Source organism: Styela clava, chromosome 8 (genome assembly GCF_964204865.1).
Source record: "Styela clava chromosome 8, kaStyClav1.hap1.2, whole genome shotgun sequence".
NCBI classification, from domain to species: Eukaryota; Metazoa; Chordata; class Ascidiacea; order Stolidobranchia; family Styelidae; genus Styela; species Styela clava.
In genome coordinates this window covers 17,782,668-17,843,615 of record NC_135257.1, presented here as the reverse complement: position 1 = coordinate 17,843,615, position 60,948 = coordinate 17,782,668, and the positions used below count along the sequence as shown (strand labels likewise).

Sequence of the window (60,948 nt, the reverse complement as noted above, 5' to 3'; positions counted from 1 at the left end):
ATTTAATTTAATACTCGATATGACTGGTAAGTAAGCGTGGTAACTGTGTATGCTTCACCCTTCCATCACATTTGTCTTGTTAGAGTTCCTTTAACTTAACATCAAAAAAACGCACAGCAAATTATATAGTCCATAAAATCTTGAAAATTTTTAAAATTGCAAATGGAATTTATCGATACTATATATTGTTTTGACCTTCACATATGTATTAAATGAGCAATTACTGATTAAAAACAACGAACTTGGTTAAAATATATTGAGAACTGACTTCATAACGAAATTAAAATGTAAAAAGACTTTATCGACACTCCGTGTATCGAGTAAAACATTTGGGAAAATATTATTCCTATATACCCTTATCTGGGAAAATAACAAATGGAAAAATGCGAGAATGTAACCATCATTTCTTGGTTATAATCACTTAATTTTAGCATTTTCATTTCATACGATAGTGCCAAGCCGACCGTATCCGAATCGGATCAAGTAGCAAGTACTATTTTAGATAGCGCTTTAACCGTTTTACAGGTGCCAATTAGATTTGTTTTACCGCTTTAGAACACTTCAACCGCATATGAACCGAAGCGTCTGCTTGGATTGCAAAAAATGAAAGTAATATTGAATAAGAAGTCAAGGACGGTAGTTTTCGCAAATAGTCACGATAAGTAAGCATGTTGAGCGTAAATAATATTGAGGATGAACTTATTGCAGACTTTGGGTTTTACGCGTGCATTTTGTTGTTGGAAATTGTTTTCATAAGCTTCAAAACAGGACAGGCTCGATTGAAAAATAAGGTAATGTATTTCTCAAATAATATTTATGCAGTCGCGCTTGTTTTCATATATATACAGTATTTATCACACAGAACATTTTGTTTTTTCGTATATTTCCAAATCCAATGCATTGGTAATCAGTATATATTGTGGTATTTATCATTTATTTTCTGATGGAGCGTGTTACCTTTCATACTCGAACTTGGCACTAAATAAGCAACCGTTCTAAATCTACTGTTCTGCTGTATAGAAAGGTTTTAAGCTTTTGGTTTGGTACAGCGTATTCGATTATTCAAACTGAATTTATCCAAACTCAAAATCTTTAGCTTAAACTACCATCGCGATTGGATCTAGCAAGCGACATACAATTGCGCTATAACCGCTTAAAATCTGATAGTTTACGAGAGATTTTTCAACATCTGTACTATTAATATTTTCTGCGTTGTTTCACCTGGTTAAATTACCAAAATGGTGGGTTGGGGGTAAATGACTTTTGATCGATTCTCTTATTTAAAAAAGTTGAGTTTTTAAACAAAATTTTTAAAATATTTGGTGTATACTTATATATACTAATATTCCGTTTTTATCTTTTCAAATATTTTTCTTTTTTTAGTCTTTCGCTACTCCGGAAGATGCAATACGTCGAGGAGGATTGGAATTTTACAGACAAAATGAGAAAGTCGAACGTCTAAGAAGGCAAGTTATAATACCACATAGAATTATGAATACTGTTAAATATGTATAGAAATAGAGCTGAGATGGGAGAAATTGATGATGGTCGTATTAATTTGTCCTAAAATTGCAATCAGCTTACTTTTAAGCGGACTAAACTCAAATTTCTATATTTCTTGTAGCCCAAAATACAATTGAAATTTAAAATGCAACCAAGCGTCCATGGGAATGCAATTAGATCTCGATGTGCGTTTTCGAGAACAAGCCATCTAATTTTCGCATTGCTCATTCCTGCTACTTTCCTCACTATCGCGGTTTGCCACAAAGGGTATAGCATCAAAAAGAACTTATTTATGCCTGCATAGTAATATGGGCTCATAACTGAGTTAAGATTACTGTTTTAGCAATGAAGTCAGGCTGTCACCCTGAAAATTAAGAAAAATATATAGGATTTTCTGAAAACTGTTTCTTTAATGTCGAATTCACTTACAACGGGTCCGCCTATTTTTATAAAATCCTTCCGGACTTATAGCTTTATATCTATAGCAATACAAGAACGTAATAATAAAATTACACACTAGCGCTACATAACATGACATGCTTTACAATTCAGGGGTCGGCAACCTTTTGTCGCTCGCGGGCCAAAACGAAAGGTTGCAAGTCATTGGCGGGCCGCACATATTTTTAGAAAGTTGAAAACCGAACGGATGACCGATGAATCACATTTTTTCACATAGATCAAAAGTTAAATTTTATGCAGCGCGTGAAGACTGACCATTCGAATATTTTCTGCGCCATTAAACCATTTGCAATTAGCATCAACTTTTCTGCGTTTTGTTGTCATTTGTCTAAATTATAATTAAATTATAGGCTCATTAACGAGTAATTGTGAATTCAATACTTGTTACGTTATAATATAATTTAGTCTATGCGTAAATTCTTTTGCGTAAAAGAATATAATCGATAAAAGAGCTATTTTGTTACAATAATTCAGTGAAGCGTCGCGGGCCGGATCTGGCCCGCGGGCCGTAGATTGCCGACCCCTGCTTTACACGAATAAATAGATAACTTTCGAAACGCTTAATAAAACTCTTCTAAAACGAAACAAAATAAGAACGGGATCTCGGATTACCACAACATTCCAATAACGGGGATGCCTCTGCTTCACTTTATATACTACAAGACTAGGCTTAGCATACGTCCCGGTTTGCCTGTATAGTCCCGATTTTGACAATTCCCAACGTCCCGCCCAGTAGATTCAAATGTCCCTATTATGCATTATGGCAGTCAGTCGTTCGCTGTACTGCCGTTAAACTGTGCAAAGTGCCGGAAAGAAACTGCACTTTTTCCAATGATTTGAATATTACTAATAATCATATGAGTTGAATATTACTGAGCCCCGGGAATGAAAGGTTGTCCAATCGGGAATGTTTCTGATTTTTTGTCCTATAAATAGGGTAAGCCTATACTAGACTAGTGGATTATTTTGTGAATCATTTCATTTTGAACAGAATACACCGTAACGACTTGGAAAACATTCCAGCTTTCCTGTTCGTGTCAGCACTTTACATCTTGACTGGGCCTTCGCAGTTTTGGTACAAAATTTTGATGCGCTCTTACGCCGTCTCCCGGATCTTATACACCTGTTCATATATGAATGAATGGAGAGCCCCTGCCCGTTCTGTGATCTACTGTGTTGGAATGTATTTAATACTGTTGCCCATGTTGATTGTTGTTCTTTATGCTTCTCTCTGGTAAATGACAACATATTTCTTGCAAGATATAACATGTAACAATAAAACCATGTAATTTTAATTGGATACTTTCGACGTACGGCGAGTGATAGACATGTTTTGGTAATTTATCATTGGGTCATATTATTATATATAACTACTGTATATTATTCTTATATAAATTACATGAATTGTGTTGGGAAAATTACATCGCTGTATGGCAAAGTGTTGTCTTTTAAACAAAAATATTTCAATAATTATTTGTTAGTGTGACAATAAAAAGTGTACAAAAATGTCAATTGAATTGTATTTTGGCTGCAGTAGAATTTTGGTAGTATTAGGAAAATTCAACTGTTGTGTTGACTTATCCATCCGTCTGAAAGTTGGAGTGGTACAATTTGACTCGTTTAATCAATTGCATTGTGAAAAATCTTTTTATTTTTTTTCTTTTGGAGTTACTCACATTATGTCCCAGTGCCCTATTGTTACTAAACTGATATTGAAATGATCTAATTTATTCTCAAAAGCGTATGACGTAACAACAAAATTATCATTCAAAACAACATCTGCTTTTCCAAAAGTTTCTGTACAGTAAAAGATATCTTCAAAGCTTTCGTTTGATTTTTCTGAAAAGCAAACACGAAACAATAGTTTGGAATCAGCCTAAGGTGTATACTAATAACGAAATGTGTAAAATCACCATGAATTGTAAGTTAACAAAGGTTATCTAAATAAGACAATCATTAGTTCTTATTGATAAATATAGGATCTATTGGAAGCGATTCTTTTTTTACTTGTAAATCATTCGTAAATCGATATTTCCCCAAAATTTGCAAGTTTTATAACAAATAAAAGGAAGTTTAATTTATCATTTTTTGAAAAGTTTTAAGCACAAAAGTAACTCGATCACGAAGCATCCGCTTTATGTAATGAGTCGCTTATTTGTTTTCACTTCTTGTCAAAGCCGGAAAGAATAAGGAAAAATGAACCATTTCTCATGCGTGGGCAATAGATAAAATAATATAGACCATGCTTGATCATACATGAGGGCGTTATTAATTAAAAAATAAAGAACGGATGTACAGGCGGCCTAATTTTTTTATAGGGAGGTCGCGACTGTATACATACAATATTATTCGGATAATATTTTTAATCTGCGCATAAGCTGATTGCGATTTCAAAGATAAAAGGATTTCCAAGCACAGCCGTATTACAATTTGATTAATTGTACGATGTGATTTGTCGCTGAGCAGGAACCAGATTTATGCAACTAGTTAATCAGAGCTTGATAAAATACTCTACATTCGGTGACTGCAATTCCATAGTATGCATGTTCATACAAAGGTTCCACATCAGAGCGTCAAGAAAACTCGAAACGATATCTTGCCTCACGATGGATCTACGATAGCCAGGAGGATAGTATGCTTCATGCAAGCTGTGTCTCAGTCTCATAACGTCAGTAAGCACGCCAGGTCGAAAATGACACCAAAATTCGAAAGCATGGTAGACGTGGGATGTGGTGACGGTCATAGTTCAGCCCTATTCGCGCCCTACTTCAACAAAGTGACGGGAATAGACAAAAGCAAAGCCCAGGTTTGTAACAGTTTTGGAAAGTTGATTAAATAATATGATGAGTACAGTATAAATAAAAACCTAAAAATAAAGTTAACCAATAAAGGCATTTTGTTGCACAGGCATATATGCTCTGGGTTGGATTAACCAATAAGCAATATAAACACGTGCTTAGGGCACCACGAGAAGGGGGCACCATGTAAACTTTCATAAACGAAATTTCAATGGTGCCTCACTTTTAACGAAATGCTTTGCGATGGTCAAACGATACAGACCTCAATATTGGCCCGTTTGGAATGCACTTTTAATTATTATTTTTTTTAGGAACATTTCACACCTTTCTATAATTGTTTGTAAGAATGAAAACTATTTCCAAAAAATATCATCAATCATAATTTAGCCTTTAATTAGTAGTAAATACTGCAACTTATTCAGAAAGCATGGAACAATAGTTTCATTATTTTTATCTTATACATATAGGACACTAAAGTCGTAACGGCTTAGGACCTCTAAAAGGCATGATCCGGCCCTGCATCCACTTGATGTAAATTATTGAATTCAAATTAACAATAAAACATCAGATAATTAGAAATTTCTACAAAGCCTTGAATTTCAAACCTCGTTCAATTTATTTTGTGTAGATATTTATCGCTATCCAATACATGGCCAATCATATTGAATAATGAATTTCATTCAAAATGGGACAATTTGATAGCAATTTGAAAACATTAGCTTCATGGTTACAGCAGCGTCCTTTGGTACGTCTTCCTGATAAATGAAGTAAAATAGTTTAGTTTGCTATATAGCCGCAACTTGAACATACAAACTTAAAATTGCTCCAAAGTATATTACACAGCATAACAAACTCGCCAGAGATAGCCTTAGCAAAACTTAACAAAAGAAAATTTAGTAATCAGAAGTTTATTTCATCACCATAGTGGAAGTACAATTTGTTTGAACAATATGAAAAATAACAAGAGAGCTACGCCCAAATATATGGACACGTTAACCAGAGCGAAGCAGTATTTACCTTTGACGCCACCGGTACCCACAAAAAATTCCGAGTTTCGCGTTGAAATAATTTACAGAATCAAACCGGACTACCAGTGTTCCCATGGATAAAATAATACAGCGAATTTTTAGACGAAATATCAGATTTCATGCGAATTTTAGAAATAAATAAAAGTGATAGCCTTCTGGCAAAAAAAATCAATCTTTACTCACTGAAAATTTCAAAGCAATTGATCCAGTATTCGAAGAGAAAAGCGATTTTTTAAAAATGATGGAGACAAATAACAATAACAACATAATATTGAAACGATCGTTACGTCCACTAAACGTGTCCAATAAGTAATAAAAAACATAAAAAATACTGTCCAGGGTGAAAGTGGACGCGTCACCCAATATTAACAGTAATTGTCACAGAAAGGGGGGCGGGGGGTCCATCAATATTTATATATATATCAGGAAAGTCAACGTCAACGAAAAAATAAAAAATAAAATGAAATAAATGTTCCAAAGTAGTTTGTTTATCATTATACAATTCGTATATGTTCCATTTGTATTATATCGTGTTTCGCATTTCATTTTTAGGTTATTAAAGCTGAAGAATACGCGAGAACATTAGATCCAAAGTCATCCTCTTGCCTTCAATTCCAAGTAGCTAGCGGAGAAAATATGCCTTTGAGAGACTCCAGTCAAGATTTAGTTTGTTTTTCAAGATCGTTTCACTGGATGGAACTCATGTCAGATGCAATGAGAGAGGCAAGGAGAGTCCTGAAACCAGACGGATGTCTCGCTATGTACTGTACTGGTTTTCCAAAAATTAGTAAACAATTATCGCCCGATGAACACGCTAGCAACGTTACAGTAAAGAAAAACAAAAAAGCCAACGAACTATTAGATAACTTTTTTCGACACGATTGTGAAATACATCCACGGTCGGTCTTAGCTGTAGATGATAAATATCAAAAAATTTATGAAGCTATTACAGTTGATCACGAACCGCGCAAAGGCAGCAAATTTATCATTATAGACGACAAAAACCTAGCAATTCGTAAAAATTTTGTGACAATTAGAGAATTTGCTCAAATGCTACAATCTTACGCTGGGTATAGATGCGCAAAAATTACTTTATCTGAAAGCAATTCTCAAAATGATCCACTGAATGATTTTGTAAATAATCTTAAATCAACTTGGTCAGTAGACAAACTTCCCAATGACGAAATATACCTCGATATAACTTGGGATGTATCGTTGATTTTATCGACAAGACCAGCCAAATTAAAATAGAAAAAAGGTGACAATAAGTATTTGTTAATGTGACAATAAAAATTGCAGGAAAATGCTAATTAAATTGTATTTTGATTACAGGGGAATTTTAGTAGTATTAGGAAAATTGAACTTTTTGTTGACTTACATGTCCATCCGAAAATCGGAGTTGTACGATTATTGCCTCGTTTCATTTGCGCTGTAATGAATATTTTATACTTTTACTTTAAATTAAAATTTTATTTTATTATTATTTTTGTCTATTTTCTGTTACATTGACACTGTGAAATATAATATTCAAAGCATATTTGAGAAATGATGTATTAATATATGTCTGCTCAATGTCCGCACACAGCACCCTTGCATTATACCAATACCACCACTATGGCATAGCGGGGCGATTAGGAGTTAGTCTAAAGCAGAGGTTCCCAAACCAGGGGTCGCGACCCCAAATTGGGTCGAAGTGATAAGTAGGTAGGGTCGCAAACAGGTGGGTCGGTGGGGTCGCTGAGATATGGTGGAGGAAGGATACACAAATCATCTAAGATTTGACAAACCGTGTTAAATTTAGCAGTTTGTACCATGGCTTACTATAAAACAGGCTCATCGCGCATCACACCGGAACGTAGTATGTGTACCAGGTTAGGATTAGCCCATACTTTCATGTACAAATACTACGGGACTCACTTGGCTAGTCGCCGAACTCGTAATAAAACTAAAATAAGGTAAATTGAAATAAAATTATGGCATAACTCTAACCTGGTACACATAATACGTTCCGGTGTCCACCATCTTTTTCACATACTTCATCAAATTTTCTAGTATTCAAGGCCAGCATTATACTAGGCTGATACATAAGAGACCGAAAATGTACACAAATGATAAAAACCTTTATTCTTAGTTTTTCCAAATTCCCCTAAATCAGGTTGGGATATCAAATTGCATTTAATCAAAATTATCATGTTGTACTATTAAAGGGCATTCTATTGTTCCTGGAATATAATTTAATTACAAGTTAGCGTTGGGTTAGGGATGACGCTTGCGTAACCTCGGTGTGTCTGGCTTAATAAGATTATCAGTACACAAGACAAAAATGCCTAATTTAATAATTTTAAATTCTAGATTCGTCTTTGTTCGACCTCGATTAATCGCCGCCTATCTATTGAGAAAAATCATTTCAATTTGTTTTGCTCCTTCACGCCGTTTAGTCTAAACCAGTGTTTCTCAAACCTATCTTGTCTCGGAGCACCTACGCTTTTCATCTCGCCTCGTGGAACACAGAAAAAGATAAAACTAATAGAAAGAAAAATCATGTGCATCAACTTGCACAACCGGCTTACAACAGCACCTTTTGAGGCTTCGATTCTTGTCCTGCGGAACACTCCGAAAAAGCTCGTGAAGCACAGTTTGAGAAGCGCTGGTCTAGACTCTAGACCAGTGCTCCGCAACTGGTGTGCCGCGGCGCACCGGTGTGCCGCGAGACGATGCAGGGTGTGCCGCACAGGAATTGCAACTTTTCCTTCATTTTACAATTTTTTTTATCCTTTGGTAATTTTACGTTAGGTTACGACTCTACTCTACTAACGTAAAGTTAACCTGCTTTTACGTTAGCTTTAGCGACACCAATTCAAATTTCTGACCCCCCACTGTGCATTTGTGACGTAACAAGGAGTAGGCCTATATGCCAAGCAGATATATTGTAAAGCATATTGTCGATACGACTGGATCCGAAATCCTTTCTCAACTAGTGCTGAAATGTCAACGAAAGAATTACCCCTGCGTATTCGAAAAAATTTCTTTGAAGTAAGAAATAACAGAACGCTAAGACTGAAATTCAGCGAAATTCCACTTGATGTGTTTTGGATTTCAATTCAAGAAGAATATAGGCACATTTCCAATGCAGCTATTGAAATATTGCTCCAGTATACTTATATGTGCGAACAAAGCTTCTCCTCTTCATTACTGATCAAAATTTCGAGTTGCTCTTTGATCCTAATATAGAGAGATTGGTTGTGCTAATTAAAACAACCACAAATCTCTCATTGAAATATGAACATAAAACAAAGTTACACTTTTTTTTTCTGTTTGTTGTGGTGTGCCGTCGAATTTGGCAAGTTATATAAGTATACCGTGTGCCGCATGTTACAAAAGGTTGCAGAGCACTGCACTCTAGACAAAGCCCTGTACAATCATACACTGAATGATAAACAAAGAACAACTATTTATTTGGATTAAAATCATTTCGGTTTCGCTTTTTTAACCAATTTATTATTATCATGTAGTCTATGCAGTGATGGGGTGTGATTTGAACACAAGATGGCGATCTGGTGGGCTGACACACTACCTGTGCTATAAATGAGATAATGCTTTTTCGATTCGGCTTCCGTTTACAAATATTTGAGCATTGCTATCTTGTTTTAATCGGAGTTTTTGAACCATTTTACGTTATGAAACAAGGGTGGGCAAGGTTTTTAGACCAGGGCCCAACCATTTTGCCTATCTAGGCTGGCGAGCCATGTAAGCGAGGCGTAAAAAGTTAGATTTCATGAGCAATATTTACAGTGTTACAAAAGCGAAAGTGGTATACAATAAGTCTCGTACAAAACTAAATTTACCGGAATCTCAACAAATTACTTAAATTATATTTTAGCTAAAACATCAAAATTTGGTTTCAATTTGGTTGTGTCAGCATCAGGCGGCCTGATTGAATTGCCCAACGGGCCAGATTTGTCCCCACAGTTTCAGTGCAGGGTAATCACCGTGTGAAACTGATATGATACGGATTAATAATTCAGAGCAGTTAGTACTTCAGAGAATTAGATAACGCGAAGAAATTCTCGTCGGGAATAAATTATCAACCTTAAGGCAAGTAAAGTATTGAAATGAAAAAGACTGTTTCTGAATACAATATATTTTCTTTACTCTAAATATCCACACTGCCGTTACTGATATACAATCCAATGCCTCTTTGGCAGGTCAGTGAATGAATATAATACAAGTATCTGTTTAAATAGAACATTAGAAAATGAAATGTTAAAAACGATTAGGCTACATTTTATCAAAACAAGACAACCAAACATGTAGACAATCAAGCTCAAAACGTGATCTCTTTTTTATTTACCCTAATTTCATATTTTATTTCTACATTGGCCTCTCTTTAAAACAACAAAAATTGTTCAATAAAATGAAGAGAGCGGCTATACGCTCACTCATTTCTGTGTACCAATATGGAGGTAACTAGTTTCTTTCGCCTGCTTTACATCAAGTGGTGTAAATTGAATGGAGCCTATGGGAAGGAGGTATATTCACTTGGCTAACACAGACAGTCCCCGAACTCGTAATAGGACTAAAAGACTTCCGTCCCCGACTAAGTATGTAAAACCTGAAAGCCAAAACCCACGGAGGTTAAATAAAAGCAATAATAGCCTTCTAGGGACTGCTTCCACCTTGGAAAACTTAAAATTGATTGGGTTATTAGTCGCGGGGAAAATAAATTGTTTTACAAAAAAAAATCATAAACTCCATTAAAAATTTTTTTAGTAGTCTAATACAATCCACTTCATATCTGAATATTCTACACTTTATATCTCAATATTGTTCCATTTTCGTTTCGACGTCGTTAACGGTTGCGGTGGTTGGTTGCTGACAATTTCAAAATCCGCTCAACTCAGTTCCTCTTTCAGACTTGCTGCTAAATAAATGTAAAAACAATTTATGTGAACAAAATATGTAAATATATCTATTGGCTGATTTGTTCACTATCAAAACGACGTGGGAAGTAAAAACCCATTCTTGTCTGTTATTTCAGACGTTAGGAAATAGGTAACGCGCACTGCATACGACGACTAGCGTTATATTTGGCGTGTTGAAAGTAGAATATATTTTCTGATATAATGGAACATGTTGTTAGTGAGATCGACATCAAAGATAACCTGTTCTTACAACTCTAAATCCCATTATTAAATATATATCGCTTTTCACACAATTAAATGTGCCGATTGGGGCAAACAGCACCAAGAAAAATGTTTTCAGACTTTTATTTATACGGTAATTGGTCAAATTATTACGTTTTCGTGTTTAATGTGTTTTGCACACTTTTTCTTGAAAATTTCCATTTTCAAAATCATACCCATTTGACAGCAGCCATAGAACTTGGATTGATATCCTAATTGCGTTGATGTCTTTTCAAAATCACAACTTTTCTAACCACTTCAGGACTCACAATATATTTCACCCTGGCGGATTAGTACTCAGACACAATTTTTTTGTGGAAATTTCAACATAGACAGGGTAAATTTTTCAATCATTGGGCAAGCTCACACACTTACAAAATAAGTTCGCAATATTAACAAAATTTGGATATTTTGATTAAACAATGAGACCGCAATAGCTACATGTTAAAACTTACCCCCGCCCTCTTTGCCATCTACATTTGATTCTTCGTTAGATCTTGGAGCGATGCGAGCATCACTATCAGGCTGTAATCAAAACATTAGAGATTTGAAAATCGTTTGTACTAAAGGTAATCTCTGATAACCAGATTGTATGGGAACCCTTATTTCAACACGGCATTAATTCGCTGTTATCGAGGTGCTGTACAAAGAAGTACCTGGCAATATGTACGGAGCTACTTATAATTTAGATTAGAGGGACTTGTACCGGTACTCCTTTAGTGTGTGTACCGGGTTAGGATTAGGCCATAATTTTATTCCGATTTTCTTATTTCAGTTCTATTACGAGTTCGGGGCTGTGTTTGTTAGCCAAGTGAATATACAATACAACTTGATGTGAATAAAGTAGGCGAACTGAAATATTTATCTTGATATTAGTACACACACATCTGAAGCGCCCTTAAACCTATCCGGTTTAGCATTGTCTACTCAATTTATTACACCTTGAGAGGTCGGGAATTTGATCCGAGATGTGTGATCTGCGATGCCACCACGATTTGGTCTGACACTGCGAAATCATACCGTCTTTCTCGCACAAAATACAGCAACACGCGTATTTGAAATATTTTAACTCTTTGGACAGAAAAAGTTTTTAATCAGAATATAACTGATATATATAAGTGCAATATAACACTATTTTGGGGGTTTTGAAACTTATTCTGCAGAAATTTGATTATTTTTTTTTCTAGATAAATGAGTAATATTAGTAGGTTTTCCATTTATTTACTGAGCTCATGAATAGGAGCCAACTATATATACGTTTGCTTGGAGTGAGGTCGTGATTCATGATTAAAATCAAAAATAATATTTCCGCCAGATTTCTATAAGTCCGTCATCTATGCTAAACCTTGCCCCGTCTCGATTTATACTCTTGTTTTTGTTCATTTTCCATATAGGTCATTTTTAGGTACTGTGTAATACTTCTTGTTACTTATCGATTTTAATCGGTTAGTATGTTGTAAGTAAGGTATTTTTCTGTTTGTTTGTCTGTTTGTCTTTTAAATGCACGCGATATCTCACGAAAGCGAGGTGGAATCTGCCAGATTTTGCATGTGCATTCATCATCTGTCGTATCAGAAGCCTATTGATTTTAGATGAATTATGTCATATAATTACCGAGTTATCTATTAAATAGTGATGGGACACAAGGTGTCACTATGGAGTAAGAGCGCTGTTTTGGGGATCCCCTAACTTTCGATCGATAAGTCTTCGGTCTCTGACCAATATTCTCGTTCAAATATTACTGATAAAATAAAAAGGATTGTATATACCAATACGGAAATAACTAATTTTGTTCGCATATTTTTACATCACGTTGTGTAAATGTATTGCAACCTATGGGCAGGGGGTATATTCACTTTGGCTTTCCGAATTCGCAATCGAACTAAAATATAGAAAATCGGAATAAAATTAGGGCCTAATCCCAACCTGGTACATACACTACAGGAGTACCACTTAGCCTTGCGCTGACTATGTGTATCGTGCACCTTACTCCCCCACCCCACTATCAAATATCAGAGTTTTTTATGGAAAATTCAACCAACCGCCAGATTCCTACTAGTCAGTCATCTATGCGCTTAACGTAGCCCAACGAATAACTATCAAATTCCGTAATCATATCCGAACATATGCAAAATTTAAAACAAACAAACTATCCATAAATACTGGAAAATCAACTAAATGGACTCGATAGATATACCGCGCATGTTTTGTCAATTTTTTCTAAGTATTTTGGGTAAACCATATGCTGTATGTTTCTTACTCATTCTTGATGGATGTATATCGTCATCAAACGCTCCAATAGTGTGTGTATTATTATGGAAGTAGCCTGACTAATTCTGTTCGCCTATTTTACATCAAGTTGTGTAAGGGGACTGAAATCTATGGGCAGTGGGTAAATCCACTTGGCTGACACAGACAGTCTCCGAACTCGTAATAGAACTAAACTAAGGATATCGGAATAAAAGTTGGGCCTAACTGGGCTTACCATTCGTCCCGGTTTAGCGGGGGCAGTCCCAGTTCTGACAAGCTGTCCCGCCAGATGGACTTAAATGTCCAGGTTATGCAGCAAGACAGTCACAAACAATTTTTTTATATAATACTATTACAAAGTTATTTTATTAACGGAAGCATTTAATTTATTCCTGATTCACTAGTTAATTAACAAAGGGAGGGAGAACTTGTTACGTCACATTGGTCACAGAGCAATTTTGGGCGATATTAACCAGGTGTCGCTCAAAATTATTCACTAATGGAGATAGTTTCATAAACTCTCTGCTGCAAGAGTTATGCAGCGTGCTTCGGACATATGGAAGTATTTTAGTAAAATCCGAATCCGTTATTTTGTCATTTATGTGACAAATTTTTAATTTTCGACGTACATAATCTACTCTGAGATATCATAAAGAAAAACAGCATCGACTGCGCATTTGTTCAATGACATTGAATATACGATTTTGCAATAAAATATATTTCAATCAAAACCTGATTCTGAATTTTCATTGTCAAATTTCCATAATCAGCAATCTTTGTACTTTAATTATTTTTCTCATTTATTGGGTTTTCACCAATACAACTATTTATCTTCTTTTGAATTATTCGCCACAGGAGATGAATTTGCGATGACGTAATCATTTTTGAAGAAATTGTACATTATAAAGATGCTTTGTACCTGAGATATCAGTTAACGATTAAAATAAATTTAACATGGGCCGTAGTTTGCCCACGCCAGCTCATTGCCTGTAACTCTCAATGAGATGATTTGGATATCTTCAATATTTTCAGTATGCAATTGATTTGCATTTGTTTCAGCTTATTGGCTTCAACAAGCTCACCGACTCATTAATTTTCTATAAATTAGATTAGTAGAATAATACTAGAGCCCAGGATTCCCTCCATCCCGTCCGCGTTACCAGATTTCGTATCTTGGCTTGAATACAACTTCCCTTCCCTACAAGATTGAAAGCTGGGAAGTAAACAGTGTAAAATGCCATCTTGATATAACTCTACGACAGCGGTAAAACGGCGGCTGCGAATTTTACTCTATACTCTAATAATTTAATTTTATAATCTACGATCGAGGAGCATATTAGCGAACACGGACTTTATTAAATATTCTTCTTCCTATCGTTATAAAGAAATCGATTATGTTTAGAAGTACATGAGCGTGCGAACAATGATTGTCGAAAATGAGCATCACAAAAAACAAGCGGAGAACTAGGATTAGTGATGCCCATTTAGAAAATATTCTAATCTTTGCTTCATCCAGTGTGTCACCTGATGTCGAAAAGCTACCAAGCGTCACATTAAATGTCATTTGTAAGTTGTTTGCATGGTAAGACGACTTGACTCCACGAGTCGTCGCTCGCTATTTAAAGTCTAAATTTTCAACTTCTAATCTGTGTAAAGAATGCGATTCATCTTCCACACGATCGGTTTTCACCTTTCTTAAAGAAATATGTGCGGCCCGCCAAGATGGGTAAACCTTAATTTTGGCCCGCGAGCGACAAAAGGTTGCCGACCCCTGCTTTACGCCTTATTTGTAATAAAATGCCCATCTCTTACTCTTACATACAAGCAGAGAATAGGCATTCATGCTGAAGAAATATTGAAATCGTTTTTTTTTTGTTCGCACCGGTAAGGTAGGACCTTAGTCGCCAAGTTTACTGGAATTATCGACAGACAAGCGATACGCAGGACGTTGCGCAATACGGAATAAATAAGTGTTCACTTCGAATAAAATTAAACAGCAAAATTTTTGTTGAAAAAATGGGTCCCATGGGACTCGGAAAAAAAAACTATAGTCTCCGAGCGTCTTCTTCTGTCTTAAAGCAGAACCCCCTGAAAGCTCAAAGTAATATTCTCATAGAAGCTACTTCCATCTCGGTTTTATTAAAATTTGAAATCAATTGGGATACATTAAATGCACGAAGAAGCGATTCCAAAAAATGGCGCTGCCGTAGCAGGTGAACCAAAATGGCGGACACCGGAATATAGTATGTGTACCGTGTTAGAGTTAGCCCATAATTTTATTCCTAATTTCCTTATTTTAGTTCTATTACGAGTTCGGGGACTAGAAATATGACTCCCGTAGTATTTGGACCTGAAATTATGGTCCGCCTTATCTGGTACAAATACTACGTTCTGGTGTCCGCCATCTTGGTTCACATACTACGACAGTACCAAAAAAATACCCAAAAATCCAAAAACGCCATAATAAGAACAATAACAACAATGTCTGAGTACGATTTTTATGCACAATTTGCAACAATTTTTATTATTATTTTAACCTCATTAAATGTGCTGCTTGGTTTCTGTATCTGATATTATCAAATTACGCTGAACCGATTCGCCATTTGATCAAACTTTCTTTGTTCTCATTGTACTCAGCTTTCGTCCTTTCAAGTGAGCCTGGATATGTAAAAGTACAAATTTTTTAAACGGGATTGTCTATAAATACATTTTCACAAGTTTCCTCCCAAGAAGAAGCCACACTGATTATGAAAAAAAAACCAGAATATTTTCCTTTTGACATTGCCTACTCTGGAAGAGGAAATTGTACTGATACTCAAAGCTAATGTTAATCACAAGGCAATCTCACGCGATTATATCGAAGGTTTGCAACCATGACAAAAAACATGGATAATTTAAGTCTACGGTATAACATTCGACAGCACTAAACATTCCGAATAAGTAAAACCCAAAAGCTAAACTCATGAGGGCTGAAAGTAACATTCTTCTAATTTTGAATGATATGACCGCGAAACGAGGTATCAAATTTAGTTTATTCTGGTACATACGAGCGATTCCAATCCCTGCGGTCTCACAAATCTTACTATACCCGAGTCCAATTTATTACCTATAAGGCTACTACCATCTTGGAGTTATGAAATTTTAAAATTGATTGGATTATTGGTTGCGGGCAGATGGAATAGAAAACAATCCCTATTTATGAGAGCAATGAGTATTCAGTCAAAGATATACTTACTCTTTAACTTTTCAAGGCTTTCGATTAGTTCTTCTGATATGCTGGATCTTTTAGCAACGAGTTTTTCAAGCTAAAATGAAAATATCAGAGATCTTAAAATTGTTTGTGTAAAAAATAAAGACTGATATAGTTAGCATTGGATTGAAATTTAATAATACTTCAATACATTGTTCGTGCATCGTTTATAAGGCTGTTAAATATTATGAATATGTCAATAATCTAATTGTTTTTTTATCGAATCCGTCACTTTAAATCAGTGGTTCCCAAACCACGGCCCGCGGGCCAATTACTGCCCGCGTAACGGTTTAATATGGCCCGCCGAACTTAAGTATAGTTTACCAATTTGTGTTTTTACCTTTTTGCGTTCTAGATACGCCAATTGTTACGGCATTATCACAGTTTAAGCACGTGTAATTTTGTAACAATTCAATTATACCGACATCTTGATTACACGTGCCGGTACCGATACTTTGTGGGCGCTTCCTTCTCCCGGCCCGCGAATATATTTCCCCTTCTAATTTTGGCCCCCGGCCAACCAACTTTGGAAACCCTTTCTTTAAATTATAACCTGGCTAGATGATCGACTAAATGAATAGTGTTATCACAAAACAATTTTCACAAATTTGAACATACTTCTTTTATTTTTATTGCCAAACTTTCCTTTTTGTCCTCCAAACTCGTATTCTTATTGTCCTCCTATTAAATAAAATAAAAAAAAATTAATATATACTTGATTATTGTTTACACTTAATAGTATAACAACAAATAAGTCGTAAATATATACCCGCACTGCTGAAATTTTCAAAGATCTCTAATTGTTTTCGAGTTGAAAATAAAAGAATAAAAAATGAACAATAGTACAATGATACAACAATGCAACAATACAACAATGGTAATTAACTGTATACCGTGTTTTCCCGAAAATAAGACTGGGTCTTATTTCAATTTTCTTTCGAAAAATGACACTAGGGCTATTTTCAGGGGATGTTTTTTATTTCCATTTATCAAAACAAAATTACAAACTATAGAATTACGAGATTTTCAAATATGCAAAATATGAAAACCGATATGCATTTACTTATAAATAACACGTTTTTCCCTCTCTCACCGCTTGTCGGAGATATTTCTTGATATCGACTAGGTCAAAAAAAAAATTCGCGCTATTGACTAGATCTTATTTTAAGAGTAGGGCTTTTATTAAAATTACTGACTGATTCCGTATGTACTTTACCCGTTTGAGTGGAGAGTCTTGTTGTCAAATTGCATATTTTTTCAAATTCACACTGTTCAAGTAACAGAGCATAAATCATTTTGTCTTAATATGTACAACTATTGCAGTATGCCAACCGCGGGTGTCTCTCTTATGTTGATTATTGAAATGTTCGCATAATTGACGAGGTATTTTTAACTCTCAAAGATATCCTGCTTTTATGACAAATGTTTGGCGACCCCGCGTACGAATTAAATTATAGCTAATTTTGATGCCCGGTATCTACTCGCAAAGATATGATAGAAGTTTCGGATATTACTTGAGCTCGGAACCCTCATTTCTCGTATTGGCATCGGTAAGGTAGGTCCCGGGTAGGCTATCAGGAGTGCCCGTCATCCCGTCACCCGCTAAATTATCAGGAGTACCCGTCAACTCGGTGTTCCCGTATAGTATGTGAACCAATATGGCGGACACCGGAACGTAGTAAGTGTACCAGGTTAGGGTTTGATCATAATTTTATTTCAATTTTCCTTATTTTAGTTCTATTGCGTGTTCGAGGACTAGCCAAGTGACTCAGGTAGTCTTTGTACCTGAAATTATGGTCTAATCCTAACCTGGTACACATACTACGTACCGGTGTCCGCCATCTTGGTTATATACTACGGGAATACCAATTTTTCTACCTAAATCACTAGTTGATGTAATTAATTAAGCTGGCACTAAAATTGATATCTATCTCATTATTTTTCTAGTATTACCGACTCTTACTATGGGACTCATTAGCAGATGTGAGCAAGGTATTAGGACCAGGCGCCAAAAAATTGACCTAGACTGGCGTACCATGTAGGTGTGACGTGATTAATTACATTTTAAGAACAATATTTACAGACTAGAAAACAATAAGCCTCGTGCAAAAATCAGGCAAGCCAGATTGAACACCCCAACATGCCAGATTTGGCCCGCGGGCCGTAGTTTGCCCATGCCAGCTCATTGCCTGTAACTCTCAATGAGATGACTTGGATATCTTCAATATTTTCAGTATGCAATTGATTTGCATGTGTTTCAGCTTATTGGCTTCAACATGCTCACCGACTCATTAGTTTTCTATAAATTAGATTAGTAGAATAATACTAGAGCCAAGGATTCCCTCCATCCCATCCGTGTTACCAGATTTCGTATCTTGGCTTGAATACAACTTCTCTTCCCTACAAGATTGAAAAGCTGGGGAGTAAACAGTGTAAAATGCCATCTTGATATAACTCTACGACAGCGGTAAAACGGCGGCTGCGAATTTTACTCTATACTCTAATAATTTAATTTTCTAATCTACGATCGAGGAGCATATTAGCGAACACGGACTTCATTAAATATTCTTCTTCTTCCTATCGTTATAAAGAAATTGATTATGTTTAGAAGTACATGTGCGTGCGAACAATGATTGTCGAAAATGAAAATCACAAAAAACAAGCGGAGAACTAGGATTAGTGATGCTCATTTAGAAAATATTCTAATCTTGGCTTCATCCAGCGTGTCACCTGATGTCGAAAAGCTACCAAGCGTCACATTAAATGTCATTTGTAAGTTGTTTGCATGGTAAGACGACTTTACTCCACGAGTCGTCGCTCGCTATTCAAAGTCTAAAATTTCAACTTCTAATCTGTGTAAAGAATGCGATTCCTCTTCCACACGATCGGTTTTCACCTTTCTTAAAGAAATATGTGCGGCCCGCCAAAATGGGTAAACCCTAATTTTGGCCCGCGAGCGACAAAAGGTTGCCGACCCCTGCTTTACGACTTATTTGTAATAAAATGCCCATCTCTTACTCCTACATACAAGCAGAGAATAGGCATTCATGCTGGAGAAATATTGAAATCGTTTTTTTTTGTTCGCACCGGTAAGGTAGGACCTTAGTCGCCAAGTTTACTGGAATTATCGACAGACAAGCGATACGCAGGACGTCGCGCAATACGGAATAAATAAGTGTTCACTTCGAATAAAATGAGACAGCAAAATTTTTGTTGAAAAAATAGGTACCATGGGACTTGGAAAAAAAAACTATAGTCTCCGAGCGTCTTCTTCTGTCTTAAAGCAAAACCCCATGAAAGCTCAAGGTAATATTCTGATAGAAGCTAATTCCATCTCGGTTTTATTAAAATTTGAAATCAATTGGGATACATTAAATGCACGAAGAAGCGATTCCTAAAAAATGGCGCTGCCGTAGCATGTGAACCAAAATGGCGGACACCGGAATATAGTATGTGTACCATGTTAGAGTTAGCCCATAATTTTATTCCTAATTTCCTTATTTTAGTTCTATTACTACGAGTTCGGGGACTAGAAATATTACTCCCGTAGTATTTGGACCTGAAATTATGGTCCACCTTATCTGGTACAAATACTACGTTCTGGTGTCCGCCATATTGGTTCACATACTACGACAGTACCAAAAAAATACCCAAAAATCCAACAACGCCATAATAAGAACAATAACAACAATGTCTGAGTACGATTTTTATGCACAATTTGCAACAATTTTTTTTATTATTTTAACCTCATTAAATGTGCTGCTTGGTTTCTGTATCTGATATTATCAAATTACGTTGAACCGATTCGCCATTTGATCAAACTTTTCTTTGTTCTCTTTGTACTCAGCTTTTGTCCTTTCAAGTGAGCCTGGATATGTAAAAGTACAAATTTTTTAAATAGGATTGTCTATAAATACATTTTCACAAGTTTCCTCCCAAGAAGAAGCCACACTGATTATGAAAAAAAAACAGAATATTTTCCTTTCGACATTGCCTACCCCGGAAGAGGAAATTGTACTGATACTCAAAGCTAATGTTAATCTCAAGGCAATCTCACGCGATTATATCAAAGGTTTGCAACCATGACAAAAAACATGGATAATTTAATTCTACGGTATAACATTCGACAGCACTAAACATTCCGAATAAGTAAAACCCAAAAGCTAAACTCATGAGGGCTGAAAGTAACATTCTTCTAATTTTGAATGATATGACCGCGAAACGAGGTATCAAATTTAGTTTATTCTGGTACATACGAGCGATTCCAATCCCTGCGGTCTCACAAAACTTACTATACCCGAGTCCAATTTATTACTTATAAGGCTACTACCATCTTGGAGTTATGAAATTTTAAAATTGATTGGATTATTGGTTGCGGGCAGATGAAATAGTTTAGAAAAACAATCCCAATTTATGAGAGCAATGAGTATTCAATCAAAGATATACTTACTCTTTAACTTTTCAAGGCTTTTGATTAGTTCGTCTGATAAGCAGGATCTTTTTGCAACAAGTTTTTCAAGCTATAATAAAAAAAATCAGAGATCTTAAAATTGTTTGTGTAAAAAATAAAGACTGATATAATTAGCATTGGATTGAAATTTAATAATACTCCAATACATTGTTCGTGCATCGTTTATAAGGCTGTTAAAAATAATGAATATGTCAATAATCTAATTGTTTTTTCATTGAATCTGTCACTTTAAATCAGTGGTTCCCAAACCACGGCCCGCGGGCCAATTACTGCCCGGGTAACGGTTTAATATGGCCCGCCGAACTTAAGTATAGTTTAACACTTTGTGTTTTTACCTTTTTGCGATCTAGATACGCCAATTGTTACGGCATTATCACAGTTTAAGCACGTGTATTTTCGTAACAATTCAATTATACCGACATCTTGATTACAGGTGCCGGACCGATACCTTGTGGGCGCTTCCTTCTCCCGACCCGTGAATTTGGCCCCCTGCCAACCAACTTTGGGAACGCTCGCTTTAAATTATAACCTGGTTAGATGATCGATTAAATGAATAGTGTTATCACAAAATAATTTTCACAAATTTGAACATACTTCCTTTATTTTTATTGCCAAACTTTCCTTTTTGTCCTCCAAACTCGTATTCTCATTGTCCTTCTATTAAATAAAATAAAAAAAATAATATATACTTGATTATTTTTTACACTTAATAGTATAACAACAAATAAGTCGTAAATATATACCCGCACTACTGAAATTTTAAAATATCTCTAATTGTTTTCGAGTTATAAAATAAAAGAATAAAAAATAAACAATAGTACAATGGTACAACAATGCAACAATACAACAATGGTAATTAACTGTATACCGTGTTTTCCCGAAAATAAGACTGGGTCTTATTTCAATTTTCTTTTGAAAAATGACACTAGGGCTATTTTCAGTTTTTTTTTTTATTTTATTTTCATGTATCAAAACAAAATTACAAACTATAGAATTACGAGATTTTCAAATATGCAAAATATGAAAACCGATATCCATTTACTAGGTACTTATTTTAAGAGTAGGGCTTTCATTAAAATCATTTTTAGAATTCGGACTGGGTCTTATTTTCGGGGAAACACGGTAGCTGGAGTACGCCATATTACCTAGATAATTCGTATACGTCTCTCACCATTAAAAACAGTAGATTTTAAACGCTAATTATTACTAACGCTTATTATTTACTGGTTAAAAAATAATCTTGATTCGTCGCTCCAGAAGTGTGTGTACCAATATGGAGGTAACTAATTTTGTTTGCATACTTTACATCAAGTTGTGTAAATGGACTAAAACCTATGGGCAGGGGGAAGGAGAATCGAAATAAAATGTTGACCTAACCCTAACCTGGTACACACACTAGGGAGTTCCCTTGATTTGACCTAATAAACTGACCCCTGTTGAAGATCCTTCAAGCGTTTTCTCTCTTTGTTCTGATACCATCACTTTCTCTTTGAGCTAGACATAAAAGATTGCATTAAAAATGTCTAGTTTAAAATTCTGAGCTTGAGAAATTTGTTTGAAATAGCAGCATATTGAAGCATTTTGGGTTCTGAAAATGATATACAGGGTGTCCATAAAGTCCCTTTACCATTTCAATGTTGTTATGAAGTCAGTTCTCAATATAATTTATGGAGCTACCAAAAGTCAAACCGAGCGCTAATTACGGAAACGTCAGCAATTCACTCAAAGAAGCATAATTTTAGATATTTTTTATAACAACTTAGATGTGCGAAGAATATTTACATGCAACCGTTTAACTTCATATGGAGTACGGAGTTTATATTGTAACTGGATCTGCCAATAGTGAAGCTATGTACCCGCTAAACCTCATTACTGCTTCTAATATCTTGCCATACCTGTTGCAAAAATTTGCCAAGAAGAAATAGCCGTTTCTGATGAAGTATTTGTTCCGTATAACTGGGACACTCGCGCTCGGATTTCATACTGTGTGTCAGGCTCTATATTTGATAACCTGGATAAAAAGTGGAAAATTATTATTATTAAGTGAACTGTAGAAGCGATTAAGACATTAATTACCTTTATTAAAGGTAAAGAGAGACTTGTAAATTTAAATTGAAATGACTTATTGTCTTAAACTACATTAAGCTTATTGATCTGCGTCTATATATTTTAGGTGACGTTCAGTTTTTTTTTTATGGGAAAGTTTTATAACTTTACTTCATGTTAAATTTTCCGAAGTTTCCACTTTTTTCTCTTAATTAAATACAATATTCTTGCTGTCAATATATCAGATATTCAATATTTTATCTAGACATCCGGATTTTTTAAAGACCCTCATTCACAAATCCAGCTCCGAACAGTGTCCGGTACAAGTACTGAATCTACCACTGCTAATTTTGGACCGCACTTACCATTGGAGCAATGCACATTTCAATATACATTATTCATACCAGAACTGAAAATATGGAGCGCTAGATGTCGTAACTATTGTTGGCACAGCAACGGCACCAACTTCTCGATATTGAATTGCCCATTCCGACACTCTTGCGTAGTTTCTCAGTTGAAACCCGATATATACTGATGTTGACAGTGGTTGGATCAGGATAATGGATGGCGCTCCAGGTACTGAGAATGAAATGTATTATATTCGGACACTATTTAATATATATTCATACTTAGCGTCGTCTCAAAATTGCATTGAACAGCGTTTGATTAGAACGATTTAAATGTCTCATTTGATTCATACGCTAATTTTGAAATCCAACTTGTCAATGCATGTTTTACATATATTTATTTAATGATTGGTGCTTTCGCGCGAACACAACTTCGAGCTTGGCAAAATCACTCCGCTAAAATAATATATATATAGTCTAGGGCGCTTATCACTAGCTAATGAATCCTTACTTAGATCCATTAAATATTGCATAAAGTACTTTTTGTGCACAGTGAGAGGAAAATAAAGATTCCCAAAATAAGCCAAAGGGAACTTTGAGGTAGGAAACCACTGATCTATTTATTAATCAAATACATCAACCAGCAGTTAACTTCATCACCCATCTGCATATTGTAATCTTAATAATAATACTTTTAAATATGTAAAAAAGTAGTTTTATGTAGATTAGCTGGTACTCCCGAAGTATGTGAACCAAGATGGCGGACACCAAAACGTAGTATGTGTACCAGGTTAGGGTTAGACTAAAATTTTAATCCAATTTTTCTTATTTTAGTTATATTACGAGTTCGGGGACTAGCCAAGTGACTCCCGTAGTATTTGTACCTGAAATTTTGCCTAACCCTAACCTGGTACACATGCTACGTTCCGGTATTCGCCATCTTGGTTCACATACTTCGGGAGTACCGAATAGTTTAGCTTCTTTACTTACATGTATGAACTGATGTAGGAGAGCTGTCTTTGCCAACTTCTCCGGCAGAATTTTCTCTTTTGACACTAACGTAATACAAAGTACTTCCCGTTAGATTCTGTAAATATAAATAATAATAAAATGAGATCAAATACCGATCATCGAATTTAAGGAAAATATGTAAATTGCATGTACTTAGTCAATCAATCAATCATCATTCATATGTCAACACAAGATAAATACACCACGAAAAATATGGCAAATAGGAAGCAAACAAAAAAAGACTAACTTTAATTGCGTAACAGGAGTCGCGAGGGAATAAATTTAGTAAACTCGAATGCTTCTAATTAAAAATTATTTCCAAGACATAAGAAAACGAGGCGCTAAGACAATTCAATAATAATGTATAATTTAATAATAATTTAATGTATATAACAATTTTGGAACCAAGAAAATCAGCCAATATAGCTATTCCAAAAATCCGAAATTGAAATAATAAATTATCACATATTTAGCATTTTGGGCACGGGTGCATGGCCAAATGATTAAATCGTTAGACCTAATTGTGATGGCTAATCACTGGTTAAAATTTGGGGTTTAAATCCCATGTCCTCCACCTCACCCAAGGTGTTTAAAATTGAAAACTAGTCCAGTTCCAAAATAAAGGAACTCCTCGCATATAAGTGGCTGTTTGTATGTTATAAGCGTCATTCGGAGTGAAATGCGTATGAACACGACGTAAAAAAAATGCAAAGATAAAAAACAATTGAAACATCAGCCATAATGCTAATGCATGAAAATGAGATATATATAGTCATTACTGTAATTTGTAAGTGCAAGTTCATCGGATTGTAACCAGAAGAAACTTCACAGAATTAATTTTTGAAATTGTGTTGTAAAACTATAACTTTACCAGAAAATACCATTTCAAAATCGAACAAATAAAACAATTAATATGAAACTAAAGCATAAAAATAACATATAAAGTCATCGATGTACTCTGCTTGCGCGAAGAAGTCTTATAATGATCAGAAAAAAATTCACATAATAAAATTTGCTCAAGTTCGAGACTTTCGAATCTCTGAGCAAAACTGTAAATATGCTTACTTCAACGTTTACGATCCCCGAGTTTGTAGCCAAAACTTTGACTGGAACTTTTGCGTGCCTCGATGTTATTGTGACGTTATATGATATGACGTCACTGAACTTGGTGAAGCTCGCAACAAAAAAAGTTTCTTTCACAGAAGTATCGGTTGGACTTGACATTGTTTCTAAAACGAAATATTTTAAATTTCTATACTTAAATCAAATTATTTATAAATTGATTTGAATTCATCATATTAGAATAGGATTTACATATTTATGACACGGTTACCAGCGGGTAAGTGAACAACCCTACGGCGGCGAGGAGTCCAGCAATCTTCTCGCACATAACTATCACCGCATGGGATTTGAACCTGCCAACCTACGCAGGGTAATCAGAGGTGAAGTGGCGAGCGTATCCCTAACGCTTAGCACGACGCGCCACACCCCCGAGCCAGTCTAGGCCAGCTAGGCGTACAACAACATAAGAATCGCAAGAATATCGACTTCATATTATTCATAAATCAAAAAGTTAGACACACTTTTAGATGTTCGACCTGTAAATGTTTAATTTTAGTAAAAGAACAAAAAGCGCAGTTAGACGATTGCTATATTGTCTTTACCATCTTTTATCTACATGATTTGAATTGTATTATTCAAATCACAATATACCATCTAACATTTCGACACACTTTTGGAAGCCCGAATCCATAATTATTTTATTTAAAGGTTTATAATAGCGCTTCCTAATCGGCGAGTAATTTCTTTGCAGGTCGGAACTTTACTGTTTCAGACCAGGAAATTTAGCTTTGTGTTTGCATGTAGTAATACTAATATTTTTTTGTTTATTATTATTGTAATGCATATTTATGTGCAGGTCATACACTATCCGAACTTTGCAAAAAAAACGAAGTGCGAATTGCACATATATCTAGCTGACAAATCATTCAATATTGGAAAACCAATGAAAATAGAGTTTTAATTCGTAGGGAGGAGGAATGCATGGATTGCACTTAACCTTAGGACTCGCCAAATATCACGCTAGCCTTCTGCTGCGAGTTACTCTTTTGTTGCAATTATCTGACGTCCAAAACAAGAACGGTTACTCCAATCATCACCACATTCTACGAACGGATTTCGCAAACCCATAAGAACCTCTCATGTCTTATCTATTGATAAATTTCATATACGATAATACTCCTCCCCGAATGTTTATGCACTTATATATTTTCCTTGCTCTAGTCTGCGTATGCTAGCCATACTTTCATAATTTGCTCAGGCAAAATTCCACAGCTCGGTAATATAGTAGCAGTCTTTTGAATATACTGGTTACTTTAGACTTCTCAATTATAAATAAAATTATTTTGTCCACTTTCTGGATTCTAATTTTGAAATTCGTCTATATTTCCGGCTATTTCCAACTATGTGATTTTTTCAAAATTTGTTTTTGTTAACTCCAAAATGCTTTTATCGCAACAAAAGCAGATTTTGAACTATTTGCGGAAACGAATACCACATTTTAATAAACTAAATTAAAAATCACCATTTCCGTTGATAAGAATTAATGACACATAGGGGGAAACTAGACTTATGTAAAAATTTCGCTAATTTATCTTTCATTTCATTAACCATAGCTGTGCATTACCATGTTCTTCTCGTTCTCACCTACGCTATACGTAACCCACCAGTACAGGATATTTTAACTATTATTCTTTTAGTTGGCAAGTATTTAACATATTCGGCAAAGAATGAGGCCAATGAGTGATTAAACCATTCAGCAAACAATTATTTTACAAAATTCGAATCCTACAAGTGTTTCCTGTTTCACTCTGTAAAGTGTCAAATTTCGCTTAAATCTATGTTATATTTATGTTTGCTTATATTTTTCATGATACAAATGCAATTTTAGTTAACCTAAATTACTTTCCGTAATTAAAATCTACATATCAAAGCATTGCATAAGGAGTTGCAAGGAAATAAATTAAAAAGCATTTCCTTGAAAAGACCTGAGATAAAAAAAAAGTTTTCGAAACATTCGATCGTTATTAAAATTGAAAAGAAGAAGAGAAAACTTGCAAAAATTATACCGCGACACAAGAAATCTTACATAATTATTTTAATGAATAAGCTGGCAACCTAATATATTCGAATAAATAAGACTAGAGGGCTAAGTAAATGCATCAAATATTGAACATTTAATTTTGATGAAAAATAGTTTTGAGAAAAGTAGAGCTTTTTAAATTTTGAAATCACTTTCACTTTTGCATTGGATTGAGACAAAATTATAACTTTTTCCTTGTTCATGTTTATGCATTTTATTTCTGTGCAGATTGTTTTCGTATTGCAATAATTATACTCTCTGATTTAGGATGTATTTTCATCCTTCCCGCGTCATGTTGCGTAAACATCATGCTTCTAAGAGTTGAAACAACGAACCACTCCTTCAAATTGTCGAAAACACGACTCAAGTTGAATAAATGTGTTAGAGCTAATTGTGCATTAAACCCACCTTAAACTATCTTTATGCTCGTCTTTGCGCTACTCAGCAATTTGTTTTGTATTTTTTGCATTATATATGAAAGGAAAAGAAATTAAATGACTTCTGTGCTAATGGCTATAGACCATTAGGACTATGGAGTTACATCATATCAGCCTGATGAACCATTTCAAAGCTGTTTTTTTTTTATAAATTTTGTGAATTTAAAACATATGTTTTAATCTCTCGAGCTATCAAACTCATTCTATGCTCTGAACCAGTGATTCCCAAAGTGGGCGATATCGCCCCCCAGTGGGCGAAAACGATACAGAGGGGGGCGAAAAAGTTGAAGGGGGCGATAGGGGGGCGATTTCGCGAAACCTGTTTTATGTTCGGCGCACCTAATTCTGTAATCTGTGTGCATTCGCAGGCTTGAATCACGTGGGCGATTATCACACGCGAAAGGATTTCTGGACTCGTCTTCGCAGTAAGGTACGGTAGTTGCGTATCCCAGTGATCGGCAAAATACGGCCGGAGTAAAATAATGTGGCCCGGGACGATTCACTGAATGGACCTTCCCCGACCTTTGACCGCGGAAAATTCTTCCCATACTTTACCATTTTAAGATTTTCGGTGTTTATTTTAAGTGTGGTTTCGCGAGTTGTTGCCTGTAAAATGGGGTATTTGTTTCAAACTATCATTCTAATACACCATTCAACAATCTGTTTTTTAAAAGTACCGATAAAGAATTTGAGCCTAGTCTATCACAGCTATTTCTACACTAATTTTTGATTCCTGTAATTTAACTGAAACTCATAAGAAGACAAAGTAATCATTGATTTATTTGATTTATATTTAAATTTCCGAAAAACAACTAAAAACTAACGAACATAATTCAAAATCGCGAAACTGAGGTAATGTTCACGACCACGCCTGAGAATCTGTCTGAGTGAGCGTGTCTGAGCGGATGTGAAAATGGGCATTGTCACGTTTTTTGCATCTTGCTGATTGGCCAATGTTACGAAGTAAACAAGGAAGTCTATGTCCGGGTAAACATTCAAACGGCGGTTTTGACGATGAAATTTTTTTATTTATAATCTACGCTCGAGGAGTAAATTACATTTTTTTACGTAACAGAATTTATCGTGAGACACGTTTGGACTAAATTTTATTATATCCTAAAGCAAAGAACTGGGATTAGTGATTCCCATTTAGAAAATATTCCAATCTTGGCGTCGTAAAGCTATCCAGCGTGATGCAGCAACAAGACAGTGCCACATTAAATGTCATTGTAATATTTTTTCAATAAGACGACTGAGTTGAGTTCACGAATTGTCGCAGTTTTCGCGCACTGTTCCTTTTTTAATTTCAAAAAATTATGGCAACCCTGAATTTTGTCCCGCGAGCGACATAAAATTTGCCGTCCCCTGGGCCGTAGCCGATAGTCGATCACGGCTTCTTCCACATCCGAGTCCATGAATCCAAAAACAAATGGCTGATTTATTATGGACTGGTGATCGGACTGGAGGCCGTGGTAGGATGAGGAATCGAGGATGAATTTTACCAAAGTATTTTGGTGCATGTCATCATGCTGTACGAATAAATGAGATGTACAAAAATCATTATTATAAGTTTGGGAAAATTAACCTTGTTTTTATCATTTTAATGTGAAATAGAGTGAATTTAGGAAGTGAAATACTATAAGGCAAGAGTACACGGCGGTGTTTGAGGAGGTAGAACCCTGGATTCTTTCATTTCCGACCTATTATATGGTGACAAAGGGGTTTCAGCCGTGCTACTATTGCTATCAAAACAACAAAATAGCCTTTCCACCAGTAAACGGGGTAATTTTAGACACAATAAAAAAGAAGCTAAAGAACACCAATCTCATCTATTTCATTAAAAAACACTATAAACTATGATTTGTCTTCTTATTTGGTCTGTAATATATTCGTTTCTGACATTTTTTTGTATTGCCGGGGGGGGGGGCGATGAAGTTGTATAAACTACTATAGGGGGGCGATTGTCAAAAAAGTTTGGGAACCACTGCTCTGAACAGTCTACTACTATATGTATCAACAATGCGACGTTTCACTGAATTATTATTAACGAAACAGCTGTTTTGACGATTATATTCTTCACGTAACAGGATTTATTGTGAGACACGTGCAGACTAATTTATTAAATAATTCACAATCCCTCCTTTAATGATCCTATAGTTTGAAATTATAAATAGCAGAAAAGTTTATGCTAAGTGCAAAGGGTTCAATGGCGCAGAAAATATTCAAATGGAATTTTTTAAGATGCAATGCAATGAGAAAATAAATTTATATATATTCTATTCGAGAGATGTATCACTGCTTGATTTTTAAAAAAAGTATCTTCTTCAAGAAAAACTCTATCCAAAGTTGACGAGCCGTGCGAAAAAAGTCACATCGATGTTTGGAGGTACATATGCGTGCAGAGAATTATTTTCGGAATTAAAATTACAAACAACAAGCTAAGAACTCAGATTAGTGATTCCTATTTTGAAAATGTTTCAATCTTGGCTTCATCCAGTGTGCCGCCTGATGTTAAAAACGTTTTAAGCGTGATGCAACAAAAAGTGTCACAATAAATGTCATTTGTAAATTTTTTCCTTCAAGTAAGACGACTAATCTTTCCCTATAATAGTACACATTGGGAATACTTAAAAATTTGTCGTTGAAGAGGAAAAAGGTTTGTCTTCAAGTCTTGTCGAAACACGAACACATGAGTTATGGTGACCAAAGTACATTGGTGACAAAGGCGAGTCAGTTAGAAAAGACGCATTTAAGGAGTTGTTACAAGATATTCCGGGAGGATATGCGCATTTAGTAGTTTTTCATTGCAGCTAGACTAGTAGATATCTGCTGATTGGCGAGTTGTTCCAATGTAACGTATTAGATAGCAGGGATGGGAGCGTAAAGCAAGTTTCGTGAAGAATAAACAAAATCAGAAAGAATATTTGTCTTAAAAATGTGTGAGTGTTCTGCGTTTTAACTTGCTGGTGTATGGTGGCCCATCGTTGTCACGTGTAAAATTTAAAAAAAAAATGAAAAAATAAAATGAAAAAGCGAAAATAAAAAAATAGTTGTGAAAAAACATAAGAATAATTGAAAAAAAAGAAATAAAAAAAAATTTAAATTAAAAAAAAAAATTGAAAAATAAAACAAACAAAAAAATTTAAAAAAAAATTAAAATTAAAAAAAAAAATTAAAAAAAAAAAAAAAAATTTAAAAAAAAAAATTGGATAAAAAGAAAATAAAAAGGTTGACAACGATGGTCCGCCTCGTGGCCCATCGTTGTCACGCGTTTTTATTTTTAGAAAATTTTATGCTGCTTGGGACCAACGTTGTCAGACTTAATCCTACACGCACAAATGTGTTTCCTGGGTTTCTAACTCACTACTGATTTTCATGACCAATATCCGATAAATTCAACATGAAAATGTTCTACAAATTCTCCATGCTACAAGTTCAACCACAAGCAATATATTTATAATAAGGATAAGAGAATATAGAATTGGATACGAAAATTTGTTTTTACGTGTAGAAGGTAATTTAATTGGAAAATGCTGCTTAACTGCTCAGACACTCGTGCGATGCCGGTACGGTATCGTCTGACCGTACCGGTACCCATGCAATCACTCGTGAAAGAATGGGAGATGATGAGTGATTGTATGGCTACCGGTACGGTCAGACGCAAAGCGACTATAACCGACTACCGGTATTTGGTAAGACGGTACGGTACCGGCATCGCGAGTGTCCAGACAACTGAGTAGTTAAGCAGCATTCTCCAAATTACCTTATACACGTAAAAACAAATTTTCCGAATTTTCGTATTCAATTCTATATTCTCTTATCATTATTATAAATATATTACTTCTTGTTGAACTTGTAGCATGGAGAATTTATAGAACATTTTCATATTGAATATTGCTCAAGAAAATCAGTAGTGAGTTTGAAACCCAGGGAACACATTTGTGCGCGTAGGATTATGCCTGACAACGTTGGTCCCAAGCAGAAGCAAATTTTCTAAAAATAAAAACGCGTGACAACGATGGGCCACGAGGCGGACCATCGTTGTCAACCTTTTTATTTTCTTTTTATTCAATTTTTTTTTTTTAATTTTTTTAATTTTTTTTTTTTTTTTTTTTTTTTCGTTTTCATATATTTTTTTTTTTTTTAATTTTAATTTTTTTTTTTCATTTTTTTTTTAATTATTTTTATGTTTTTTCACAAAAATTTTTTTATTATCGGTTTTTTATTTTATTTTTTATTTTTATTTTCAATTTTACGCGTGACAACGATGGGCCACCATACTGGTGTGAAGTTACTATGGACATGGAAAATTGCACGTACTATTATGACTATCCTCGATTCTAATTTTGGATTCGCTTACAATTTTGGTTATTCCCAAATATGTAGTTTTTTTTTTTAATTTAATCAATTATTTGTTATTGTTAGCTCTAAAATGCTTTCATTGCAACGACGGCAGATTTTGAGTTACAGTAATGGTGAAAATGAATTCAGTTTGGCGAGTGCTTGACATAATCGGCAAAGAATAAGGCCAATGAGCGATTAAACATTTCAGCAAACAATTTTAATACTACAAACCGCTAATCCATAAAGTGTTTACGGTATGAATCTTGTGTAACGTATCAAATTCCACTTTTAGTTATCTTGCTTATATTTCCTAGTATTTTTCCGGAATACTATTTGAGTTAACCTTGTTTACTTTCCATAACTTAAATATACGTCTCAGTGCTTTGTATCACGACTTACTTTTTTATTATATATTTTGACGGCTGGGAATTTCAGAGAAATCACTACAGCTGTTAACCGGGTTAAATTAACCGGTTAATGGTAGCGTGACGTTTGACGTAACAAGTTATAATTTTAGCTTGTTATGTCACAATGGCTATAAAACAATTTCGTGTCATCTTATCGCTCGTAATTATCGACGAATCGCGATAGTTTTATGATCACCTGCGGCAAAGATATGCAGCGTTCTTCGGAATTATGGAAGTATTTTAGTAAAACCCGATTCCATTATTAAATGTCATTTATGTGACAAATATTCAGTGTTCGATGTGCAAATTCTACTATGATATATATAAAGAAAAACGGCATCAACTACGCACTTGTTGGATGACATTGAATACACGATTTTGCAATAAAATCGTGAACAATATATTTTGATCGAAAACTGATTCTAAATTTATCCTTGTCAATTTTCATAAACAGCAATTTTGGTACTTCATTTATTTGTCACATTTATTGGGTCCTTTCAAACACAGTAAGTGATATTCTTTTAAATTTAACGTCACAGGAGATAAATTGACGATGAACTAATTGTTTTAAAGAAAATTGTACATCACTAAGATGATTTGTACCTGAGATGTCAGTTGACGGTTAAAATAAATCGTAAGCGTTAACAATCTAAAATCGGTAAACCGATTACCCTGTTAACCAATCCCAGCCCTATTCATACGCAATCCGCATTGAATGCATTTCGTGCATTGAAATATCGATCACACAATATAGAAATATAAGTTAGTACATTTAGTATCTGGCATACAACATAACGCAAGATAATGAACCGCACGAGGGTTCCTCGTGCACTATTGCAAGTGGTTAGTATGGTGGTGACTACGTCACAGAGGGATTAGGTGGGGAATTCCGAAACGAAAAAATTCAAGTCTTTTCAAATAATATTGAACCGAAAATATCAGATATTAGTGGCGCTTTGTTCGAAGCGGAATAAGCTTCGTATAAAACTAAATACAATACTGAAAATCTCATATAAATAGAGTTATGGCCTTTGCAAAAATACAACATCTGCTTTGCAACGAATTATCAATGAGTCGGTGATACAGCACGGTGACGATATATTAATCACTGACACGTATACGTGCTAGCGATATCATGTTAATTATTCATTTAGGGTAGGAAAATAATCAATCAAGTATATTAATTAGAAATCGTGTGACGGATCGAGCAGACGAAACCCCACTTCGGACAAATCGAGCAACAGAGAAACAATATCAATACCTGCCTTCACCGTATAACGATATAATTGCTTGCACATATTTATAGGTGGAAAAATATCATAATTAAGTTAATCATATTAAGATTTACGTGCCAGCTTAATCACACCACTCAATGATTTAGGTAGAAAAGTAATTAATCAAGTGTATTAGTTAGAAATTGTGAGACGGATCGTGCAGATTTAACCCCACTCCGGACAAATCGAGCAACAGAGAAACAATATCAATACATGCCTGCACCGTATAAAGATATAATTGCTTGCACATATTTTTAGGTGGAGAATAAAATATAGTACAGAAGTATTTGATTTTGGGAAAGTATTATGTGCAAAAGTGTTTGAAGCCCTCAAGAATGACAGAGAAATAGAGCAAAGTATTTTTAGATTCAGATAATTAGTTTCGTCGTGCATGAAACATTGTAAACATAAATAAAAATAAATCAAGTTAAAAGAGCAACAATGTTTCGGCTGCAATTAACGAAAAGTCGCGGAAGGCTATCGTGTTAGCGACACATTAATTGCTCGGCAGCAGATGAAGTCAAAAAACGTCATTCAGGAAGCGTAAATTGAATCGAGAAATTCAGTCAAGAAAGATGTTTAAATGGAAAATATGAATGAACTCGAAAGAGTCGGTAGAATGTTTGAATGGGAAAGAAATATACATCGTATCGAGTTGGTCAGAAAAGACGCGTTTACCGAGTTTGTTACGAGTTATTCCGGAAGGATATGCGTGTTTAGAGTAGTGATTCATTGCAGCTGGGTTTAGCGCGGTTGACGAACTAACAGAAACTCGGTGGCTGGTGAGTTGTAGCAACAAAATATGTATTTTCTGATTAGTAGGGATGGGAGAGTAGAATAGACAAAATCATAAATACTATATATGTCTCAATTTGACTTTCAATTTTAGTTCAATAAAGTTTTTCTAAACAAGGAATCCTGTTGTATATTTGGTATGAAAGACTCAATAAAATCGCACGCACTAATATGACAATATTTGATTGATTTCACTAGATTAATTTTTCAATCAAAATCATTAATTTTATTGTAACAAATTGTAGAATTAATTATGTGAATAATACTGCAAAAAGGCGTCTTTTTAGTTTGCTGAAAGCTAGATGGTTATTTGATGTTTGGAATAGGACAATATATCATTATCTCGTGAAATAGCTCAAAATTGTAAAAATATCAGCGCCTATTGAATCAAGGGTACACCCGAAGTATGTTAATTAATATGGCGGACACCGGAGCGTAGTATGTGGCGTATCTATATAATAATCTCATATAAATAGAGCAATGGTGGTTTAGAAAAAACACAATATATATCACGTCTGCTTTGCAACAAGTTAATACATCGGTGGTACTACCACGATACCGAGATATTAATCATATTAAGATTTACGTGCCAGCTTAATCACGCCACACAATAATTTAGGTAAAAAAATAATCAATCAAGTATATTAGGTAGAAATCGTGTGGCGGATCGTGCAGACGAAACCCCACTTCGGACAAATCGAGCAACAGGGAAACAATATCAATACCTGCCTTCACCGTATAACGATATAATTGCTTGCACATATTTATAGGTGGAGAATAAAATATAGGACAGAAGTATTTGATTTTGGAAAACTATTATGTGCAAAAGTGTTTGAAGCCCTCAAGAAAGACTGAGAAATATAGCTACGTATTTTTAGATTCAGATAATTAGTTTCGTCGTGCATGAAACATTGTAAACATAAATAATAATACATCAAGTTAAAAGAGCATCAATGTTTCGGCTGCAATTGACGAGAAGTCGCGGAAGGCTATCGTGTCATCGACATATTAATTGCTCGGCAGCAGATGAAGTCAAAAACGTCATTCAGGAAGCGTAAATTGAATCGAGAAATTCAGTCAAGAAAGATGTTTAAATGGAAAATATGAATGAACTCGAAAGAGTCGGTAAAATGTTTGAATGGGAAAGAAATATACATCGTATCGAGTTGGTCAGAAAAGACGCGTTTACCGAGTTTGTTACGAGTTATTCCGGAAGGATATGCGTGTTTAGAGTAGTGATTCATTGCAGCTGGGTTTAGCGCGGTCCACGGACTAACAGAAACCCGGTGGCTGGTGAGTTGTAGCAACAAAATATGTATTTTCTGATTAGTAGGGATGGGAGAGTAGAATAGACAAAATCATAAATACTATATATGTCTCAATTTGACTTTCAATTTTAGTTGAATAAAGTTTCTTTAAACAAGGAAATCTTGTTGTAGATTTGGTATGAAAGACTCAATAAAATCGCACGCACTAATATGACAATATTTGATTGATTTCACTAGATTCATTTTTTCAATCAAAATCATTAATTTTATTGTAACAAATTGTAAAATTAATTTTGTGAATAATACGGCAAAAAGGCGTCTTTTTAGATTGCTGCAAGCTAGATGGTGATTTGAAGTTTGGAATAGGACAAAATATTATCTCATGGGGTTAGTTCAAAATAGAAAAAGCCCATGCGTATTGAATTAAGAGTACTCCCGAAGTATGTGAACCAAGATGGCGAACACCGGGTGCGTAACGTACCGTACCAAGGTTAGGGTTAGGCCATAATTTTATTCCGATTTTTCTTATGTTAGTTCTATTACGAGTTTGGGGACTGTCTGTGTTAGCCAAATAATATCCCCCCTGCCCATACGTTTCCGTCTATTTACACAACTTGATGTAAATTAGGCGAACAAAATTAGTTACCTCCATATTGTTACAAACACTTCTGGAGCGACCTTAATTGAATGAAAAGTAGAAATTTCTGCAATTCAGTGGCTTTAGTACGTCGTATACTATCCAACAAGACTCCAAATACTATAATTCTATTTGATGATTATATAGGTGCAAAGTTGCTACCCTAAAACTCCATGCCCAAATCCTTAACCTTTCATCTAACTTTAGGTGAAGTTCGTTTTACCCGCCATTCCGTATCTTTCTTTGTTTTTATCGTCGTTTCAACTAGACAATGTATACATAGACAACTAGAATTTTAATCTTTGTTATCGGATATTTCACAGTGGACTTTAGAGAAATCTAACCACCGGAGAAATATGGCAGCAAATCTCGCAGCCTATAATTGAAATTTTAACAAATACAGCCAACTCATTGAAACAAACGAAAAAGCATGTTTATACAATACTTTTGATTTTACCAGCCCTATTAAAACCAGAAAACCGGTGTTAAAAATGGCAGGGAAATTAGCAAACCTCAAGAATAAACTTCAATCGATGGAAGAACAGATTGAAAGTAAAGACGAAGAACTATATTATCTGAAGAATGAAGCAGAAAAGGTGGACGATTCGATTGGCAAGGTCTGTGATATGAATAGGGCTGGGCATTTAAAATCGAATATTCGAATCGAATCGAATAATAAATTATTCGAATCGGTTCAGAGCAATATTTCGAATTGCGGCCATCTTGTTTTTTTCCTTACCGCCAATGGTCGACAGGAATTTCTTAATTTTTTTTTCATTAAAGCCATATTTTTTCAATGCACATCTGAAATATGACTATTTTCTGTAGTAAGTTATTGATAAAACGTGTTTCTTATTGTGTGTGAGCGCTCAGCAATCTGTCTGAGTGATATATTCTACGTTTTCAGTAATTCATTCGTTGAACGGACCAATTACAATAAAAAAAAATCGCATACAATTATATCTCCCAAATATTCGAGATTCGATTTGATTCAAAAAAAATATTCGATTCGATTCTGAAATTATCAGGTATTCGAAAATGCCCAGCCCTAGATATGAATACTATACTACTACAATGCTACTGCACTACATTTTGACATTTAGCAAAAAAAGAAAAATTAAAAATTAAAAAAGTTTACTCAATTTGTTATTGTTAACAAAATCGTGTTTCTATTCATTCATGTGATACGGTGGACTTTGGGAGGCAGCTTCATTTATCAAACGCTACCATTTCATTTATACAGGGTTTCAGGGTTTCAAAGTCCTTTTACAATTTTAAATAATTTCCTTATATGACTCCCATTTCTCATTATATCTCAACCAGGATTGTTGTTTTTTAATCAGTAATTGTTCAAGTATTACTTCATATAATACATATGTGAATGCCAAAACAATACATGATATCGATAAATTCCCTTTTCAATTTTAAAACATTTCAAAACTTTATGGACACCCCACATATATATATACTTGATATTGCTCGATCTCCTGCTTATTTTTTACCCGATTAATATTTTTTGAGGCTAATGCAGGCAAAATACGATTCCTACGTCTTAGAACGATTACCAAAATATTCTGGAATTCCCACGTCTTTTCAAATCATAACTTGTGCAAACGCCGCCGTGGAGAATGGACGCGCATTTAATCATCACAAACGCGAATTTGTACATTATTTTTTTTTTTTTCGAGTTCTGTGAGCTATAACTCAACAACTAAACAAAATAAAAGAAGCGTTGGGAAATCCAGAGGGGAAGCGTATCCACGTAAAGTAATTGAATAACATTATTTATGATTTTAAAATAATTTTATAGGCGGAAGCAAAAGCTAAAGCTTCGGATGAAAAATGTAGTTTGATGGACGAGAAGATTCGTGAACTAAAGAATCAACTCCAAAGCATAAATCTGATTCTTACAAAAACGGAAGAGGACAATCAAGCATTAAAATGGTTAGACAATTATTCAAATCTTAATTCAGTATTGCGGTAGAGCAGCATGGAGATTTCATCAAGAATATATTCGACACAATAGCTTAGAGCAGCAGTTCCCGAAGGAATGTATTGTAATCATTAAACTTTTTTTAAATTTTTTGTTGAAAATTGCTTTAAATATGATAAGATAATAGCATGAGCAGCAAATTTTGCCGCTACTCGTAACATTTTGAGATACAACGGATCGAACTTTTAACAAGTGATATTTAAGCTATGTATTAAAACTTGTATCATTTATAATTAGAATAACCTATTTCTTTTGTTTTTTTTTGTAGGAAATCAATGCAAACTTCGGATGAAGCAGAGGTAAGTTTTTGATTGATTAATTTGAGATATTGTCCGTAGATATACTGCAATGTTTACTTTGAAATAATCGTTACAAAATTGTTACAAACTATGGCGGATACCTGAACGTAGTATGTGTACCAGATTAGGGTTAGGCCATAATATCAGGTACAAACACTACGGGAGTCACTTGATAGTCCCCAAACTTCTAATAGAACTAAACGAAGGAAAATTGGAATGAAACTATGGCCTAACCCTAACCTGGTACACACTACGTTACGGTGTCCGCCATCTTGGTTACTTCAGAAGTACCCGAACTACTGTATATCATTACTGAAATACTAACTAACGAGAAGCTACTTAATTTATTGCTGTATATTATTGAACACTTAGTGGGCCGCTGTATCGTTTTGTTATTATGTCGCTATAGTTTTTCTTGTTCTTTGTTCATTCTTCTTATTATTGTTGTTAAGAGAAATTCGCTTTTCTATTTAATTACTTCCCCGATTGCTTTGAAATTTTCAGTGCCTAAAAATTTAATTTTTTGCTAGAAGGCTATTACTTTCATTCATTTCAAAATTTTATCAGGTCTATGGGATTTGGTTTTTGTTTGCTACGACCTAACCGAATTTTCGCGCACCTTGCGGCTGTTCCGCGAACGCATTTCATTTTTTTTCGCATGTCAAATACACATTTTTAACGAAACATACCCGTTCAACTTTTTGTTGTAGAAGAACTTGCAATTTTGGATAATTACTTTGTATATTCGCCTCATACCGTATCTTATGCTTATTAAAAGCAGAAAAAAAAAACATATTTTTTTAATAGCTGTGTTCATGAATAATAAATCCAATTGTTTGTGTTTTTAATTTCAGCTAGCGGAAAAAATTAAAAGTTTCGATGAACGTGTAGCTATCTTGAAGAAAAAGGTGAGAATACGTTTGTTAGTCGTGAATATATTGTTTTCTGTATTCTCAATATTATTCGATCATTTTAGCTCGACGATCATCACAACGAGTCCAAGAAAGAAATAGATTTGTTGGAACAGCAAATAGAAGAGGTAAGTTTTAAGTTATTAATTTGTGACTATTGAGATTTCAATACCTTGATCTAGATCAGAAAGTAATTCATATTCGTAACTGCACAACTCAATAATTAATAAACGACAGTAAGGGTGAGCGCATCTCACGTATCGGAAACTTATGAGAGGATAAAATAATAAAAGTTGTACGTACATAGTCCATGAAGTCTTGAATTTTTTTTAAATTGAAAGGTATATTGAGAACTGACTTCATAACAAAATTGAAATTGTAAAGGGACTTTATGGACACCCTGTTTATCCTTTTCAGAGCCTAAAATGCTTCTATTTCAGAAAAATTACTCAGGCTCAGAATTTTAAATTAGTATTCTTTAATGCATTTTTGTTATGTCTAGCTTGAAGTGGAAGATATGGAATCAAAACAGAGAGTGAAAACGCTTGAAGGATCTGTAGTAGTGGTCAGTTTATTAGGTCAAATCAAGATTATTTTTTTAACCAGTAAATAAAAAATAAAAATTATAATCACACACAGTTTTACTGGGGAAGGGAAATCACGGGGGACTAAAACTGGTCATCGGGCTACGACACCCAAGTTTCAAATACCTAATTTAAAAGATTGAAATTTTAGAGTTTAGAAATCTGCTGTTTGTGACAGTGTTTGCCGTATACGGATTATTCAGGTAACATCGCTTACTAGAGCTACCATGTTTCCCCGAAAATAAGACCTAGCCCGAATTCTAAAAATCAGAGATTACCTTAATAAAGAGTCTTAAAACCAAATATTTGGATGGGGAATTTCTCAATTGAATTGAATTAATTGAAGGAAGTGCTGTTTCGAAGATTATTTTTTTGCTTTTAACTCAATTGTTGTACTATTGTTAATTTTTTATATTTTATTTCAAAGCTCGGAAATGAAGCGAGATCTTCGGAAATTGCATCAGTAAAGGTATATTTAGGACTTATTTGTTGTATATTATTTAGTTTAAAAAATAATCAAGTATATGTTGAATAATATTTTTTTTCATTTAATAGAAGAAAAATGGAAATACGAGTTTGAAGGACAAAAGAGACAGCTTGGAAAGAAAAAGTAAAGAAGTATGTTCAAGTTTTGTGAAAATTATTGTGTGATAACACTATTTATTTAGTCGGTCATCTAACCAGGTTATAATTTAAAGCGAGCGTTTCCAAAGTTGATTGTCCGGGCCAAAATTAGAAGGGGAAATATATTCGCGGGTCGGGAGAGGTAAGCGCCAACAAGGTACAATTAAGATGTATGTATAATTGAACTGTTACAAATATACATGTGCTTAAACTGTGATAATGCCGTAATTGGCGGAATCTAAAACGAAAATGTAAAAACACAAATTGGTAAACTATTTTAATCAAGTTCGGCGGGCAATATTAAACCGTTAAGTGGGCCGTAATTGGCCCCAATGGCCGCGGTTTGGGAACCACTGATTTGAAGTGACAAATCCAATCAAAAAAATTAGAATATTTACATATTCATTATTTTTAACATTTTTAAACGATACACGAAAAATGTATTGGAGTATTAGTAATTTTCAATTCAATGCTAATTATCAGTATCTATTTTTTACACAAACAATTTTGAAATTTCTGACATTTTTATTATAGCTTCCAAAACTCATTGATGAAAGCATCTCCCGATCAGACGAACAAATCGAAGTTCTAAGAGAAATAGAGAGTAAGTTTTAACTTGACAGAAAACTCATTGCTGTCATGAATTGGGCCCTAAAGATGATAAATTGGACTCATGCATAGTAGGATGTTTGACGCAAAAGGAATTGAAATCACTCGAATGTACCAGATTAAACTAAATTGAAACCCTTATATATTCGGGTTATTTCATGACCAGTGGTTGCTTGCAGCAGCGGCTACTTGTTGGGAGTTAACGTGCGAGGACCATATATATTTATACACAATCCTATTTACAAAATTTGTACTTTCATCCGTCTAGGCAACCTTGAAGAGGCGATAGCTGAATACAATAAGACCAAACTAGAATATGATTTACTGATGGCTGAGTTCAGCGAAATATGATGATACCAGATACAGAAACCAAGCAGCAAATTTAATGAGGTTAAAATAATAAAAACTCAAATCTACAGTATTCGATAAAAATATTCGATTTTGCCCACCTCCAGTTATTTGGTTTGTATGCTAATGTATACATGAGAAAGATATGCTATTTGCAAGAGAATAGTCCAAATTGTTTTTGTTTTTTTATCACATGTGAGTGACTTATTGTCCAAGGTTCAGCACAAAATCATATTTTAAAAAGTGCTTTGTATTTTTTGTAAATAACATGAATAAACTTGCTATTTCGTGGAAAGAGATTATGTTATTCATATGTATCTTTATAAAACTATCTCGTTCAAGCAAGCAAACAAGGAGAAAGGACTTGCAATTCAGTACACAGTACCCTAGTACATCTCATGAAGACAATACTTGATATTCCTCTGCTTGTATATCTATTGCGCCTGCATTATTTCGTCGTGAAATGAAACTCATATACCTGTACGAGAATATCCCACAACAAATTTTTAGTGTTACATTATCTGTTTGAATAATCCAGTAATGTCATTCACATCGTCTAAATCGAGGTTTCCCAAACTTATCGCTCATAATTAATCTTCAAACAGTGATTTGTAAATATTTTTCTTTAAGTAAGACGACCAAGTTGAGTTCACGAGTTGTTGCAGTATCCGCGCGTGCACGAAACATCAACTTCTGATCCGTGTGAAATGATTGTGATTCAATGGCCATCCGTTCGGTTTTTTAACTTTCTGAAAATATGTGCGGTCCGCCAAGACTTGCAATTCTTCATTTTGACCCGCAAGCGACAATAGGTTGCCGACCCCTGGTTTAATGTACTCTTTGCCACATGCGCTCACCATGATGAATTGAATGATTTACAGGTAAGATGCGCCCGTGAATTTTAGTTTTTAGTGACTTTATTCTCTTGAATAAGATGCACTCGTGGTGAAGTGTTTTTTCCGCTTACATGAGTGTGGGAGTATGGGCACAAAACGTTAGTTACAGCACATGATATAAAACTTTCTCTAGGTTTTGCTTATTTTTCTGATCTTTCTGTCTTCACCTTGTGGGTTCTTTATGTTTTTTGTTCTCGTTCAGTGTTGTAGAAAATCGAATTAAAATTGTATTGTATGATGTATTATCATAACATAACAAACCACTTCATAGTTTTCAAACATCATTCCATAATTCTGGACGATACCTGTACAAAAACAAAGTCGACTTACATGCTTATTAGTTTTGCAGCTGAAATATAAGCAGTGACGAAAGGAAAAAGCGTAATAACCACAACGCACCTAATTCGTGAAAATGCATTACATTTACAACACGTTCGCAGATGATTCCCCCGGTTTGTGATTTTTTTTCACTAAAAACGGTATATTTGCATGAAGTTCGTGGGCACGTAACAATTGAAATTCATCCAGCAGCCCAGACACTTTAAATCCTCGTTCCACTGCTTATCTTCCTAGCCTCGACTCACTGCCATGTCCCCTTTACCGTCCCATCCTCGACCCAATGTCCCATCTCCTCCAACCTCCCTATCCTCGACCCACCGTATTATATCTCTCAACCTCCCCATCCTCGACCCACTTTCCTAACTCTCTCAAGCTTTCTACCCTCGACCCACTGCCCTATCTTCCCAATCTTCATATTCTCGACCCAATGTTCTATATACCTCAATCATTCTATCTCCGACCCTATTCCCTCAACCTTCATATCCTCGACCCACTGCCCTATGTCCCCAACCTGCCTATTCTCGACCTACTGTTTTACTGCTCCAACCTTTCTATCTCCCTCAACCTTTATATCCCTGACCCACTGCCCGCAACCTCTCTGTCCTGACCCGCTGTCATATCTCTCTCAGCCTCCACATCCCCGACCCACTGTGCTATCTTCATCAGCCTTTCTATTCTGTACCCACTGTCCACAACCTTTCTCCCACTGCCCTATCTCTCTCAGCACCCACCGCACTACACTACTCCATAGCTAAGCTAACGGTTTTTTTTTTACGGATCAGAATTTTCCCAGTTTCGGATCAGTGTATAAAAAACACGTCGTATCCGAGTATTCTCGGTGCAACGCTTCATACGCATGCCACTGCGTAAGCAGCAGTCATACAATCAGGGAGGCTTCGGTCTTAGTTGCGCCATAGCACGGCACAGACTTCCACCCCGGGGTTCGGTACATGCTGTATATCACAGCACAACGTTTTCTCGGGGCTTCTGTCTATACCATGCAGGGCAGAGCACAACTTCCGCCACCCCGGCTTCCGTATCTGCCATCCATCACGCCGCAAAAACTTCGGCCCTGAGCTTATGTACATACTATGTGCCAAATAGCATGACGTTTTCCCATGGCTTCCGTCAATGCCATGCATAGGATAGCTCCACTTCCCCCGGCCCGGTTTCCGTACACACCGTGTGAAAACGTGTAACACGCAAACAGCATGACGTTCACCGTGAAGTTTCTAATTCATCATTTCCGTGTAAATTTGAGGATGGTATTGACAGATTTAAACTTCCTTTTATGGTGAATGTAGGTAGGGCGACCTTTATGGGTGGTAAAGTTATTTTCAAGTACCGTGTCACATATTCAGATACCCACTTAGGATTGCTTTCCAATTTGCTGGAAAGCCAAGAAACTGTATGTAGAAATCATGTAAATCTCCAAAAACTATCTGATAAACCCAAACCAATCGCATCTACCACCATTCCGTATGTCCAACGACTAAGTGAAAAAAATTCGAAGAATTTTGGAAGACGTTAAAATCAAAGTAAGTTTTAAACTCCAAAACACCATCGGCCAATTGCTCTCCAACGTCAAAGACCGCCCATGCCCTAAACAAAAAAACGGAGTTGTATATGCAATCCCATGCAGCGACAGTTCTTCAGTCTACATTGGAGATACCAAAAGAAGCCTGGAAACTCGCAGCAAGGAACATCTACGAGATATTAAACAAAAGAAATTGACAAGTCGGCCCTTTCGAAACACGCCCTTTCTAATAACCATAGCATCGACCGGGAAAACAGCAGGATACTAGAAAAAGAAACTCAATACAGGAGAAGACTATTTCTCGAACCTTATCACATAAATAAAGAGAAGAATTCGATGAATGACAAAGAAACCACACTTTTCCCGCCTGTGTATAAATCATTGTTTAAATAGTCCCCTTTTTGTTTGAACTTGCGCTAATTTGTTTATTTATATATATTATCTTATCATCATCCTTTTAGATCAGAGTTGACGCCATGATATTTTTTTCCTATTTTTTCTTTTTCTTGCTCTATATATATCCACTTGTGTCCTTTCCATATCATGCCCTAATGAAGTTTTTCCGTATAGAAATTCGAAACGTCGGCAAATTACATCGTTTTGCTAACACCGGTTGTGCTTCACTTATTATCAACATGTATGTCCGTATGTTTGTATTCCATCGTAATTCGAAATTCTGCAAAATGATCTATTGTTTTTTGGATTATATTATCATCGGTTGGGGCCAGGTATTTGTTTTGTATGTCCAGTTTGATTTTTGTTCCTATTATATTCTTCTTTAGAAGGACGAATCGTTTAGTTACTGTAGTCTAGTGGGGGCCATCATAACTGTTATAAAATATTTGCTCTTTATTGATTTTTATGGGGGTACGTAGTATGTTGCTAACCAGGTTTACGATTTTTCCAATATAATATTCAGTTTTGTTGCAGTGTAGGATAAGATGCTTCGTGTTGTCCGTTGGTGTTTTGCACAATTTGCAATTCAGAATTTTTAACACGCCGGTTTGGTAGTATCTTAAAGGTGGGTATAACGCAAACATTTTTGTGAAAAATTTGATTCTATATATTTTTTCAAGATTTTTAACGTTTACCGCTTGCATAAAGTGGACTTAGTTTTCTGCTTATGAATTTTTGAAAAACGCTTCGAAAACGAAACGAAAATCGACCCAGGTTTGGAAACGGCCTTTGATGACGTAGTAGTGAGAACTCATTCCAGAAATTAGCTCCCTCGCCATTGGCGAGTAAGGTGTACAACCTCTGTTTTTGGCGTTTAAATCTAATTTCTCATCGCGTAGTTTCATAAAGATTGAAACTATAATGTATTGTTAAGCATAAATGCTAATGCATAAGAAGTTCTGAATGTGAGGGATCAAGCCACGGTGTTTTATGTAATGAATAAACCACTTTATTTCGTTCATCGACTGTTTGATAAAATATTTAGTCAAAGCATGATGATACCCAGTCCCACTTTTGTATGAACCAAATACCAATCGCCAATTTGTACATTTACCAAATGCTGAAAAGAGTGATAGTCTACTACCGGTACCCGATAAACGTAGAATCCCAATAATGGTTCAGTTTCTTTTATATTCATTTCACATTATTATGCAACAAAACACTGTTGTTTTAAGACTGAAACAATCCTTCGACTTAGAGGTCTTCTTTTAGTTTCATGGAGAGACATCAGAAAAGGTTACCTGCGAAAATTATATCCATAGTTTTCTCTTCAAGACAGATCCATTCCCATGAAATCTGCTCTGTAACCACCAACTACACATTCCATACGTTACGGTAGTGTTTGCGCATATACCGGTATAGTCAAATAGTTTATAAATACCGAAAATATAATAAAAAGACTAGTTATAGGATCATTTGAGCAGAGTAAACTCACATTAAATTTAAAATCTGGATCATTTGAGACAAAAAATGGCCTGGTATGCGCTTTTTCACTAGAAAATATATTGCAGCAAAAGGTCCGGCACAGAACCTGAGTACGTCTTGACCTCGATTAGTTGAGTTTACTGCAATTTCTCATAATGCAATAATATTATTCAAAGATATTGGTATTGATTTAAATCACAAAAGCTTCCTCCAAATACGCCGCCCAATAGAACTTGCACACGGTTCAAAATGAGTACACAGAAAGCTATAATTGTCTTTGACATAATGCAAAGTTTCGCCGACGAGTTCTCACCACCACGTTATCAACGGGACATACTAATTTGGGTTCGATTTCGGCAGGGTCGACTTTTAAAAACTTGAGTCTCGCAAACGAAGTCCATTTTATGCAAACGGTAAACGCCAAAAATCTTAATAAATTATATAGAACCAAATTTGCTACAAAAATGTTTGCGTGATAACCCACCTGAACATTCCCCGCATGCGATCGCCAAAAATATATCCATTACGGACAATACGGTATGATAATACTCGTTCCGCATTTGTGAACTTGTTTCTCAAGTTATTGTTGAAGAGATGAACCTCTTCCCAGTTTATATGTGGTATCTGTTGGGCTTCATTTGATCCCTTTCTCTTAAGCTTCTGATAGAGGTCTTTGTGTCTTGCTGTGATCCACCCAATCATCACGTGTGAGATCTATTTTACGGAAGAGGTCTAGCATTTGCCTCCATGTTGCGGGGTTATAGAACTATGTGGCCTCGAGTTGCTGTAGAGGCTTTTATTTATTTCCTTGATTTTTGACCCAAGTGAGTATAGGCCTTCTATATGCCAAAATTAATTCACCTCTCACGAAAGCTTTCAATCGTTCGACCTGGCAGGCCTCCACCTTTGATTTGACATCAACCATTCCGATATCCCCTCTCGCCACTGCAAGTTGAAGGCGTTTCCTACTTATTGCCTCTATTGCGGGGTACCATATAATTTTATGGAGTACGCTTTCAATAGATTTGATATTCCTTGAGGAGATGGTCTTGGTCCGCGCGTGGAATGTGATGATCGACATTATTAAAGAGTTGATTGCGGTTAGTTTGCCATACCAAGTCAGATGTATTGGTTTCAATGAATTTAAGGTACGGGTTAGTAATCAAATTATATCTTTCCACATTTTTTCCAATGGTTTAAGGCCTAAATGTATTCCAAGTATTTTACAGTCCGGTTTTATATATTGGTGGTTTGCAGATTTTGATATCGAGTTGAGAGCTCTTTTGGTGATGCATAGTATTTCCGTTTTTTCTTTATTGATTTGTTGTCCGGCTGCTTTTTTGAAATTTTCTAACTCTCCAAAGATTTTTGAGATGGATATTTGGTTCCTAACCGCAAAAGTAATGTCGTCAGCATATTGATCTATATTATTATTCGTATGCGCCAAGTTTTATTCCTTTTATTTGCGAGTTTGCCTGGATCGATCTTGCGAGTGGTTCGACCGTTGGGCTATATAACAGCATACTTAAGGGACATCCCTGTCGTATGCCGCGTCGAATAGTTATTGGGTTAGTTAGACGGCCATTCATATCTATACGGCTATATATGTCCGTATACATATTTTTTATGGTGTTAAATGTCTTGCATCCCAGTCATACGTGTTGCAAGATCTTAAATACGAAGCTGTGACTCACATTATCGAAGGCTTTAAGATTTTCTATCATTACCAGAGCACCAGGAGTGTTATTTTTTTGAGAGTGTCTGAAAATGGCGTCTACGTTATAATGAATGTTAACCATGTTTCTTGTGTTGATTGAACATTTTTGGGAGGGGCTTATAATTTGGTCCATACCAGGTTCCAGACGATTTATGATTATTTTTGATAGAATTTTGTAGTCTGTATTTAAGGTTGTGATAGGGCGCCAGTTTTCTAGATTTGATTAATCATTCTTTTTATATAAAAGTTTTAGTTTGGCGATTGAGGCAGATTTTGGTAGGGGGCCGAAAGATAAGATATTGTTTATGACTTGAGTAAATTGGATCTGTATGGTGTCCCAAAAAGTAACGTAGAACTCCATTCCTAGGCCGTCCATCCCCGGAAATCGGTTGTTAAACATCTGCTTGATAGCATGCAGAATCTCGGTACTATTCACGTGTTGTTCTCTATTCCCCACAAATTTGCGTAGAAGTCTTCTACTAGCTTTATGATCTCTTCCTTTTTGGTGGTTGTCCGGTTGTTAGGTGCCCTCAGTTCAGTTATGGTGGTTTCTTTAGCTCTCATTTTTATTCTGGTCTAAAAATTTCTCGTTGGCTTTTCGTTCTCCTCAAGCATTTCCATATTTGCCTTCAGGATGTTCAAGTTGTTTCGTTCTTCATATAAAGTTTTAAGCTGTGATTTTAGGTTTTCTATTTTTTAAAGCGTTCTCTTTTTCCCCTTCATTTATCAGTTTATCCATTTTTTCCGTAATTGAGCCAGATGTTTCGTTTATCATTTGCAGCGTTTTTGGAGTAAGCCATCGTAACTTTCTTGATTCTATTGTTTGCATGGTCCCACCCGAATTGTAGTGATTCAAAGTTTTCAATTTCATTCAGGGCGGATTTCCAAGTGTTTTTAACCACTTTGACGTACGTTTGATCGTTATACAACCGTACGTTATTTCGCCACATGCTTTTTCCCACCGGATTTTTTGGGTTTGTTTGAGTATTATCTGGGGGCACAACAATTGATCTGACACTGTGTTTATTGTATGGGATATCTCTGAGATCATATGGTCCAAGTTTTTGAAGTTATATACGTTGTCGATACGTCTACCCTGCGATCCGGTAAGGTGCGTAAAAATTGTTTTTTTTTGGGGGGGGGGGGTATTTCCTTCTATATGTGTCGAAAATGTTGTTTTCCTGGATGACTTTTTTTATAATTTTTTCTGGCGGCCGAAGTTTAAAATTTCAGGGAATTAGAACATCAATTGGCTCAAGCACGAGGTAGAAATCGCCTACCACTAGTATGTCATATGAGTCTATGTAATGCTTTAAGGTTGCTACCAGTCTGTCGCAAAATTTCGTTTTTTCAGGTCCGTTTTGGGCTGGGGCATAAACGTTGGAAATTTTTATTGTTTGGCGGTCGATATTAATTTCTATGCTATCCAAGCGGTGTTGGATATGAATATTGTAGGTAGTCGGTAATATAGTGTTTTCGAACTTGGTCATGATATGGGTCCCTTGCATGAAATTATTATAGTATTTGTCCAATTTGTCCAGCGTATTCATATATCCTAGTGCTTCCGCCCATTGTGTAACCGACACCTTGTCTATTTTGTGAACCTCTTGCACGCTCAAGATATTAGGCCTCTCATGCCCGGTGTAATTTTTGAGCTCATTCATACGGCGTTGGACTTTTCCAAAGTGAGTGTCTTTTTCTTTGTAATTCAGTCGGTTTTTTCCGCCATGTTGTTGCCTACTGGGGCGTTTGTCTCGCTCGGCGTTGTTTCGTCCGAAACGGGCTGTTGCTCATTTTGTTATGTCTTAGTTCTCCTGTCCCTCGGGATTTTCCAGGTTGGTTTCTGGAGGTCTGGGTATTATTTTTCCCTCAGATTGCAGTTTTTCTGGATGTTACCAGTTTCTTCACAGTGCCTGCACACCGGGTCATTCTCACAATTCTACATGTATGCCACATATAGGGACGTACAATTTTCCTGGAAGGTCTTGCAACGTACGCCCTCTATGGTAACGTAATTCACATCGGAGCCCGATGGTTGTTCCTCACGGCACTTCGGATTTTTCCGCATCCGAGATTGTTCATTATGACGAAGGCTGTGGCAAAAATTGTTTCGGGCGGTATACTTCGGACGGATATCCTGATTGGCGCCTTGGTAGGCAAAGACACTTCTATGTTGGTGTTCTGCGCGCGGATGTTTCCACCCGTTTCACGCGGAAAGTCGCCTCGAACACTTGATTCCGGGTCGCCAATGCCTCAAACGACAGAATCCACATTCCTCTCTTCTCTTCATAGAGCGCTCTTATTTGTTCACAATACTTCCGGATGTTGGTGTCATTCTTTAAAATGTCCATCAGTTTTGCGAAGTCCAGCTCTCGTTCCGTCCTCAGGAATAGGGTCCTTGGTCAGGTGGTAATCCGAGGTGCTGAGGAGGCAGCAGCAGAATATGCCATGCTTCCTTAATAATCCAAGCTTGCTTAAAAACTTTTCTAACCCTCCACTTATTTTTCAAAAAACTTTCAAAATAATCTGCTATGAGGCTAACGAAGAGGCCCTATGCGATAACGCGGCGGGAGGCCTCCCGCAAACTAGACTGACTGGAACGAGGTTTCGGCGCCCAAGACAACTCCAGACGTAAGGGCGCGGGGACAACTTACTAATGGTGTCTTACCCACGTTTCGATCGTCATTCCTTACTTGTTTGCTCCCAGGCTTTATACGGCTCGAGTATGCCAATTAGATGATTGAAGCGTTGGTCGCCAAAACATGCCTATAAGGCGGACGGCATTCATGTTAATTCAATACTGTTAATTCTGCAAGTGTCTCCGGCTTGGATCTGATGTAAGGCATCAAATTTGCTTTATGTTCAAGTTACATTATATTTTAATTTTTCTAGCCACAGTACCATTGTAATTAATCTATTTGAATTTTTGTAACAGGCCCACGATCTGAATTAAAATAAGAAAGAATCCTGTCAGGCGTTAACAGGTATTTTCTATGATGTCATCGACTAGCTTGCACAAGCAACTTCTATTACACCAGAACTCATACTTATGATTAGCCGTGACAAAATTATATTACTCGTTACAAATAGTAATATGGAAAATTTCGGCAAAAACATTCCTTAATTTTTTCAACCCGCATATCAACTTATACCTAAATAAAGTTATACTGATTAAACCCAAAACAGTTTCTATGAGTTTCACGTATCCTATTTGCAAAGTCGTGATAATATTTTAAAAAAATGTTGTGAATGACATCTTTATTGCATTTCAAAAATCGGTTGAGTGGAATCTATCTACTACCAAGGAATTTCATAGGGATTAAAGTTTGTGACCAAATAAAATCAGCATTAAACCATTCACGATATCGAACGTAAAATTTGCATTTTCACAGAACGTAATAAATTGACAAAACTGGACGAACTCCTGACAAAGCTTTTTAAAAAAAATTCTGGACAAATATTATCTTGCGCATTTTTTACTAATGATTAGTAACATTTAAATTTACCGAATGAATATACAACAGATGATATTTGATTATACTATATTCAGAAAATGATGTTCGTTTTAATAAAAATACAGGGTGATCGCTAGAAAAAGAGAACATTTGTCAAACGGTTATTTGTTTTTACAAAGTTTTTTTAAAGGTGTATGTTATATTACAATCATAGATACTCAAAATGCTATCCGTGCACTTCAGAGCTGTGTCATAGACTACAAGTCAAAGCTCGTGTGACTTTTCGAAGGTTAACTTGTGGAATATTGTTCCAAGCCTTTATCAAGTTCGTTTTCAAATCATCATTTGTAAAAATGAATAGCTGTTTGACAAACTTTCTGTTTTTCTAGCGATCACCCTGTAGTTTGACCCAAAGAAGTATATTTAGACACTGCTTGATTCCGTTGTGCTTCAATCATCATCACTTGCACTATCCATTTCTTCCATTTCCTTCACAAGCGCCTCTTGTTTAGCAATCCAGGATTGAAGTTCCGCTGATTAAAGAAAATAAATAACTCAGTATATTCTATTCAAGTGCAAGAAGACAATAAAAAATTAAGCCCAAACGTTCCGCGATTAAAAAAAAAGGGGGGGGAAAAGATCAATTCCAATAAGTGTGTGTTAATAAACTAATTTCTGTGTATCATTAATTTTTAGAGGCATTCTATAGTGTAGGCCAAAGGGTGTGCGTCCTGGGGCCCGCGGGCCAAATGCGGCCCCCAAGTGAAAAAAATTCCGTTTACTGAGAAGTGATAATTTTGGATGGTGCGCGACCTGCGAAACTGTTTTTAACTCAGCTTAAATTGGTCCGTGCGAGTAATTCCATTCATTATGCGTTGCAAAGTCTATATACTATATTCCTAAAAACTAATCCGATTTTAAAGAACAAATGATCAATTAGGCTATTTGTAAAATTAAAATCTCTTAATTCCAAGTCCGCCAATACCGCGAGTAAAATTAATGTAATTCTTTTATATGTAATATTGAACACCTACTTTTACTTTCTTCATACTTACCCCCCTTTTCCTTAATATCAAGTTCTCGAACACCATTTTGTCTCTTTATCATGTTGTAATGTAGGTCCAACTGAAATCAAAACGGATAAGATATTTAATGTTTGCAATTTGGTTGCCGGGAAAACACTGAATTTTTTTAAAATTGAATATATAGTACACCTAGGAATACTCAAGAACGCATCATTGAATCAGAATGGAAAAAAAGTTTCATAAAAAGTCTGGCGATCCGTAGTATGTGAACCAAAATGGCGGACACCTGAACATAGTATCTTCACCAGGTTGGGTTTAGGCCATAATTTTTTTCCAATTTTCTTCATTTATTTCTATTGCGGACTAGCCAAGGGACACCCGTAATATTTGTACCTAAAATTATGGCCTAACCCTAACCTGGTACACATACTTACTTTCCGCCATCTTGTTTCACATACTACGGGAGTACCAAAAGTCTTGGCGAAACACGAACACATGAGTTGGTAATAAACGGAAAGTGTAATGAAGTGTATTGTAGCCATATGTATTGTAAATGAAGTAAAAATACTTATAATTAAATATATTTGGTGTTAAAACACAACAAACCTGGTTAAGATATATTGAGAACTGACTTCATAACAAAATTAAAATAGTAGAGGGAGTTTATGGACACCATGTATTATAGCTTCTACTCCTCTTATCCCCGACCATATCCCCTCCTATCTCAGAATTGTCGTCAATGTATGGACCAGAGAAATATTTCTCTGTATTTATTAAAATTGGCAAAGTTACTTTATAAGGGTTTCTATGCAAATCAGATGAGCCAATAACGGGTACGAAAAATAAAATGAAATTTCAAGGAATATTATTTGAATTTTTTATAGCGGATGATTAAGAATTTGAGCGTTCCACCTCGTATACCAGACCTGGTCAAAGTACGGCCCGCGAGCCAAATTTGGACGTTGGTTAATTCAATCTGACCCGCCTGATGCTGCCACAACCAAACTGAAATCAAAATTTGATGTTTTAGCTAAAAATACCTCAAAAATGGTTTGTTTAGATTGCGGTTAAATTTAGTTTTGGCATGAGTCCGGATTTTGTCAAAAAAAAATGAGTTTCGGATTTCAAAAAAAGCTCAAAAACTCTCTTTTCGTGTTCGATAAACTCGGAGCGGGACAACATATCTAAACTATTCAATATTACCCAATTTGATAACTGGATGATGAGAATTCAAAATTTTATCTCAAACCTCTTTCACTTCTCCTTCCAAGAACATCATCTCCTCCTCCAATAAAGTATTCTGGTCTTCGGTCTATATTAATATAAAGATATAAAATTCAAATGGCTGAAAAACTAAATATACAATTTTGTACTAATGTTTTCTAAGAATTGTGTTTAACTTACAAATTTTTCAAGTATTGCAAGTTTTTCCATGGAAGTTACTTTGTCCTTGATCTACAAAAGTAAAAACAAATAAGATACAAATCGAAAAGATGAAAGTAAGTTAAAAAAAATTCTTCACCTTTTTCACTGTTTGTTCTAAAGTATCCACTCTATTTTTCCACTTCTTCACTTGCTTTTCGAGCTGTTGATTTGAAAAAATAAATCTAATAACTACTGGAAAACAAGAAAGTGCAAAAAATTTTCAACAAAATAAAGGGGTGACCCATCAAAAATGTAAACTTCTCAAATTACTTCTATCAAAATGAAATAAGTTTCCACTTGAACTTCCGTTTGTGTATAAATGATTGCACTCAAAAGTTGCAGTAATATGGACGTTTGCTTATGTCTGCTATATGCTGTCTATGATAGGTTCTAAAAAACACGAGTTGTGTTTTATTTTTATATTTTGGCTGGCTGGTGTTGGGGCCAACATATATATATTTGTGTTGCGTGATGAATCAACATGCTTGTCCATGGGAGGGGATGGGACATCCCACATTTGTACTTCCCATGGGACATGTGGGACACGAAAAAACGTTTGATTCACGGGGAAAAGATGGTAAAACATTTCGCCATGGACTTCGTGTCCATACATTTGAGCATAGCTCTCTGGCTAGTTATAAAGAGCAAAATATATTCAGCATTAGCAATATACTTGGTGAAAGGGATGATGGACACATATTATAGTTATGAATTTAAAGTCAACAAATTTTGTTATTTTGCAAGAGTATACTACCATATACAAGTTTCTATTTAAATTAGATGATCTATACAGCAAATATTACTACTGTAGGCTACTGGATAGGGGTGTTCCTTTACAAGAAATAGAGATGAATTCAAATAGGTAAATTGAAGATGCAAATTTTTTAACTTGCCTTATCCTTGTCTCTTTTCAGTACAACTATCCTTCTTCCTAAATCGGGCCTCTGATAAGTAAGCTAAAAAATTCAAATAAACAATCACGCTATAAAAAGTACACCTATGTCTGGTTTTGCATGCTGACCTATTTACAAAATAAAAAGGAAATAAGTATTATTGAGATTCGCGGCAATAATTTAATATCCTCTACAGCTTTGTAATTTTTGGCTTTTTTTTTATCAAATTACGATCCCATAGACATTTTGAATACAACCCCGGAATTCAATACGTGACGTAGTGATATTACAATACGGTTTCCTTGTGCATTTCGTAAATTGAGTTGCCAGAAAATTGCTGATTGGCGAAAAACATTTTTCAAATATTGTTCTTTACTGAAGAATCCGATCAAGACACCATTAAAAAGCTGAACATTATTCCAAAATGATGGCGAACACGCTGAAAACGCTCAAATGACGTTGGCGCAAGAGCTTCATGCTTTCGTTGCACGCAATGAAAATGAAGAGGAACGAACGTTATGAATGTCGACCGGTGGTTGAGAAAGAAATGCTGTTATATGAGACAAGCAGGGTAAGGTCAGGAAACATGGAAGAGTTGTATGACGTACTAAAAATAATCAAATCCATATTAGTTGAGGCTGAGCATGCATTTTCAGGTTTGGATTTTTTGCCAACAGAATCAGAAATAGTCTTAACGATGGCACTCTCGTTGCTCTTGTGTTTTTGCGTCAGTTTTATAAGAAGTGAACGTGACTGCTTATAATATTTTGTGTGTGTGTGTTTAATTTTTTTTTTAATCCCGGGAAATCCCGAGCCCTTGTCAGAAATAGCAACCCTAATATAACCAGCGAATAGGGCTCTATCAATGAATTCTTACTTCTTCCGTCAGGGCAGCAATTATTTTGTTCAATTCTTGCAATTTTGGATGCACCTTAAAAATAAAAAAAATCACGAACTTTAATATATTATATATCTATTCATTCTGTTTTATTTAGTTAACAAGACTGTAGTTTGCAATATTTACAAATAGTAAACTTCTGGATTTTTCTCTGGTGTCAAAAATGTTCTAGACATGGTTTTGTACACTACCACTTTAAATGAACTAGATTTTCACTGATTTTTTTTATCTGTTTCGAAATTATTTAGTATTCAACTCAAATCTAGATCACGGGATGATTAACTGAGTATATACGAGTAAGTCAAAAAAAAACTACCAATAGAAGTCCGTAAGCAAGGTATAACAATATTTTATGTACTCATTTTAAAACGAGTTATTTCATATATAATTTTTAAGTAGTCTTGAAACGTTGAAAGTATTCATGTAAACCACTTACTATATTTCGAGTCGATTTTAATACCAATTTTAGGTGCTCCCTTAGTGTATGCACCAAGATGGCGCATAACCTGAACATAGTATTGTACCAGGTTAGGGCTACCAGTTTGTGCGTCATCTTGGTGCTTATACTACGAGAGCACCAAGATGGCGCACAACCTGAACATAGTATTGTATCAGGTTAGGGTTATCAGGTTGTGCGTCATTTTGGTGCTTATACTACGAGAGCACCAAGATGGCGCACAACCTGAACATAGTATTGTATCAGGTTAGGGTTATCAGGTTGTGCGTCATTTTGGTGCACATACTACGAGAGCGCCCAATTTTAAACCTAGTGTATAATTTTATGAAATATATCACCAATTTCTTAAAAGTCTAAATTAAACTTACAATTCCTCCCTGTGAATTTGTCGACAGTCGTCTAAAAATAAAGGAATTTTTCAACTGATGATAGTGCAATTTTCAATAATGCGAGCGGAGTAATCGTAAGGAAACATCCACATAAAAATTATACACAACAGGCCAGATCTTCTAAAGAAGGAGACTGTAGGGGATTAAGGGAGTTTGCACGTTTCACGCGCGATCCCGTTATTAGAATGTCATGATAATTAGCGAACCCGTTCTCGTTTTTTGTTTCAGAGGTTAGGCCAGGGGTGGGCGAATTACGGGCCGAATCCGGCTCACGGGAAGTGTTTCATCCGGCCGACTTGTGTCTGCTGGGATTACGTCTATAGCATTTATGGATATAAATTTATGTTGAAAATATTGAAGAAAATAACGTCATAATGATTCCGATTGTTACTTTGTGCTTCTTATTATTATATAAACGTTCGCTATTGGACTGAATTTGTAAATAAATTTTTTTTTTTTTCACGGTTTTTTATAATGAGTTTTGAGCCCAGTAATCAAGTCTATTACCTGTGACTGGCCCATTCAGAAAAGTAATTAACCACTCTGGGTTAGACGATTGCAGCAAATAGGTATGTAATATGTTAGCGTTATATTTCCGTTTCACAAACTGTGTATTAAATTTAAGTAAAGCTTCATTATGTCATCTTCATTAAAGTAGCTTAAGTATGACGACACAATTTAATAGGTACAGTTGTAGAGCTATATTCAGTAACCAATAATTTCTTTTAACCACTATTAAAAATACGAATGTACATATACGATGTAGAATAAAATTAGAATAGCATTTCAGGGTGGCGGGAGACGCCAATAAAACAGTAATTATTATCGAGCACCGACGCCTAAGGCGCCAACTTAGTTTGGCAGGATTTTCTAACATTAGGGTACCTGTTGTTGTGAATTCGATTCAGAAGAGAACCCATTCTTAAGGTTTTGAATTTCATTACCCAATGGAGCATAATCATAAATATTATTATTTTAATGTGTGAATGACCCTCTTTGCTAGTGTTACTAGTGGTACATAGTTTATTTATTATATTTCTTGAAAATAAGCTGAAACGCGTCGCGGATCAGTCGATACAATAACAGACTTACATAAGAGTATCTTTGCTACGATAAATCACCGTCAGTAAAAATCGCTAAAATGACCTATTTTCATTAAATTCACTACGCTATTAATACAAAAGGGTAAAATAACAATAAAATTCATAGTTACATACAGCGTAACCCTAAATACTATCACATTTGGCAACATCGAACAGTTGGTGGCGCCCAAGTGCAATTAATATTTCGACGTGACTTCAAGTTTCCATCCGTGGTGTGTTCTATTTTCAACAGGCAACAAGTTTTGAAACATTTTAAAGTGGTTATCAAACGCCGTACAAGACGGGCGTACACAATATTTTGACAAGGCGTGAAGGGCATTTACGTTCCATGTCATCCACGTATTTTCAATTTTTTTTTATTAAAACATACTTATTTGTAGTTTATTGTTAGCTATTTATTTTTGAAGTAGGGTGCGAGACTTGATGAAATTATAAAAAGGGTCTCAGAAGTCTTGAAAAGTTGAATTGCTGAATTAAACCATCTCTTTAATTCTGTCGAACAAAACATTCCAACTGCAATCATGGCTTGAATTATTGTTAACAAAATCTATGAAATACCCCAACTCCATTCCAATACTCACTTTTCTGTTTCTTCATTTCCATATTTAGTTACTGTAGCTTCTTTAGCTTTAGCTTCTCGGAGAGAGATTTCCAATTTTCTCAGTTCTGCCTCTTTTAAATTGCATTTTTCCTCTGATGCTTTCGCTTTTGCTTCAACCTTTCAAATTGTAAAAAAAGGCATAAAAATATAGAAAAATTAAACTTGATTGAAACTGTCTAATTGAATAATTTAAGTAGTTAATAATTAAATTACAAAATTCTTTATTTGATATTTAAAACCAAATCCCATAGTGAACGTTTAGTAACAACCCTAAATTAACAAGCATATTGCCCCATACAGATTGCAATAACTACAAATATGCAGTACAGGAGTCACCAAACTGTGGCCCGCGGGTCGGTGCACTAATTTCACAAGTCACAACAAGTTTTGTACTGCTTACAGGCGGTTATGCATGACAGCAATGTTTTGCTAACAGCTAACCTTAGGATAGTTTTCTAGATCTGGACATCTTGTATATTTGTTTTGCTATGATGTTCTCAATCCATATTCTGCGATATAGAATTTGATATTCAAATCTTCAGAAATGTAGAATTTATATTGTTGAATAAATTGAATGGATTTCCCAACTTTTGTGAATTTATTGTATTGCATTTTGTCCGGCCCGTTTCAATACAGTTTGAGTCATATCTGGCCCGCGGCCAAAAAAGTTTGGTGACTCCTGATGCAGTGCATGTAGAATTGGTTAAAAACAGAAATATATGGCGCCAGGAGGGCCAGATTGAGTCAACGGGTCGGATTTGGCCCGCGGGTCGTAATTTGCCCATGTTAGCCATCGTGAATCTTTAGTATCTCTATGTTTGCTGTAGAAGCAGTAGCATCATGGTTCTTTAGCACATTTTCTTAATATTATCATATGAATAATTAATGAAGAATAAAAAACAAACTTAGAAAATTATTCATTCAATTTTTTTTGCAATCTATTGCGGGACTTTATCAAAGCGTGACTGACAGTTTGTATTTTGCAAAGCTGTTTCGTCGCGTTTCTAACTTTTCACTGTATAATTTCACATATCAGTTTTTGAAGTTTTATCATTCATTCCACGTTCACATTTATTTTTATGAATAAGTCTTGTTACCTGGAATAATCTGTCATATTTACTGATGTGTTCGGTAATGTAATGTCAGGAGATCTACGGTAATTTTCATCAAGTTTCGAATGTCTGAATTTCGAGAGCAAATTCACTTGCTAGCGTCGGTAAATATTACTACGGATTGTCGGTGATAATCACCGGAAAAAAACTTGTAACAAATACTATTGATATCCTGTGAAGTTCACAAGTGATTTACGACGATTTTACCAAAAGTTCTTGTAATATTTCCCTTTAAAATTTCACAACTGCATTCCAGTAATATAGGATAGGATTTACATATTTATCCCGGGGGAGAGGAAAGCCGATAAGACGGCTTAACCATATGACGAGTCCATGTCGGGTATAGAATCAGTTAAGTTGTTTGTTTTTTGGGAAGCCGTGACCGACCAGCTGTTACGTAAACCACCCTACGACGGACCCACGAAGGGTAATCAGAGATGCAGGGGCGAGCGTATTCCTAACGCTTAACACGATGAGCCACACCGCCGCGCCTGTACTGCCGGTAAAAATTTCTTAGAATGTAGTAATGAGTAAGCTGCAGTAACATAACAACAAGCATCATACAAACCTCTCGCAGCGAATTTTTCTTTTCTTCCAATTGAGTTTGCCAATCGTTTATTTCTCCATCTTTACTTTCAATTTGATCAGTAAACTCTTGGAGCTTTCTTCTGATTGATTCCATGTTAATTCCAGCTATTTTTTTTACGTTGTAGTTAATTGCCACTATCAAATATAAAAAAAAATGTTCAATTTTAGGCGTGTTCCAATATAATATTTTACGCTCTGCTGTGAATATGTTGTTATATCTAAGTAGGGGCCGATAAATTTCTATTATATTTATTAGTTGAGGTTATGCGAGACAAACTCCCTTCCCTGTGTCCTATGCTTATGCACTAGCGTAATCGTATGCATATAATACGAGGTTGTTGTAGCAAGAATAAAGATAGCGCGGAGCTAGTTCACTAAACGCCGTCAAGTACTTCTAGATCTCGTGGAATAACCATTTTCTCACATGTCATTTCTAACCCCCACCTGACTACGTCATCCAAAAGTTAGAAGTACTTACCGGTATACTACCGTAATTCTAAAATCTTGCTGCACAATACCGCATATCCTGTAACCTTTCCTCTGACAAAAATTAAACAAGCTGTTTGTCACGAATCAGACTTAAAACCTCCTCTTGCCCACTATACGAATGCGTG

At 35.4% G+C, this 60,948-nt stretch overlaps 5 protein-coding genes across 15 annotated transcripts; 3 read left to right on the top strand and 2 right to left on the bottom strand.

The window, feature by feature from the left end:
• The first annotated feature begins 563 nt into the window (after positions 1-563).
• LOC120346483 (prostaglandin E synthase-like) lies at positions 564-3,474 on the top strand. The gene is made up of 3 exons (XM_039416237.2): positions 564-791; positions 1,384-1,466; positions 2,954-3,474. The coding sequence occupies exons 1-3, from the start codon at positions 669-671 to the stop codon at positions 3,198-3,200; spliced, it is 453 nt and encodes a 150-aa protein (XP_039272171.2). The 5' UTR covers positions 564-668; the 3' UTR covers positions 3,201-3,474.
• Positions 3,475-3,613: 139 nt separating this feature from the next.
• On the top strand, positions 3,614-7,379 carry LOC120346482 (uncharacterized). Its single transcript, XM_039416236.2, has 2 exons — positions 3,614-4,768; positions 6,341-7,379. The coding sequence occupies exons 1-2, from the start codon at positions 4,502-4,504 to the stop codon at positions 7,037-7,039; spliced, it is 966 nt and encodes a 321-aa protein (XP_039272170.2). The 5' UTR covers positions 3,614-4,501; the 3' UTR covers positions 7,040-7,379.
• Positions 7,380-9,905: 2,526 nt separating this feature from the next.
• On the bottom strand, positions 9,906-27,282 carry LOC120346708 (uncharacterized). Of its 8 annotated transcripts, XM_078115592.1 has the most exons (8): positions 27,013-27,084; positions 25,412-25,577; positions 24,326-24,422; positions 23,393-23,567; positions 22,838-22,953; positions 22,374-22,436; positions 17,090-17,152; positions 16,458-16,526 (listed from the first exon to the last, which is right to left on the bottom strand). In XM_078115592.1, exons 2-6 carry the CDS (start codon positions 25,568-25,570, stop codon positions 22,390-22,392), a joined length of 594 nt encoding a protein of 197 aa, XP_077971718.1. In that variant the 5' UTR covers positions 25,571-25,577; positions 27,013-27,084; the 3' UTR covers positions 16,458-16,526; positions 17,090-17,152; positions 22,374-22,389. The 8 variants fall into 8 exon arrangements, with proteins under 8 accessions (XP_077971719.1, XP_077971721.1, XP_077971722.1 ...); XM_078115593.1 differs by lacking the exons at positions 16,458-16,526; positions 17,090-17,152; positions 22,374-22,436 and adding exons at positions 9,906-10,709; positions 20,922-20,991; positions 21,537-21,599 and having other exon boundaries at positions 25,412-27,281; XM_078115594.1 differs by lacking the exons at positions 16,458-16,526; positions 17,090-17,152; positions 22,374-22,436 and adding exons at positions 11,427-11,496; positions 20,922-20,991; positions 21,537-21,599 and having other exon boundaries at positions 25,412-27,281.
• Positions 27,283-35,545: 8,263 nt separating this feature from the next.
• Positions 35,546-42,313, top strand: LOC120345900 (uncharacterized). Of its 3 annotated transcripts, none has more exons than XM_039415487.2 (11): positions 35,546-36,038; positions 37,111-37,267; positions 38,461-38,594; positions 38,912-38,942; positions 39,797-39,850; positions 39,919-39,981; positions 40,356-40,418; positions 40,865-40,906; positions 40,993-41,055; positions 41,596-41,665; positions 41,939-42,313. In XM_039415487.2, exons 2-11 carry the CDS (start codon positions 37,142-37,144, stop codon positions 42,019-42,021), a joined length of 729 nt encoding a protein of 242 aa, XP_039271421.2. In that variant the 5' UTR covers positions 35,546-36,038; positions 37,111-37,141; the 3' UTR covers positions 42,022-42,313. The 3 variants fall into 3 exon arrangements, with proteins under 3 accessions (XP_039271421.2, XP_039271420.2, XP_039271419.2); XM_039415486.2 differs by lacking the exon at positions 35,546-36,038 and adding an exon at positions 36,381-36,400; XM_039415485.2 differs by lacking the exon at positions 35,546-36,038 and adding an exon at positions 36,453-36,481.
• Positions 42,314-51,629: 9,316 nt separating this feature from the next.
• Positions 51,630-60,928, bottom strand: LOC120346040 (uncharacterized). Of its 2 annotated transcripts, XM_039415672.2 has the most exons (11): positions 60,813-60,833; positions 60,315-60,469; positions 58,615-58,751; positions 56,910-56,940; positions 56,064-56,117; positions 55,187-55,249; positions 54,391-54,453; positions 54,273-54,323; positions 54,118-54,180; positions 52,899-52,968; positions 51,630-52,376 (listed from the first exon to the last, which is right to left on the bottom strand). In XM_039415672.2, exons 2-11 carry the CDS (start codon positions 60,426-60,428, stop codon positions 52,294-52,296), a joined length of 729 nt encoding a protein of 242 aa, XP_039271606.2. In that variant the 5' UTR covers positions 60,429-60,469; positions 60,813-60,833; the 3' UTR covers positions 51,630-52,293. The 2 variants fall into 2 exon arrangements, with proteins under 2 accessions (XP_039271606.2, XP_077971509.1); XM_078115383.1 differs by lacking the exon at positions 55,187-55,249 and having other exon boundaries at positions 60,813-60,928.
• Between the last annotated feature and the right edge of the window lie 20 nt (positions 60,929-60,948).

Coding starts and splice junctions, on each gene's coding strand:
- LOC120346040 (XM_039415672.2), bottom strand. CDS start 60,428: ATGGAATCAATCAGAAGAAAGCTCCAAGAGTTTACTGATCAAATTGAA. Junction 58,752..60,314: donor AGAAAAATTCGCTGCGAGAG/GTTTGTATGATG, acceptor ACAATTTGAAAG/GTTGAAGCAAAAGCGAAAGC. Junction 56,941..58,614: donor GGAAATGAAGAAACAGAAAA/GTGAGTATTGGA, acceptor CTTTATTTTTAG/ACGACTGTCGACAAATTCAC.
- LOC120346482 (XM_039416236.2), top strand. CDS start 4,502: ATGCATGTTCATACAAAGGTTCCACATCAGAGCGTCAAGAAAACTCGA. Junction 4,769..6,340: donor TAGACAAAAGCAAAGCCCAG/GTTTGTAACAGT, acceptor TTTCATTTTTAG/GTTATTAAAGCTGAAGAATA.
- LOC120346708 (XM_078115592.1), bottom strand. CDS start 25,570: ATGTCAAGTCCAACCGATACTTCTGTGAAAGAAACTTTTTTTGTTGCG. Junction 24,423..25,411: donor CGGGGATCGTAAACGTTGAA/GTAAGCATATTT, acceptor TTATATTTACAG/AATCTAACGGGAAGTACTTT. Junction 22,437..22,837: donor TTGGCAAATTTTTGCAACAG/GTATGGCAAGAT, acceptor TTTTATGTCTAG/CTCAAAGAGAAAGTGATGGT.
- LOC120345900 (XM_039415485.2), top strand. Junction 38,595..38,911: donor GACAATCAAGCATTAAAATG/GTTAGACAATTA, acceptor TTTTTTTTGTAG/GAAATCAATGCAAACTTCGG. Junction 41,666..41,938: donor AGTTCTAAGAGAAATAGAGA/GTAAGTTTTAAC, acceptor TCATCCGTCTAG/GCAACCTTGAAGAGGCGATA.
- LOC120346483 (XM_039416237.2), top strand. CDS start 669: ATGTTGAGCGTAAATAATATTGAGGATGAACTTATTGCAGACTTTGGG. Junction 792..1,383: donor AGGCTCGATTGAAAAATAAG/GTAATGTATTTC, acceptor TTCTTTTTTTAG/TCTTTCGCTACTCCGGAAGA. Junction 1,467..2,953: donor AAAGTCGAACGTCTAAGAAG/GCAAGTTATAAT, acceptor CATTTTGAACAG/AATACACCGTAACGACTTGG.